Source organism: Salvelinus namaycush, chromosome 37, assembly GCF_016432855.1.
Source record: "Salvelinus namaycush isolate Seneca chromosome 37, SaNama_1.0, whole genome shotgun sequence".
NCBI classification, from domain to species: domain Eukaryota; kingdom Metazoa; phylum Chordata; class Actinopteri; order Salmoniformes; family Salmonidae; genus Salvelinus; species Salvelinus namaycush.
The window spans coordinates 25,446,601-25,518,689 of NC_052343.1; the positions used below are offsets into that span (position 1 = coordinate 25,446,601).

Consider the following 72,089-nt stretch of genomic DNA (forward strand, 5'->3'; position numbering starts at 1 on the left):
AAGCCTTAGCAGGGACCTGACGTCCGTCCTGACAGAGAGCTACATACTCTGCATTGAAGTGTTGAAAATTAAATGGGTTTTTATCTAAACTGCCCGTATTAGAGGCGTGATCAACCAGACCTATAACCACATATCTAGGTAAAGGGCCTAGAAATAGGTTTTCTTGACTGCAGATTCTACTGCCCACAGGTATGCTAAAGGTTTTCATGGTAATTCTTTGGAGAGGGTAAAGGGCATTTCCTTTCATCAAAGCATGGGAGTGACCCAGACGTACTGCCGGAGATACAGACACTTTTTTAATAAAAGGGTGGCCCCAACACTTTCAAACTAAAATCCCCGTCTTGGGGAGACATCAGGCAAAACTCATCCTTGGCCCGGTTAATTTTAATCTTAAATCAACGAATTTAAGAGTAACCGTTCTTGAAAGAAAATGTCAGAGTGTATAGGGCCTAGCAAATGAAACTCTCGAGATTCGGCGCAGTAGCGAGCGCGTGCCGCCAGTCCTTTGTTTGCCCCGGTGGAAGGGTCTGTCGATTCCATAGAGACTCTGCAGTATCCTTGCTAAACAGCCCGGCGCAAATTGTGTTTGAGAGTGTCTTCGGAGTAGTTTAGTAAACACTCCATGATGGCTATAAGGTATGTGGCGCTGTTTGACTGATTAGGCGTTCACCCAAAGTCACGTCCACTTGGAGAAGATGGTGGCCAAGGGGTAATTAAGAGACTCACTTTGGCATGCCTGCAATATTGTGCCATCTCTTTTGGTCACTTTTAGACGTAAATGCACCAAGGTGTTGTTGAGGTCCAGATAGTTGTCATCGTGGCCTGGTATGAAAAATTCGATAGGCCCGTTATCGGTAATAGCCGAGAGGGGGGCTATCTCCACATAACTGGACCTATCTATGAATGCTGCGTTAACGGGCCGTGAAAAGATCGAGTTCTGTCTTTATAGCTTCAGAGGACATACGGTGTAAAAGAGCCATGTCAATTATTCTTTTAGAAAATACTTCCTAGTATTCTTTTGTCGTTTTTGGTCCAGACCTCCTCCCTTTACCCCGTTTTGACTTACTGAGGTTCTTTTAACAGTTAACCTCCGCTTTTTAGGTGCAGGCTTGCGTCTTAAACCTGGGGGGTCTCTTTTTTGGCCTTCGAGACAATATCATAAGCCCCGAGCCTTCTTGATGCTCCACCTCTGGTGACGCCCTGCGGGTCATAGCATTTGCTACAACCTCACTTACTATATTTTAGCCCGTGATTTTAAATGTGGTTTGGCTATGCTGAAGCCTCTCTTCATAAAAGGTAAAACCATCCTGAAGAGGTTACGGAATATACCTCCTATCCCAGCACCGTACATTGTCGGTGCTCCATGATACCCTGGTAGTCCATTACCAACTTGATCCACATAGTATGAAACATAACGGTTAGGGTCGAGATGATGGTGCCATAACCCTTTATTTGTATTATGTTATAAATATAATACAAATATTATATATGTAGAGGTTTTGGTGGGTCTAAAGTGTAGTTTTACAATCGTTTTACCATAAGTAAATTCAATGTTTTCGTTCTGATCCGTTTTAAGCTCAACCAGAATGTTTTCAATATATTTCTTGCTTATAGGTACGTAGTGTGTCTTGTCGTAGGTAACAGTGACTATATCGCCATCCTTTCCGTCTATATGAACTGTTCTCAGGAGGGGCACACAACTGTCTCCGACCCTTTGATAGGTTATGATGTCGGTATACACAAATATGTTGTAAAATCCAGCATGGATATCCGCAGGAATGGGAATAATTTATCGTTCACATACGTCCATTTATGGGGCCATCCCAACATGTAGGCTAAATTACCGCTGGTCTTTATACCACCGTTAGCAGGCCCTGAGATTTGTATCCTTTTATGGATAGGGTTGTAGAATAGGAATATTTCCATCCTGTTCAGGGTTAGGTGTTCATCAACTTGAGACGATCCTGTCGACGGTTCTATAGAAACCTTTTTTAAGCTTAATAAGTTTCGCAGGTTCCGATAACTTTTTGCAATAAAAACACGGTCCTTATCTTTGATATTATACCAAATATGGGGGTATGTAATCTCGCTGAGACTACCTTCCAAGCCTCTGATAACTCTATAGGCTTTGGAAAATTGGTTGTATAATTCGAACTCTGATTATTACGAATATATGTGCAGACGCATTACTGGGGAGAGGCAGGTAGAAGCCGCTGTGTTCCATGATGCACTCCTGTGTACACGAGAATGATGAGCTAGTTATCATGCATTAGGGTTTAAGTTAACCCCAGCTGCCTCAACCATATCGTGCTCCAATACCCACTGTTGAACTTTTGGGGCCAGTTTTTCCAGTGGACCAGCAACCATTTTTGACCCTTTTTCTCTTCTGATCTAGAATCTCCTCCACGTTTGAAAGACTTTGTCTTTACCCAACTGGACCTTCTGTAATTCCTTCTCATAAAAAGATCCCTCTATAAGCTCCCCGTCATAATCTTTTAACTTGTAGACCGGGGGTATGCGTGGCAGACATTCTGTAACGGTAAACAACTCATCGCTGTAACCTTGCTCATATTTTTTGTCGAAAACACCCCTCAACTTAGATATACGCACCAAGTCACCCACGTTGAATTTAAAGTAAAAAAAATTCTTACGGCGAAGGGGGAACAAACCATACAGATTTTTAAAGACTTGAAAAGAGTTTTCAGAAGACACCTGCGAAGGCTTCATACGTATACTCTTATGGTAGCTGTTGTTGTAACCCTGTACTAAATCAGGAACTATATCGATATATCTATGTGTGTTGTGAGCTGTAAAATATCTCCACATCCGCTCCTTCAAAGTTCTGTTAAAGCGTTCCACAACTGAAGCTTTCAAATCCGAGCCTGTAGCAAAATGTATTATATTATGCTTCTTCATGAGCTTCTGAAATGTCTTATTAAAAAATTATTTTCCGCCATCAGTCTGCACTTTCTTGGGTGCGCCTCGGGCCTTCAAGATTGAGTCAAAGGCCCGGGTTACCTCGGCCCCGCTCTTATTTTTTAACACCCTTACAAAGGCTACTTTAGAGAAAATATCTATAACCGTTAGCATGTAGCGATTTCCATCATTTTTATCGGCAAGGGCCTGCATGTCACATAGATCCGCCTGAAATTGGGCCAAGGGATGCGTAGAAAAAACTCTATTTCTTGGAAATTGTTTTCTTACAGGTTTATGGAGAGTATAGGCATCCTGCTCTGATAACCACTCATTCACTTTAGCATCGCTTAACAGGCTACCTGTTTCTTCGGCTATAGCTCTCTGTAAACGCTCTTTACCCCCATAAGACCCGGGGTTAGCGGGATTATAATAAATGTTTTTCAACAGCTGTTCAGCCATCCTTCTTGCCTCTCTGAGGGCCAATAACGTTAATGAGCCACTTTCAAATAACGACAACATTTCAGTTTGAGAATTTTTATTTTTTAAGACCAAGTATTACGTATACAGCCAATTCAGGATTTGTTGCAAGATACACGTCCCAGTTTTCTCAACAATCACAGCATGCAACAACCTATATATTTGGTTTAGATTTACAGGTTTGTGTCGCTGAATTTTTAAAACACACACGTCGGATATATAAGTATATAAACAACAAATATGATACACGTTCACATTAAATGGTGGTTCAAACAAATAATGTAAAATCTTAGCCAAAGTTATTTCTAGTTCTTCAGAATCATCAACAATTCTTGATACCATTTGTGTCCATTGCATACTCTCCCCCGTATGTCGTACATGATTCATGATTTGTTCCATTTTCAGCAAACGCTCTACATTAGCCCAGGTATTGTGTGTCGTGTAGAACGATACATTGTTCACTTTATTTTCAATAATCTGATGCATAACATTTGTAAGGTCTCTCAAAAGAAAAAATTTATTTATTCGCTCCAACATCGTAGACACATAGTTACCCATAGCTTTACGTCTAAATAACAAAATGTCACTCGGTCTCTTGGGATTTATTGAGCCAGAAAAGCATCACATCAGCCACCACAGCTTCCCGGTATTTGTTGTCGTCCACCAGGGTGTGTCGGATTTCTTTGAGTTTCTCGTGGATGAAGATTGCCTCCTTCAGTTCATGTAGGAAGGCCTCGGTTACCCCGTAAACTCTAGGGATAGACGGCACAAGACCCATAGACTCCAGGGCGATGACCAGCGCTGGTATAAACCGGCAGGACCACAGTCTTTTCACCAGCTCCTCAAAATGGTTGAAAAAGTAGTATCTAGGAGGGTCGTATAGGCAAGGATGACGACGCTGGCTGGGGTGATTGATCTCACAGCCGATGCATTTTTCTCTTATATAGTCTCCAATCACCACGTCTAAAAGTGTAGCTACAGAGGCCTTGATTGTATCCACAAAAATAGTACTGGCAACCCCATCAAACACATCCTCAGGCTGGGTACATGTAGGGGGTGTCGAGGGTCTTGCCAGGGGGGAGTAGAGTGTAGGGCTGCGAGGCATAGAGTCCTTAGTGTCGGGCCCCCATGACGTAGCTGAGTCCTCGTAGAAGCTAGGGATATCCATGGTCTATGATGAAATGAAGAACAGGCTGCTTTTTTCCTTTTATTGTAAAACCACGCCTTTGGGTATCGGGGCGTGGTTAACCGAGGCCGCGTACTTAGTTTTCTTCTGAAGAGGTATCTTCTTGAGCCTCTTTTGAAACGTAATCTTCACGATTCGTATATATTATGCACTTCTTTAAATGAACAAGGCTCTGCCGCTGTAGGCTCTGTACAAAGAGAGCATCCAACACCTGCAACATGTTCAATTCCATTACATCCCAACTTTTAAAAGGAATAAGCATACGCAGCCTGGAATCCCCAGTCAGGCCCCCCTCCCTGAGGTTTTGGTTTCGGATTTCCTCGGTGCCGATATAGAACTCCACGCAGCCACAGGGACGTCCATTCTGTCTTTGTATTTTCACCCTGTGAAATATTCTTCCTGAGGAGTCAGGGGTACCTTCCCAACGGGTCTCGTAGCCAGTGAACACACTATACCCCTTGGTGATAAGGCCCAGTTCAGGACACACAACCTTGCGAAAAACCGACCAGTCTTCAACACCATAATCCACTCCTACAGTCTGGTCTGTATATTCTTCTCCTTCAGCGACAGTATAGAGGGTCACTCTACAGGCCAGGTAATCAAACCGATACCCCCACAGCTGTCCATTAGACATCAACACTTGATCTTTCACCGCATTTGCGGGAGGTATTTGGGTTCTATACACATTTAAAAAACGCTTTTTTGGCGCATCATATATTTCGGGTTGATACTTTGCCCTTGCTCTATGGACCAACCGAGGGCCCGCTTCAGTTGTTACAGTCATCACTGCTTTGTCACTGATCACAAAATCCATGGTTATTTTTAAGATCTTGTACAGTCTTAAACATGTATTGTTCTGGGGCTTTATAAGGTGGAGGCCGGACCAATGCTTTGACATTCGTGTTTCATAGACAACAACCCCATGAGGGCAATAAAATAGGGGGGGTGTGGGGTCATCCTCTTTGAAATGTTCATTAACCCCCCAAACCGTGAGAAACAGTAACAGGTTGACCTGACACCTGGTCACTTACTCACCCCACCCCGACCCCCCTAACCACCAGGATGTCCTGACCTGAAGCCCAAATATGGGCATGCACCCTTCTACAGGACATAGGGTCATAAATCATTACATAGGGTCATAAATCATGCTTTTGACGGTTGACCTGACACCTGGTCACTTACTCACCCCCCGCCCCCACCTAACCACCAGGATGTCCTGACCGGAAGCCCAAATATGGGCATGCATCCTTCAGCAGGACATAGGGTCATAAATCAAGATTTAGACGTGTGACATCTACTTTATTCTCTCTACAGTGTAATATCCTCAGGGGAGATCAACATCACATGCAGTATATATCTAGATTATTCACTGTCTATCATGGAAATTCTACTTCACCAACTGTTTTACAAATTTCATACTGCTATACAGTTTGATCCACAGTCTCCTTGTGTAATGTCACAAGGTAGAGCACTGTACAGTATGACAATATTGCTTATTCTTCCTGTGCCACTGTATTATTGGTTTTAAGTATGGCATGAAAGTTTGTTGTTTTGCACATTACTTGTGGAATAATCTCCAAAGCTCTTATTGGATGAATTGGTGCCTCTAGGGCAGTGGTTCCCAAACTTTTTATAGTCCCGTACCCCTTCAAACATTCAACCTCCAGCTGTGTACCCCCTCTAGCACCAGGGTCAGCGCACTCTCAAATGTTGTTTTTTGCCATCATCATAAGCCTGCCACACACACACACACTATATGATACATTTATTAAACATAAGAATGAGTGTGAGTTTTTGTTACAACCCGGCACATGGGAAGTGACAAAGAGCTCTTATAGGACCAGGGCACAAGTAATAATATAATGATAATCAACAATTTTGCTCTTTATTTAACCATCTTACATATAAAACCTTATTTGTTCATCGACAATTGTCGATAACTCACATAACTCACAACAGGTTAATGAGAAGGGTGTACTTGAAAGGATGCACATAACTCTGCAATGCTTGGTTGTATTGAAGAAAGTCTGTCTTAAATCATTTTCCACACAGTCTGTGCCTCTATTTAGTTTTCATGCTAGTGGTATGGCATGAAAGTTCGTTGTTTTGCACCTTACTTGTGGAATAATCTCCAAAGCTCTCATTGGATGAATTGGTGCCTCTAGGGCAGTGGTTCCCAGTTTGGGGATAGCTGCTCTAGGGCAATTCTAAATGCTGATTGAGGACCTTTTAACTGAAGAATGTGTTTTGTTTTCTAAGATTGTGTTATGCTTTTTATTATTCATGTGAATATTGATGTGTGTATACAGGTGTCACGCCCTGACCTTAGTTATCTTTGATTTCTTTATTATTTTGGTTAGGTCAGGGTGTGACATGGGGGATGTATGTTTTTTGTCTTGTCTAGGGGTTTTGTATGTTTATGGGGTGTTTACTAGTCTAGGTGTTTGTATGTCTATGGTTGCCTAGATTGGTTCTCAATTAGAGGCAGCTGTTTATTGTTGTCTCTGATTGGGAACCATATTTAGGCAGCCATATTCCGTTGGGTATTTCGTGGGTTATTGTCTATATGTAAGTTGCCTGTGTCTGCACTTGTTTAATATATAGCTTCACGTTCGTTTGTTGTTTTGCATAGTTTGTTTAAGTGTTCTTCGTTTCGTTAAATAAAGAGAAGAATGTATTCTTATCACGCTGCGCCTTGGTCCTCCTCTCTTCATCCAAACGACGAACGTGACAACAGGACACTTCTGAAAAATAAACATTGGCCTCAACTTGACTCCCTGTCAACGTGTAGGTTAAATACAAAATATACACTGAACAAAAAAATATAAACACAACAAAATGTTGGTCCCATGTTTCATGAGCTGAAATAAAAGATCCCAGAAATGTTCCACACCCACAAAACCCACATACCCACATCCCTGTTAGTGAGCATGTCTCCTTTGCCAAGATGATCCATCCACCTGTCAGGTGGGGCATATCAAGAAGCTGATTAAACAGCATGATGATTACACAGGTGCACCTTGTGTTTGGGACAATAAAAGGCCACTTTAAAATGTACAGTTTTGTCACACAACAGCAAAGACATTACACAAATTAACTTTTAACAAGGTTCACATGTTCATTGAAATGCATTCCAGGTGACTACCTCATGAAGCTGGTTGAGAGAATGCCAAGAGTGTGCAAAGCTGTCATCAAGAGAAAAGGTGGCTACTTTGATTTTTTTTTTTTTTTCAATATTTTTTAACACTTTTTTTTGCTTACTACATGATTCCACATGTTATTCTATAGTGTAGAAAATAGTAAAAATAAAGAAAAACCCTGGAATGAATAGGTGTCCAAACTTTTGACTGGTACTGTATATAAAAAAAGGATGGCTGCCTTCTTGTAACAGGTAAAATCCATTTTTTATCGCAATGGCATCAATTCTATAAATAAAGGAATGAACAGATAAAAAAATATTGATGTGAGATCCTGTTAAATTAAGAGTTAGATAAGGTTGATGCGACAGTTCAATGTTATATCAGTCCATGAATGGCTGGTGTGTTTTGCAGGCCCTAAATGAAAAGAGCGCTAAAACGTAACTATTTGCATAATTCAGTTTTTCCAATTGATTTATTGCTATGGTGACAACCTGTTTGAATCAACATATATATGGATAAAAATATACACTAACACATTAGCAGTTTGTCTCCCTTCCAAAATAGTTAATGGGCCGCTTTCCCTGACCGTCACAGGTCTGACCTTTGTGATGTACAGTATAACTGCATCTTTGTGCTTCAGAGACAGCTGTGTATTCACTTTATAAATGAATGAATGTAAAACATATCCAAACTCATGCGAGAGGGAAAGTAAGAGAAAGAGAGAGAAAGTGTGTGATCCTGTGTATATTCAACAAGAAAGTTCCAGAAACATTAAATTGCAAGTCCACCACTTTTCAACCTAATTTTCATTATCTCCAGCACAATACCAGTGTCTACATACAGTGGAGCAAAAAAGTATTTAGTCAGCCACCAATTGTGCAAGTTCTCCCACTTAAAAATATGAGAGAGGCCTGTAATTTTCATCATAGGTACACTTCAACTATGACAGACAAAATGGGAGAAAAAAAATCCAGAAAATCACATTGTAGGATTTTTAATGAATTTATTTGCAAATTATGGTGGAAAATAAGTATTTGGTCAATAACAAAAGTTTATCTCAATACTTTGTTATATACCCTTTGTTGGCAATGACAGAGGTCAAACGTTTTCTGTAAGTCTTCACAAGGTTTTCACACACTGTTGCTGGTATTTTGGCCCATTCCTCCATGCAGATCTCCTCTAGAGCAGTGATGTTTTGGGGCTGTTGCTGGGCAACACGGACTTTCAACTCCCTCCAAAGATTTTCTATGGGGTTGAGATCTGGAGACTGGCTAGGCCACTCCAGGACCTGGAAATGCTTCTTACGAAGCCACTCCTTCGTTGCCCGGGCGGTGTGTTTGGGATCATTGTCATGCTGAAAGACCCAGCCACGTTTCATCTTCAATGCCCTTGCTGATGGAAGGAGGTTTTCACTCAAAATCTCGCGATACATGGCCCCATTCATTCTTTCCTTTACACGGATCAGTCGTCCTGGTCCCTTTGCAGAAAAACAGCCCCAAAGCATGATGTTTCCACCCCCATGCTTCACAGTAGGTATGGTGTTCTTTGGATGCAACTCAGCATTCTTTGTCCTCCAAACACGACGAGTTGAGTTTTTAACCAAAAAGTTATATTTTGGTTTCATCTAACCATATGACATTCTCCCAATCTTCTTCTGGATCATCCAAATGCTCTCTAGCAAACTTCAGACGGGCCTGGACATGTACTGGCTTAAGCAGGGGGACACGTCTGGTACTGCAGGATTTGAGTCCCTGGCGGCGTAGTGTGTTACTGATGGTAGGCTTTGTTACTTTGGTCCCAGCTCTCTGCAGGTCATTCACTAGGTCCCCCCGTGTGGTTCTGGGATTTTTGCTCACCGTTCTTGTGATCATTTTCACCCCACGGGGTGAGATCTTGTGTGAAGCCCCAGATCGAGGGAGATTATCAGTGGTCTTGTATGTCTTCCATTTCCTAATAATTGCTCCCACAGTTGATTTCTTCAAGCCAAGCTGCTTACCTATTGCAGATTCAGTCTTCCCAGCCTGGTGCAGGGCTACAATTTTGTTTCTGGTGTCCTTTGACAGCTCTTTGGTCTTGGCCATAGTGGAGTTTGGAGTGTGACTGTTTGAGGTTGTAGACAGGTGTCTTTTATACTGATAACAAGTTCAAACAGGTGCCATTAATACAGGTAACGAGTGGAGGACAGAGGAGCCTCTTAAAGAAGAAGTTACAGGTCTGTGAGAGCCAGAAATCTTGCTTGTTTGTAGGTGACCAAATACTTATTTTCCACCATAATTTGCAAATAAATTCATTAAAAATCCTACAATGTGATTTTCTGGATTTTTTTTCTCATTTTGTCTGTCATAGTTGAAGTGTACCTATGATGAAAATTACAGGCCTCTCTCATCTTTTTAAGTGGGAGAACTTGCACAATTGGTGGCTGACTAAATACTTTTTTGCCCCACTGTATATTGACACTTCATTGCTTCAAAATAGTATTTTATTTGTAGCTCAGAAATTAAAGTACTGGAATAGGCCTACTGTACCTTGAAAATCAGACGGTGTCAATTTGGTGCTTGAAAAGTCCTTGCAATTATTCTATCCGAGTTCTCCTGCTCCTTTATAATTATCAGTGAGTTAATTTTATCAGTTTTTGTTTCGAATGTTGGCTTCGACTTGGCTTTCCATAGAAATCCTTCCATTAAAAAAGTAACCTGGTTTTTGGTCACTTTCTCATAAAAACAGCGATTGTGAAATTCAAAATGGTGAGATTAATACTATCTCTATTCATGGCTTTATTATGTGTGCCTGCGTCGGCCCAATAGGCTATAGAAAAAGTTGTTGAATTTGACTTTGACAATGTCAGTATAAACCCTGCTCAAAAGGATGTATAGTCCTAGGCCTATGTTGTTGTATAGGTGGAGTTATGGGTCAATTTGCATAAATTCACTTTTACTCCTCTAAGTACACATGTGGAACTGCATGCAAATCCATTTTATTTTTGTTTCAAACAATTTTGAAATTCTTATCCCAATGTCACACATTGGCCCCATTATTTATATAAAGACCCTTAAGTATAGTGAGCAAATTTTTGCGCAGATGGTGTTAAACTGTAGCATACGTGTGTTTTGTTTCTTGCCTAGTGGGGCATGCTGTTGAGTTTTGGCTGCATCCTAAAATCTTTTAAGAAATTAGGTGGTGTTTTTTGTCTTGCAGTAAAAAGTTACACTATGCTATTATATTCGGGTTCTGTTATGTAGAATAAGATCCGTATGTGTTCTTGCAGACATTGATTCAACTTTGATCTAACTTTATCAAACAAGCACCATTCTCCATTCATTACTGAAATGTGCCTGTTCTCTGGGCAGCTGAATGAGTAGAGCAGAGACTCTGTGTAAAGTAGAGAATCCCGCACATGCGCAGAAGCCAGAGACTTTCAGCTGTCAGAAGAGGTTTCCAGAGAATTTGGATCCACAGCCATGGCCTTTATTTACAAAACACTGCACTGTTGCACATATTTAGTTTAGGCATGCTAGCAAGACAGTGGTTAGGGTTAGAGTAGAGTTAGGTCAAAGTATTGTCAGGTTTAGGCATGGTAGTAATGACCCCAAACAGGTACCTGGCTCGCGCTTTGCTCTATTGACACTTTCCACTCTCCGCCACATGAGGCAGCAGCGTTCACATTGTTGGCACACTGCATACATTATGAGTAAATAAAAACACAATGAATCCAGGATGAGATGTCTCCTGTCTGTCAATGTCTTCCAGATTGGAGGATAAGATACTGTAGTGATCATCGCTAATAAGCCACATTACAATTCCTTCTGGGGACACCCTGTTGGCACTGTGTAGGGTGTTTTCCTATCACGCAAGTGACCTTGGTTCACGTCCCTGGCCTTCCTGACCAGTGGTGACAAGCCAGCTATCGAAAGATGTCCTCTAATTACACCTAACTATTGCAAAATAGTTTAAGTTTACCAGTTGATAGTAAATTGCAACAATTATTTTATGGTACTTTGGCCTGTCACATTCAATGTTTCATTGCTGGAAACGCCGGGACATTTGAAAGAGAATGAACTGCGATCCCCCCCAAAAAATGGGAAAAACTAGAACATACCATTTCCAAAGGCAAATTGTAAAATGATAGAACATTGTGTTCAGCCCATATTGCAACAATGCTCAAAACCATTTCAAAACGCCAGGTGTTGACCCTGAAATGGTGGTTGACCTAAAAGAGTCAGCGGTTGTTTATCTGCTGTCTCAACCTTAGCAACCTCACCCAGCCTTGCTTAGATCATCTTAACTAGTTTGACACTTGATAAAAGAAAACACTTACGTTGCAGTTACCCACGCATTGTGAAAATTGTTATCCCAATATGCCCTGCGTGAACATAACATTAGTGAATAACTTTATGTAAATAACTTACCCTGCAACATTTGGAACTCACCATAAACATTCAGTGACGTAGATCCCACCTGAATAACACCATTAATTCTTGTGCTCACTCTGTATTTTCCACTGTCAATCAGGGTCAGGTTCCTGAGCTTCAGAGCTCCAGTGCTATTGTCCAGACTGATCCTGCCAACATATCCCTCTCCGATCACAGGACCTTCAGAACTGAGAAAGTCAACAATGATGACAGGGGGATCACCAAAAGTCCAGACGATTGCACTAAGTGTGGTTGGATTGATGGTGGTTTTGAAAAACACATTTCCTCCCAATGTTCCATTCACAGGTCCAGGTGGAAGCACAATATCCAGAGGAAACAATAACAGGGCTTGATTATCAGGTCTCCTAAACAAACACAAAATACTGTTACCAAAGACATGTCAGATTTCAGAAGAGCAAATTTCAGCTGGTTCAAACATGAGTGTTCTCTGAATATGGGTACGCTCACTGTAAGAGGGACACCCAAGTTGTTGGAGTAGTGTTATGCAGCAACTCCTCACACTCACAACACCCCAAATGTATGGTTGTAGCTATGTGTGTTTACAATTGACAAACAATTGAGTAAAACAAGCTCATATATTTTGGGCTCTGATGGGGTTAGACAGTTGAACTAAACTCATGAGGCATTTTTAAGTTATTTTCTTCTAGAATCAATGGCTATACAGTATCTCAAATTTAAAAAGTACAAAAATGTACGTAGCAATCGCAGATTATGCTTCATGCTTGCTCATCATCATCACCACCATTAGCTACATCAAACGTTATAATTATTATAGGCCTTTTGAAAGAGCTAATTGGATTTGTTTAATGAAAAGCATCTCTATTGACATTATGGCGTCACCTTATCAAGCCCAACTAAGCCTACTTATGCTGTGTTCAAGTGCTACTGTATAGGAGTTATCGGAAGCTCCTTGTTCCAAGCGGGACATTTCACTTGAACGACCCTCCAAGTTGGGGGGGGGGGGGGGGGGGGGTCTATAAGTGGGGAAACTCTGAGGAAGTGTTGTAACCCAAGTTGTGATGTTTGACCTTTTACCTTTTCAACCAACAGATGACAAATCCATTTGACAACTGTAACCTTTCCAATATGGATAATGCAGCTACCTTGACCACATTGTCAAGGTTAAGCAAGCTAGCTAACTTTATTATTAGTAATGTTAGCTTGCCTATCAAGCTATCAAAAATCTTACTGGTTGAAGAATTGTTCCAACTTCAAAAGCACTGTCGGACTTCATTGTCTTAGGTCAAATAGCGCGATGGTTCCACCTGCACTGTTGGTTGAGGGACGAGCGTCGTGTAGGAGCGACGCCACATATCGGAAGACTTTCGACTTGTGAAGCCACCATTAACTCTGCTTCCTCTAATCAGAGCATTCCTCTAAATCAGAGCATGGGCGTAGATTGAGACATGACCGAAACTTGACCGGCCTAGCCGCGGTACTTCTTAAGACACTTCTCGCTTAACCCTGAAGTCAGCCGCACCAATGTGTCAGAGGAAGCATTGCTTGAATGACGACCGAAGTCAGGTTGCAGGCGCTCGGACCACCCCAAGGAGTTGCTAGAGGGCAATGAGCCAAGGAAAGCCCCCCCAGCCAAACCCTCCCATAACCAGGTTGGCACCTTCCTATGGGGCTTCCAGTCATGGCCGGCTGTGACACAGCTTGGGATCAAACCCCAGCCTTAGACCGCTGCGCCAATAGGGACCCCTTTAAATTATATTTTTATAATACTCTAGGGCAATTCCACAGTAACAGAATGATGCTGAGACTATGATTAATTCACTTTAAAAGTATGCCAAACAAAAACCATTGATTGTTAAATTAAACAAGCAATGCAACTCTAGGACTACTTTTAATAATTTCCACAGCAAATTTCACAAAAACACATTTACTCGAAGAACAGTGCAGATGTAAAGTTGGGTTGGTTAACAGAATGACGGTAAAATCTCCCTTAGCTTATGTGACCAAGTTTTCCCAAAGCGCTTTAAATATCTACTCCGAATTAAGATTCAAAGATAACTGCAGAAATAAATGGGGTGTCAGCTGTATGACGCCATGATAAAAATCTCTTCTAGTTATTGAACTACAGTAAGTGAAGTGGATTAACACCCGGTAAAAGAATGATGGTAACAGAATTACACCATGGGTACCTGATCTGTACAATACAGAAAAGCATGATTATGAATGTCATTCTCATGGTGATGTATACTGAATTTGTACACAAAGATTTAAAAAAATGTAATATCCCCTTTCCCTGTTCCGAGTATTATTCTACGCCAGGGGTAGGCAACCCTGTTCCTGGAGTGCCTGCAGGCACTTCATGTTTTGATTTAAAGACCAGGTGTGTTGAATTTAGGAAATCACTGAACTGATCAATTAGCTCAGTTGGTCAGGTGTGTTGCCTAGTTGGAACAAAATCTAGCAGTACCTGCGGCACTCAAGGAACAGGGTTGCCGACCCTTGTCCTGCACACTGGCTGTTATTCTAATGAGCTCCGCCCCCAAACAAGACCAAATCTGTGCCAATCATAGACGTCTATGTTTCACAAGTTTGGACATCACATACAGCACAGTAAAACACAGCACGGTAGAATATAGTAGAGTAGAGTTCAATACAGTACAACACAATACAGAGGAGTATAGTTCAGTACTATAAAAGAGTTCAGTACAATACAGTAAATTATACTGCACTCTACTATAGTGTACTGTACTAAACTCTACTGTACAGTGCAGTACTGTCCTATACTCTAATTTTCCTTGCTGTACTGTGCTGTCCGAAGTCGTGAAACAGACGTCTATGATTTGTTTGTTTTTGGATTTCAACAAATGTTCAATGTCCATGCACGTCCGGTGCTCAGTCGGTGAGGGTTACAATAAATGGAAAGAGAGGGGCCTCATGGGTAGGTGTCAGTAAGAACCGTGAGAGGTGATATTAACTGGAGATAGACAGGGAGGGGTTCTCCAGACTGTTTTCTCACTCTTTGCGTCAGAAAGAGAAAAAAACTGTTGTTAGCTGAACATAACTGTATGCCAGTGGAAGGGATGATAGTAGCAGGTGACCCAACTGTGGTTTGTGACTACTATGATTTCCCATTGTAGCCAATTCAGTTGTAGTCGTTGTGTTACTGATTCTTTTGGTCATTCTGTTACCGAAATGGTAACTGAATAAAGTGTTTTGCTCACTTAAAACCTCTACCGCTTCTCTCTCCCGGATCCGGGATCCTCCTCATCAAAAAAGCTGACTAGCATAGCCTAGCCTAACGCGACAGGGATATCATATAATATAATTTTCATGAAATCACAAGTCCAATACAGCAAATGAAAGATAAACATCTTGTGAATCCAGCCATCGTTTCCGATTTTTAAAATGTTTTACAGCGAAAACACAATATGTATTTCTATTAGCTAACCACAATAGCAAAAGACTCAACCGCATATTTTCACAATTTTTCTACCGCATAGGTAGCTATCACAAAACCGACCAAATAGAGATATAATTAGTCACTAACCAAGAAACAACTTCATCAGATGACAGTCTTATAACATGTTATACAATAAATTTATGTTTTGTTCGAAAATGTGCATATTTGAGGTATAAATCATAGTTTTACATTGCAGCTACCATCAAAAATATCACCAAAGCAGCCAGAATAATTACAGAGAGCAACGTGAAATACCTAAATACTCATCATAAAACATTTATGAAAAATACATGGTGTACAGCAAATGAAAGATAAACATCTTGTGAATCCAGCCAATATTTCCGATTTTTTAAGTGTTTTACAGCGAAAACACAATATAGCATTATATTAGCTTACCACAATAGCCAAACACACAACCGCATTTATTTACCGCATAGATAGCATCGCAAAAACCAGCAAAAGATATAAAATTAATCACTAACCTTGACCAACTTCATCAGATGACAGTCTTATAACATCAGGTTATACAATACACTTATGTTTTGTTCGAAAATGTGCATATTTAGAGCTGCAAACCGTGGTTATACATTGTGAATATGTAGCATCGATTCACCAAATAGTCCAGAGATATTTTGGACACTCACCTAATCTGACCAAAGAACTCATCATAAACTTTACTAAAAAATACATGTTGGACAGCAAATGAAAGATACACTAGTTCTTAATGCAACCACCGTGTTAGATTTTTAAAAATAACTTTACCATAACAAACAGCTTACGTTATAGCGAGACAGCGCCCGCAAAAAGGGCAAATAATAGGACTCAACATTTTCCACAGAAATACGAAATAACATCATAAATTGTTCTTACTTTTGCTGAGCTTCCATCAGAATCTTGTACAAGGAGTCCTATGTCCAGAATAAATCGTTGTTTGGTTTTAGAATGTCCTTCTCTCCTGTCGAATTCGCTCCACAAGGCTAGCCAATGTTGATGACGTTCCCAATTTCTCTCGACGCAGAGAACGGAAAACTCCAAAAGTCCCATTAAACGTTGAATAAACTGATGAAACTCGGTTGAAAAAACCTACTTTATGATGTTTTTCTAATATCTATCAAATAAAAACAGAGCCGGAGATATTAGCCGTGTATACCGAACGCTTATCATAAGACAACATGGAGGCACTTCCCGCGCCTAGGTAGAGAAAGGGAATTCTGGTCACGTCATTCCAAGAGCTCTTGTTCAACCTCAGATCAAGCTAGACACCCCATTCCACCTTCCACTGCCTGTTGACATCTAGTGGAAGGCGTATGCAGTGCATGCATATCCATAAATATTAGGCAATTGAATAGGCAGGCCCTGGAACAGAGCATCATTTTCAGATTTTTCACTTCCTGTCTGGAAGTTTGCTGCAAAATGAGTTCTGTTTTACTCACAGATATAATTCAAACAGTTTTAGAAACTTGAGAGTGTTTTCTATCCAATAGTAATAATAATATGCATATTGTACGATCTAGAATAGAGTACGAGGCCGTTTAAATTGGGCACGATTTTTTCCCAAAGTGAAAACAGTGCCCCCTATTCACAAGAAGTTAATAAATCATAAACCAAATGAGTAAAAAACTCTAATTGGTAAGTAAAACTTTACTTCCTACCTCTGAACTTTCATTATCCTCTTAAAGATTTGTGAGTTTTGGTAACAGAATGAGAAGACACTAGGCAATATTTCTTAAACTTACAGAAGGCAAATTATTTCTGCAAAACTAAAAAAGGTTGATATTCGTTGGCAGTGGTCTTTACTTCAACATTATTGTTGTTTTTTGGTCTAACACCTTAAGATTTTTTCTGCTAGATGTTCACGAAGACCCCCTTTTTCATCTGTTTGACCAGAAACCAAAGCCTTCACTTCTTCCAATTTTCTGGGATGGAAAAGGGTTGAAAGATGGATATATGCCTTATTTTCATTTTTTTTACAGTGCCTTCAGAAAGTATTCACTAGCCTTGACTTTTTCAAAATGTTGTTGTGTGTTAAAGCCTTAATTTAAAATGGATTAAATTGAGATTGTCACTGGCCTACACACAATCAACCATAATATCAAAGTGGCATTCTGTTTTTCAAAATAAAATAAAAAAGTTATTTAAAAACGAAAAGCTGAAATATCTTGAGTCATTAAGTATTCAACCCCTTTGTTATGGCAAGCCTAAATAAGTTCAGGACTAAACATTTGCTTAACAAGTCACATAATAAGTTGCATGGACTGTGTGCATCAACAGTGTTTAAAATTATTTTTTTATGAATAGCTAATTTCTGTAAGGTCCCTCTGTCGAGCAGTGATTTTCAAATAGATTCAACCACCAATACCTGGGAGGTTTTCCAATGCCTCGCAAAGATGGGTGATTTAAAAAAAAATACAGACATTGAATATCCCTCTGAGATTGGTGAAGTTATTATTTACACTTTGGATGGTCCGTGCATAGATACAGGCATCCTTCCTAACTCAGTTGCCAGAGAGGAACGAAACTGCTCAGGGATTTCAGCATGAGGTCAATGGTGACTTTAAAACAGTTACAGAATTTAATGGCTGTGATAGAAAACTGAGGACGGATCAACATTGTAGTTACTCAACAATACTAACCTAATTGACAGAGTGAAAGGAAGCCTGTGCAGAATAAAACAATATTCCAAAACCTGCATCCTGGCACTAAAGTAATACTGCAAAGAAAGTGTAAAAGCAATTAAATGTTTGTCCTGAATACAAAGTGTTATGTTTGGAGCAAATCCAATAAAACACATTAGCGAGTACCCCTCTCCATATTTTCAAGCATAGTGGTGGCTGCATCATGTTAAGGGTATGCTTGAAATCATTAAGGACTGGGGAGTTTCAGGGTAAATAAATACATGGAATGGAGCTAAGCACAGACAAAATCCTAGAGGAAAACCTGGTTCAGTCTGCTTTCCACCAGACACCGGGAGATGAATTCACCTTTCAGCAAGACAATAACGTAAATCACAAGGCCAAATCTACACTGGGGTTACCAAGAAGTGAATATTCCTGAGTGGCCGAGTTAGTTTTGACTTAAATTCACTTGAAAATGTATGGCAAGACCTGAAAATTGTAGTCTAGCAATGATCAACAACCAATTTGAAAGAACTTCAAGAATTTTTTGAATAAGAAATTGACAAATGTTGCACAATCCATGTGTGGAAAGCTCTTAGAGACTTACCTAGAAAAACTCACAGCTGTAATCGCTGCCAAAGGTGCTTTTACAAAGTGCTGTGTCAGTGGTGTCAATACATATGTAAAAATGAGATTTCTGTATTTCATTTTCAAAAACATGTTTTCACTTTGTCATTATGGGGTATTGTGTGCAAATGGGTGAGAAAATTATATATATTTGAATTCAGGCTGTAACAAAATGTGGAATAAGTCGAGTGGTATGAATACTTTCCAATTGACACCCAATTTTATGTGCTCCTATGAACTACACGTTAGTGCTGATGAATCGTTTTGCATAGAAATGCCCTCTACAGTCATCTCGATGCAAAGTTACGTCCTCGCAAGGGTTCTAGAAGACTTTCATGATGCTACCGTGATAGTGGAGCCCCAGCTAGCAAGAAAGGACCAACAGCGGGCAAAACTCAGTTTGACGTTGAAATTACCAATTTGTCCACTGGGAGGAAATAAAATACTATATCACATACTATTGAACAATTTTGATCAATATGCAGTGTCATTGTACACATTAAATTAATCCTCTGTCAGTTAATCTTAGAACAATTTTTCCAGGACTGTAAATATCCTTTCTATTCTATAGTGTAAATAATGTAAAATAATGTAAAATCATTTGGGAATAGTTGACAAGGTGCTATAGCCTCCATCCATCCTCCCCTCAATACGGTGCAGTCGTCCTGTCCCCTTTGCAGAAAAGCATCCCCAAAGAATGATGTTTCCACCTCCGTGCTTCACGGCACGGTTTAGACCAAAAAGCTCTATTTTTGTCTCATCAGGCCACATGACCTTCTCCCATTCTTCCTCTGGATCATCCAGATGGTCATTGGCAAACTTCAGACGGGCCTGGACATGCACTGGCTTGAGCAGGGGGACCTTGCGTGCGCTGCAGGATTTTAATCCATGACGGCGTAGTGTGTTACTAATGGTTTTCTTTGAGACTGTGGTCCCAGCTCTCTTCGGGTCATTGACCAGGTCCTGCCGTGTAGTTCTGGGCTGATCCCTCACCTTCCTCATGATCATTGATGCCCTACGAGGTGAGATCTTGCATGGAGCCCCAGACCGAGGGTGATTGACCGTCATCTTGAACTTCTTCCATTTTCGAATAATTGCGCCAACAGTTGTTGACTTCTCACCAAGCTGCTTGCCTATTGTCCTGTAGCCCATCCCAGCCTTGTGCAGGTCTACAATTTTATCCCTGATGTCCTTACACAGCTCTCTGGTCTTGGCCATTGTGGAGAGGTTGGAGTCTGTTTGATTGAGTGTGTGGACAGGTGTCTTTTATACAGGTAACGAGTTCAAACAGGTGCAGTTAATACAGGTAATGAGTGGAGAACAGGAGGGCTTCTTAAAGAAAAACTAACAGGTCTGTGAGAGCCGGAATTCTTACTGGTTGGTAGGTCATCAAATACTTATGTCATGCAATAAAATGCAAATTAATTACTTAAAAATCATACAATGTGATTTTCTGGATTTTTGTTTTAGATTCCGTCTCTCACAGTTGAAGTGTGCCTATGATAAAAATTACAGACCTCTACATGCTTTGTAAGTAGGAAAACCTGCAAAATCGGCAGTGTTTCAAATACTTGTTCACCCCACTGTACATTCGCTCAGAGGTGGTTTAAACTCCATTCTAATGTCAACTTTTCTTCTGTAAACCGTATCAAGCATGCTCAGTTCTTGGGGGTGCTGGAGTGGAAATTTGAAATGTTAGCTATAGAACTCCCTTGTGTGCTTCTGTCACAGAACAATGAGCCAGATATTTAACCGGATTTATAAAATGTGAAGCATCCGGTTGGTGTTTCCACTCACTACCAAACAATTTACCGAGAAAATATGCATGTGTTTATTGAGTCCGCCAGGCCAGAGACAGTAGGGAGGACTACTGTACATGTTGTCCTGAGTGCGTGAATTTGACAATTTTTCTGTCCTGTTAAGCATTCAAAATGTAACTTTTGGTTGTCAGGGAAAATGTATGGAGTAAAAAGTACAATATATTTAGGAATGTAGTGGAGTAAAAGTTGTCAAAAATATGAATAGTAAAGTAAAGTACAGATACCCCCCAAAACTTTTTAAGTAGTACTTTAAAGTATTTTTACTTAGGTACTTTACACCACTGGTTATTGTACTGCTGAAAGACAGTAGCAGCGCATGTGTAAAATCTCTTGGGAAGCCAAGCACCACCCCCAAAAAAACATATTACAACCTGTGTTGTGATAATTGCATTGTTTGGTCTTTAACCTGTTCATTCATATGCCTTGAGAACGTGATATATAGGCCTAAATTCAACCACACGCTTGCCTTATCAGAAAACCAGATTGCAACCTCTGTCGAGTGAAGTCCACAAAGCATATTGCATGTACAGTAACAGACAGTTACATGACCTACAGCATGGTCAAGCAAGTTAATGTAGTTCCAATAGCTATTTTGACTGATGTTAGCTAATATGGTGATAACGATGTAGGCTGTGTGTAGCAGTTAGCGGTTATGGAATGAAGTTTTTTTTGCCTGGTTACAATCAGCTGTTATGTTGTGCAAAGTCCACAAGCAAAGGGAAAAGTTGAGAAGAGTGGAGCGCTCAGATTCAAGAAGGAATTATACAATAAGCAAAGTGATAATGCTGTTTGTATGTGGCTGCTATGAAAGTTATATGTGTTTGCAGCTGGGTGATCATTCATTCCGCCAATTCTGTTGAAAAACATTTCTTAAAATGGAAGTAAACTGAACAAAACTGGGATTAACATACCTGAATTTGTCTAATGGTAACTCTCGTTTTCAACTGTTTGGAACAGTAGAGTGTATTGACGGATGCCAACGGAAGCCAGGCTTCCCCCCAAAATTGGCCAATATTTTTTTTTGTTTAAACATTAAATAATGCACCTTTCTTATCTCTGCGTTTCATAATTTTCCTTCAATTCACAAAAGACTTAATGTGCTAAACAGCGCCCCTCTGTCTCTGTATGTGTAGGCCATCTATATGATGCTGTCTGGTCCAAAAGAGTATGTAATTTTGTTGCCGCACGTAGCACCGAATGCAAGGGATGCCCGCGAGCATAATAGCCAATCAGCGTTGAGCTAAACTGAGTGAGCTCAAATGTGAATGGTCCTGGCCCGCCAAGTGTCAAGGGAAGCAGGTTTGGATTTGGCTTCTCTCCAATAACGTCGCATCAAGAGCATACGTCATTGACAGAAACAACTTGAATTGTTGTGTGTCTCGTTGTCCTTCGGTGGCTAGCTAGCTAGCTAAAATTGGTCCTTACCTAAATTAGCCATGGATGGAGAGGGGGATTTGGACTTAATTCTTAATTCTCCGTACTGGTCAATGATTATAACGGCGATTCTGATCCAACCATTAATTCATTCATCCTGAGAGGATGGAAGTTCAGTATGCAGCTAGATGTAGAAGACTAATGTTAACTTTGCTAACATTGCCCATGAAAGGAAGTTAAGCTAGCGAGCAAGCATTTTAGCCAGGTAGCATAGGACAACAAAAAAGCGTGTACTGTACTACAGAGTGATAGACCGTTTTGTCAACATGAAAGGAGAATGGCATTTGCGTTTCTCTACAAGTCGGGTGAGTAAACATGTATTTTCTACATGCACGAATGCACACATAAATTAGAACCATGAACAGCCACATCATATTTAGCTTGCTTTGGACTAAATTGTTTTTATCTTTTAGTTGTCACTGTATTAGACTAAGCAAAGGTGATTTGATGATGTTGAAATGGTGCTGGAATAGTGGAGGCAGCTTCTGTTTTCTTTGCGACTTGTGGTGCCTCTCAGTGGTTCTAAATCAATAGTTGTTTAGTGGTCCGACAATGTTGGAAACATTAATTTGCATATATATATATATATCACAGTCGCAAGGCATATGAACTAAGGTTATAAAGCAAACAACGCAATTATCACAACACATAGGTTGTAATATGACTTTTTTTTCCTGGCTTGGCTTCCCCAGTGATTTTATCCACACACAACTACTGGTTTGGACTAATAATTACACCCTAGATCAGCTAGATGAAGGCAAGAGTCCGTTAGGCGGTAATGAATGTGTCACTGTCACCTTGAATACTCACATTTTTCTTGGACTTTGCACCTACGTTGTAAACTTTCATTCGTAGACTACGTTGTAGCAATCTCATGATAGGTATAGGGAAAATTTGACTATCATGTAGTAGCCTAAACCTATCGATGTTACATTGAGCCGGGTGAATGGAATATGAATGACAGTCATCCAATATACTGTAATAGAAATAAGGCCATGCTAATAAAACATGTAATCGTCCTCCCTCATCTTAAAATGGCACCAACCACCACTCCCATACGTATAATGATGCAGCCACCACCATGCTTCAACATATGGATGGTGGTACTCAGTAATGTTTGGAGAAAATGCAATACAACACATAACACTTTGCATTCTGGACAAAAGCGTATTGCTTTGCCACATTTTTTGCAGTATTAGTATTGTGGAGTAACTACAATGTTGTTGATCCATCCTCAGTTTTCCTATCACAGCCATTAAACTGTAACTGTTTTAAATTTACCATTGGCCTCATGTTGAAATCCCTGAATGGTTTCCTTCCTCTCTGGCAACTGAGTTAGGAAGGATGCCTGTATCTTTGTAGGTACTGGCTGTGTGATAAACCATCCAAAGTATAATTAATAAATATTCTGCTATATTTTTTTACCCATCTACCAATAGGTGCCCTTCTTTGCGAGGCATTGGAAAAACTCCCTGGTTAAAATCACATTTTATTGGTCACATACACATGGTTAGCAGATGTTAACGCGAGTGTAGCGAAATGCTTGTGCTTCTAGTTCCGACCATACAGTAATATCTAACAAGTAATCTAACAATTTCACAACTACCTTATACACAAGTGTAAAGGAATGAATAAGAATATGTACATATAAATATATGGATGAGCGATGGCCGTGCGGCATAGGCAAGATGCAGTAAATGGTATAGAATACAGTATATACATATGAGGTGAGTAATGTAAACATTATGAAGTTGCATTGTTTAAATTGACTAGTGAAACATTTATTACATCAAATTTTTTATTATTAAAGTGGCTAGAGATTTTAGTCAGTATGTTGGCAGCAGCCACTCAATGTTAGTGATGGCTGTTTAACAATCTGATGGCCTTGAGATAGCTGTTTTTCAGTCTCTCGGTCCCAGCTTTGATGCACCTGTACTGACCTCGCCTTCTGGATGATAGCGGTGTGGACAGACAGTGGCTCGAGTGGTTGTTGTCCTTGATTATCTTTTTGGCCTTCCTGTGACATCGGGTGGTGTAGGTGTTCTGGAGGGCAGGTAGTTTGCCCCCGGTGATGCGTTGTGCAGACCTCACTACTCTCTGGAGAGCCTTACGGTTGTGGGCGGAGCAGTTGCTGAACCAGGCGGTGATACAGCCCGACAGGATGCTCTCGATTGTGCATCTGTAAAAGTTTGAGTGTTTTCGGTGACAATCCAAATTTCTTCAGCCTCCTGAGGTTGAAGAGGCGCTGTGTGGGTGGACCATTTCAGTTTGTCCGAGATGTGTACGCAGAGGAACTGTGGTTGAATCAGTGTTTGAAATTCACTGCTCAAATTAGGGACCTTACAGATAATTGTATCTGTAGGGTACAGAGATGAGGTATTCATAAAAAAAAGAATGTTAAAACACAATTGATTCACACATTGCATGCAACTTATTATTTGAGTTGTTAAGCACATTTTTACTTCTGAATTTATTTAGGCTTGCCATAACAAAGGGTTGAACACTTACTGACTCAAAAATGGTCAGCTTTTCATTTTGAAATAACTTCCACTTTGATATTATGGGGGATTGTGTGTAGGCCAGTGACACAAAATCTCAATTTAATTCATTTTAAATTCAGGCTGTAACACAAAATGTGTAAAAAATCAAAGGGTGTGAACACTTTCTGAAGGCACTATATGAGTACATCGATTTTTGAAAATCTTTTTTTTTTTTTTTTTTTTTTACAAATAGGCATGACAATAGTTTATTTACATTCATCCTAGCTTTATCGTCACTATCTGGTTACTGGCTAGTTTCGATGTAAGGAGAAAAATTATATATAAAAAAAACGCAGCATGTAAAGTGTTGGTCCCATGATAAAAGGAGGAGCATTAAAGTCTACAATAAAGCCCTTTTGTGGGGAAAACCTCATTCTGATTGGCTGTGTCCTCCATTCATGTGAAATCAATAAATTAGGACCTAATGAATGTATTTATTTTGAATGATTTCCTTCTATAAACTGTCACTCAGTAAAATCTTTGGAATTGTTGCATGTTGAGTTTGTATATTTGCTAGTTAACCATCTGATAGATAAAGTTGATAGCTATAAATGCCATTAGCCAGTTAGCTAAATTGAAACTGGTGGGGGAAAGCTAGCTAGCTAACTTCCCGATCAGCACTGTAGCCAATGTTACCTAGCTAGGTTTGTAGAAAATAAATTAAATATTTGCTAGCTAAATTTGAAAGACTTGTTACCGATTTCTGAACACTTTGTCAAACTACTTCATTCCACTTCCTATTTATTTATTAATTGATGAGTGCAAAAGTTGGCAAGAAAAAAGCCTCTCCTGATTTTACAGCACATACAACTAGCTAAGTAACTAGGCAATTGTGAAGAAAAAATTAAGTATCAAATCATACATGAAATGTAAATGGGTGAAAACTTGATCAAGCTTATATGTAAAACTGTTTACAAAATGATGGCATATTAAAAAAGGTAGGTGTGTTTCTCAGCAACCAGCACTGAAATTTAGGCAGTGAGGGGAATTTCTTCCCCTTTACATCTCTGCTGTTTTGTTCTCCTCAGATTGACGCACATCCCTAACACCCAAACAAATGTTATAAGGGCACAGGGCGAGACCCAAATGCAGACACAAGAGGCAGATGGTTGAGCTCCGATATTTATTATAGCAAAAGGGGTAGGCAAAAGGCAGGTCGGGTACAGGCGAGAGTTCATAAACCAGGTCAGAGTCCAAACGGTACAAGACGATAGGCAGGCTCGAGGTCAGGGGCAGGCAGAGTGGTCAGGCAGGCGGGCTCAGAGTCAGGACAGGCAAGAGTCCAGGAGGGCGAGAAAAGAGAGACTGGAAAAAGCAGGAGCTGAGACACAGAAACGCTGGTCGACTTGACAAACAAGACGAACATTGGTCTGCCATGTAGCATGCTTCTGTCTATAACGTGAGCTGCTCAGTATGTGTAGATAATCCTTGCTAGAGTGGCATTTTTGAAAGATATAACGTTAGCCATGGAGAACTGTAAAAGTGTTGCTACTGCTCTCAACATTGCTGCCTGAATTTAGCAGACGCCAAAGACAAAGATCAGTGGGGAAAAGTTGTGATGGACTACTACGGTCAGTGTGAACCAGAGTGACTTGACACAACGCAGGCCAAACAAGCTGTAACTACAAACAAAAGGGTTAAGTTAAAGGGGTAGCAGTCTGCCATGAAGCGTTCATCCATGTACACGGGTAAGAGTCAAGCTAAATGTTCAGATATTATACGTTTCTTATTTTGTCAGAAAGACATTTTCATTGCAAGTTAAAGCGTACTGTTAGGTAACTAGCGAACGTTACGTTTATGATCTGTGTAGTAATATTATTCGTATCTCAGAAATCCATTTTCATTGCTAGTTATAGCCTAATGTTAGCTAGCTAGCTAACATTGAACCTAGTTGGCTTTAGCTACCTGCAGATTCATGCATGGTGGCTAGCTATGACAATCAGTTTGAATTACTAGTATGGGTTGGAAATTATGGTTAACTGCTGTCGTGGTCATTTCCTGTATTACTAAATGATGAGAGTTTACAAACCACACACAAGTCAGAATTATATTTTAAATTCCATCTTTAATTATATGAGCTTCACCATAGCCCTTTGACTCTCAGATCAATTCAGTGTCTATAAATGAATTCTCTGAGAGTGCTTACAAAATAATTCTTAGTATCTTTTATAGCCAAGATACACCCCTCTCAACTGACATGACGAACCACAGATCTAAGAAACTTCACAAATGGCCTTTTACTTGAAAGAGGAGTATCCCATAGCCAGATAGCATTAGCTATAAATTATCGTTCAGTTTGTTCTCTTAGACGAGGTTCTACTTCTCGTTCTTGGTACTTCCTATTACCAAAACATTACCTCATCCAATGGCATATATCAATTGTCAATTCTAGATACTCCCATCTCAAATACACCCTCTCTTCTCCCCACTCCTGGAGAAGCTCACTAAGGGGAGTAAACCTCTAGGTCATATACTATGAAAGATAAGTTCAACATCAGAGGGGTGGTATAATGGTTCCAGACACTGCCATACTCCTCCCCCCAATGGGAAAAGGAGGGTATGACTGGCATACAGACATAGTGGAGCCCTTCACATGGTTTCACAGATATAGTCATTATGAAGACAATGTTCAAACCTGACTTCTCCCTTTCTGATATTCTGCCTATTACCAGACATGTAAAAGACAAGCCTGACCTCTCCCCTCTCTGGGCCCCAAGTGACTTTTCCCTAGAGAAGAAAGGAAAATGCAACTGCCAACAGTATAGTCCAAAAGAAGACATTCTAATGACAAGTATAAAATAAATAAAATATATTATTTATCTATGTTACCTAACTAATTCTGATTCTGCTACGACACTGCTTAGCTAGCTAGCTAGCGACATGTCTAAACAGATTCCACTTTGCCAGATGATTACAGTGCATTTGGAAAGTATTGAGAGTCCTTGACTTTTTCCACATTTGTTACGTTACAGCCTTATTCTGAAACAGATTTTAAAAAATGTTTTCCTCAATCTACACACAATACCCCATAATGACAAAGCGAAAACAGATTTTTAGAAATATATTCAGACCCTTTGACATGAGACTAGAAATTGAGCTCAGGTGCATCCTGTTTCCACTGATCATCCTTGAGATGTTTCTACAACTTGATTGAAGTCCACCTGAGGTGAATTCAATTGATTGAACATGATTTGGAAAGGCACACACCTGTCTATATAAAGATCCCAAAGTTGACAGTGCATGTCAGAGCAAAATCCAAGCCATGAGGTCGAAGGAATTGTCTGTAGAGCTCTGAGACAGGATTGTGTTGAGGTACAGATTTGGGGAAGGGTACCAAAACATATCTGCAGCATTGAAGGTCCCCAAGAACACAGTGGCCTCCATCGTTCTTAAATGGAAGAAGTTTGGAACCACCAACACTCTTCCTAGAGCTGGCTGCCCAGCCAAACTGAGCAATCGGGGGAGAAGGGCCTTGGTCAGGGAGGTGACCAAGAACCCAATGGTCACTCTGACATAGCTCCAGAGTTCCTCTGTGGAGATGGGACAACCTTCCAGATGGACAACCATCTCTGCAGTACCAATCAGGCCTTAATGGTAGAGTGGCCAGATGGAAGCCACTCCTCAGTAAAAAGGCACATGACAGCCCGCTTGGAGCTTGACAAAAGGCACCTAAAGGACTCTCAGACCATGAGAAACAAGATTCGCTGGTCTGATGAAACCAAGATTTAACTCTTTGGCCTGAATGCCAAGTCTCATGTCTGGAGGAAACCTGTCACCATCCCTACGGTGAAGCATGGTGGTGGCAGCATTGTGCTGTGGGGATGTTTTTCAGAGGCAGGGACTGGGAAAATAGTCAGGATTGAGGGAAAGATGAACGGAGCACAGTACAGAGAGATCCTTAATGAAAACCTGCTCCAGAGCGCCCAGGACCTCAAACTGGGGTGAAAGTTCACCTTCCAACAGGACAACGATCCTAAGCACACAGCAAAGACAATGCAGGAGTGGCTTCGGGACAAGTCTCCGAGTGTCCTTGAGTGGTCCAGCCAAAGCACGGATTTGAACCCCGAGAGACCTGAAAATAAATGTGCAGTGACGCTCCCCATCCAACCTGACGGAGCTTGAGAGGATCTGAAGAGAAATACAGGTGTGCCACACTTGTAGCGTCATACCCAGTAAGACTTGAAGCTGTAATAGCTGCCAAAGGTGCTTCAACAAAGTACTGAGTAAAGGGTAGGAATTATTATGTGAATGTAATATTTAAGTTTTTTTATTTCTACATTTGCTGTTTTTGCATTGTCATTATGGGGTATTGTGTGTAGATTGATGAAGGAAAAAACTATTTAATCAATTTCGGAATAAGGCTGTAACGTAACAAAATGTGGAAAAAGTATTTGGTTGTTTACTACACTACCTTACTCACGCTGTTTAGCACATGGCCTCACGTGAATCCTTAAAGAAATGGGTGGGGCTTAGAAGAGGGTGTGAATGATGCTGAATAGAGGGCTTGCAGTTGATGTACGACGCCTCCTGGCGGCCATGTTGGAAGACCACCACATTAATTCTTCTGACAACAATAGCTGAGTGGCTACCCCAGACTGCAGGATAACAGTGCGAAAACAAGTTGATTCATCACCACATTCATTTTCTGTGGAGTATTTGGCTTCTGTAACAAGACAGGAAAGACAACGGCAAAAAAATAGATTTACAAAATACATTTACAGATTCCCCGCAATCATGAAACACCATTGGTGATACCAATGAGATAAGACTCAAGAACTGTCAGAAAAGCAAAGAAACCTTTTTGCCTGGCAAGACCTGAACCCAGAAAGCTGTCAGTACAGGGTCTGTTATGATCATTTCATGACTGGTAAGTCAAGTCTGATCGATTTCGAGTTTAGTGTAGCTGTTATGCTAACCAGGTGTCAACACCAACAGTAAATTAGCCAAAATTTGCTAGATAGATATGCTAATAGCAAAACTACAAGCTGTGTCGTGTGAGTTAAGTTTGGGGAAGCACCTTTATAATATAGCACCTTTATATCAGGATTTCATGCCTATCCCATTTATCTGATGGTATAGGTGACCTGAATAAGTGATATTCTAACATCAAGTGTGTTTTCATTTGTTTATGTACTGCTGTAGGTTCACCATCTGACCTCTATCAAGACACCGATGTCGACTGAATTTCCACTGTGAAGATGAGCAATGCTGCATCAGTTTCTACTTCTACTTCGTCCTTTTCCAGATATGATAGCAGACATATGAGATTGTTGTCATTTTGCTTTGGACTATCTGAATGAATGATTCTGCTGTTTGAGTAGAGCGCACCTTCACCTTGTCGTCATGACAAAAGATGCACCCTTAAACCATATGAATATATAAAATCTAATTTGGAATGTGTAAAATAATATTGTAAACATACTGTACTTTAATAGTAGGCTACATTGTTATGGGTGAAATAAAGTATACTGAACATAAATATAAAACGCAACAATTTTAAATATTTTACTGAGTTACAGTTCATATAAGGAAATCAGTGAACTGAAATAAATAAATTAGGCCCTTATCTATGGATTTCACATGACTGAGCAGGGATGCAGCCATGGGTGGCCCTGGGAGGGCATAGGCCCACCCACTTGGCAGCCAGGCCCACCCACTGGGGAGCCAGGTCCAGCCAATCAGAATTAGTTTTTCCCCCAAGAAAAGGGCTTTACAACAGAAAGAAATACTCCTTAGCACCGTCCTCCCCCTCAGACAATCCTGCAGGTGAAGAAGCCGGATGTGGAGGTCCTGGGCTTGCGTGGTTACATGTGGTTTGCAGTTGGACATACTGCAATATTCTCTAAAACAACATTGGAGGCAGCTTATGGTAGAGAAATAAATATTCAATTATCTGGCAACAGCTCTGGTCGACATTCCTGTAGTCAGCATGGCAATGGCACGCTCCCTCAAAAGTTGAGACATCTGTGGCATTGTGTTTTGCGACAAAACTGCACATTTTAAAGTGGCCTTTTATTATCCCCAGCACAAGGTACACCTGTGTAATGATCATTCTGTTTAATCAGCTTCTTGATATGCCACACCTGTCAGGTGGATGGATTATCTTGGCAAAGGAGAAATGCTCACTAACAGGGATGTAAACAAATTTGTGCACAAAATGAGACAAATAAGCTTTTTGTGCATATGGAACATTTCCTGGATTTTACATGTTTATACTTTTGTTCAGTGTATTTTGTCATCTCTGCTTTGCCTAGCCCCATTGAATAAAGTATTTCTTAGCCCAATTTTCTTTATTTTACAATGTAAACACATTTAGCATAGTGTTGGATTCGGGGTAAACTTTGAACATTGAGATATTAAAGACACGATAGATCAGACGCATAGTATATAAAGGAGTGAGACCTGTAGAAAGACAAAGTGGCTGTGGAATTTGCTGGGTGGACGGGAGAGAGTCACGGGAGTGTGATAGGTGATACGAGAGGACATCTGTGGATTAGGCGAAGGAGGGGTTGAGGTCAGGAGGTCAGGTCGGATCCCCTGAAGGGAGGAATAATGGTTTATTATCCTGTTACCCTCTTCCTGTCGATCCATAAGATGCAAGGATTGGAGAGAAGGAGAGGTGTCTAAAGTGGAGTATATATATATATACACACACATACTTGTGATGATGGGAACATGTCTTTGTCTGAATTACAGCTGTAACGACCCTTTGGGAAGAATTAAACTTGGTTAAGCTTCTCTAATGTCCGTGAGTTATGTACTCTGAAAAATTAGAACCTAACAATAGACAATGTAATTGTTGTGGTAGTCTTAGGCAAACCATCTTCATTATTACAGTAGCACCTCCAAGTGCAACTCAGACCTTCTGGGAGAAAATTATCTGACATTGAAGCTAGCTAACTCATTTGTAAAAGGTTAAGTGATTTTGGAATGAGATGTTCGACGAGTGTCCACATACTTTTGGTCATGTAGTGTATTGTCAGCAGACCTCCACCTGTTGCTTCTACATTGGATGGTTAACTGCATTAAAAGGCGGCATTTCGAAACAGAGGCATACAACTCCAGGGAGGAGAAACATGACCGCTGCGCCGAGCCCAGCAGGAGAGATGAGAGGCTACAGGATACAAAGCTCTTCAGCTCTGCTGTTGAGACATGGTCATTTCCGAACCTACCTACTAATACAGAGCAAGTTATTTAGGCTATGTCATCCTGTTGACTTTTATACCCAACTTTTGCTGTCCCATCAGACTCTGCATTGCCTGCTAGCCAACTGTAGAGGATGTCAACCTACGAACGCACAAACAGGCTGTCTCTCCCAACACCCTGACCTTCACCTCAAATCTCAGAATGCCACTATCTGATGCGACAGATGTTCTCAGTGCTCTGAGACTTAGCCTATATTTTTGTTGTGCATTGACCCTGCCAAATAAACTTAATAAAATAAATGTCTCAGTTTATTTTTGGCCCACAAATACACTACATGACCAAAAGTATGTGGACAGCTCCTCGTCGAACATCTCATTCCAAAATCATGGGCATTAATATGGAGTTGGTCTCCTCTTTGCTGCTATAACAGGCTCCACTCTTCTGGAAAGGCTTTCCACGAGATGTTGGAACATTGCTGCAGAGACTTGCTTCCATTCAGCCACAAGAGCATTAGTGAGGCTAGGCACGGATGTTAGTCGATTAGGCCTAGCTCGCAGTTGGCATTCCAAGGTGAGGTCAGGGCTCTGTGCAGGCCAGTCAAGTTCTTCCACACCAATCGACAAACCATTTCTGTATGAACCTCGCTTTGTGAATGGGGGAATTATCATGCTGAAACAGGAAAAGGCCTTCCCCAAATTGTTGCCACAAAGTTGGAAGCACAGAATTGTCTAGAATGGCATGGTATGCTGTAAGGTTAAAATTTCCCTACACTGGAACTAAAGGGGCCTAGCCCGAACCATGAAAAACAGCCCCAGACCATTCCTCCTCCACCAAACTTTACAGTTGTCACTATGCATTTGGGCAGGTAGCGTTCTCCTGGCGTGAGCCAAACCCAAATTAGTCCATCGGACTGCCAGATGGTGAGGCATTATTCATCACTCCAACGAACCGGTTTCCACTGCTCCAGAGTCCAGTGGTGGCGAGCTTTCCGCCACTGCAGCCAACACTTGGCATTGTGCATGTTGATCTTAGGCTTGTGTGCAGCTGCTTGGCCATGGAAACCCATTTCATGAAGCTCCCGACGAACAGTTCTTCAATCAAATGTATTTATAAAGCCCTTCTTACATCAACTGATGTCACAAAGTGCTGTCCAGAAACCCAGCCTAAAACCCCAAACAGCAAGCAATGCAGGTGTAGAAGCACAGTGGCTAGGAAAAACTCCCTAGAAAGGCCAGAACCTAGGAAGAAACCTAGAGAGGAACCAGGCTATGAGGGGTGACCAATCCTCTTCTGGCTGTGCCGGTTGGAGATTATAACAGAACATGGCCAAGATGTTCAAATGTTCATAGTTGACCAGCAGGGTCAAATAATAATAATCACCGTGGTTGTCGGGGGTGCAACAGGTCAGCACCTCAGGAGTGAATGTCAGTTGGCTTTTTATAGCCGATCATTCAGAGTATCTCTACCGCTCCTGCTGTCTTTAGAGAGTTGAAAACAGCAGGTCTGAGACAGGTAGCACGTCCGGTGAACAGGTCAGGGTTCCATAGCCGCAGACAGAACAGTTGAAACTGGAGCAGCAGCACGGCCAGGTGGACTGGGGACAGCAAGGAGTCATAAGACAGGAGAAATACTCTAGATATAACAGACTGACCCTAGCCCCCCAACACATACACTACTGCAGCATAAATACTGGAGGCTAAGACAGGAGGGGTCGGGAGACACTGTGGCCCCGTCCGACGATTTCCCCCGGACAGGGCCAAACAGGCAAGATATAACCCCACCCACTTTGCCAAAGCATAGACCCCACACCACTCGAGGGATATCTTCAACCACCAACTTACCATCCTGGGACAAGGCCGAGTTTAGCCCACGAAGATCTCCGCCACGGCACAACCCAAGGGGGGGCGCCAACCCGGACAGGAAGATCACGTTAGTGACTCAACCCACTCAAGTGACGCACCAGTAAGCCAGTGACTCAGCCCCTGTGATAGGGTTAGAGGCAGAGAATCCCAGTGGAGAGAGGGGAACCGGCCAGGCAGAGACAGAAAGGGCGGTTCGTTGCTCCGGTGCCTTTCCGTTCACCTTCACACTCCTGGCCAGACTACACTCAATCATAGGACCTACTGAAGTCACCATTGACCTCATGGTGAAGTCCCTGAGCACTTTCCTTCCTCTCCGGCAACTGAGTTAGTAAGGACAGCTGTGTCTTTGTAGTGATTGGGTGTATTGATACACCATCCAAAGTGTAATTAATGGGATATTCAATGTCTGCTTTTTAATTTTTACCCATCTATCAGTAGGTGCCCTTCCTTGAAATGCACTGCTCACCTGAGGGACCTTACAGATAATTGTATGTGTGGAGTACAGAAAGGAAGTACTCATGTCCATGCAATTTATTGTGTGTCTTGTTAAGCACATTTTTATTCCTGAACTTATCTAGGCTTACCATAGCAAAGGGGTTGAATACTTATTGCCACAAGACATTTCAGCTTTTCATTTTTTATTAATTTGTAAACAGTTTAAAAAACATAATTCTACTTTGACATTATGGGGCATCGTGTGTAGGCCAGTGACACAAAATAAATGTTTTATCCATTTTAAATGAAGGCTGTAACATATCATAATGTAGAAAAATTCAAGGGGTGTGAATATTTTCTGAATGCACTGCATATTGTATGCTAAAAAAATAGGGAAATGATATACTGAAAAAATATATAAATGCAACATGCAACCATTTCAAAGATTTGAAGATTTGAAGATTTGGGAGCCAAGCCCAGCCAATCAGAATGAGTTTTTCCCCACAAAAGGGCTTTATTACCGAAATTAATACTTCTCAGCATCCCCCCTCCCCCTCCTCAAACAATCCCACAGGTGAAGAAGCCAGATGTAGAGGTCCTGGGCTGGCGCGGGTTACATGTTGTCTGCGGTTGTGTGGCCGGTTAGATGTACTGTCCAAATTCTCTAAAACAACCTTCAATTCTCTAGAAACAGCTCTGGTGGATATTCCTACAGTCAGCATGCCAATTGCACGCTCCCTCAAAACTTCAGACATCTGTGGCATTGTGTTGTGTGACAAATCTGCACATTTTAGAGTTTCCTTTAATTGTCCCCAGCTCAAGGTGCACCTATGTGAACAACACTGTATATGTTGCGTTTATATTTTTGTTCAGTATATATTATGTTATAGTAAAAGTACTGCTCAGAGATAGAGATTTTGTTTAACAAGAAATTTTAAAAAATCTCAAAATGGTAGGGATCAAAATTAATGACACCCCTAAAGATTCTTATGAATAAAGTAGTCAAAAGTGCAGTATTTGGGCCGTCTAACTTTCTCACTCATCATTATTCACGATTAATGCAGGATTATCCGTAATCATGGTAGCATCCACATAAATGTAGAATTGTTTCGAAACATACTCTATTTTTATTTACAATATAAGTGAATCCAAAATGACACAATACATTATTTACCATTCATTCCTATTGGGTACAACATAACTCGAAACACAACCAAAACAAACTGCAAATGCATCCAACACATTTTTAGAGTCACAGGCTTAATGTTGTTTAGGAATATGGGACTAAATACTAAACTATTGACTACTTTAATGATAAGAATCTTTAGGGGTGTCAATCATTTTGACCCTACCTTTGAGGATTTTTCTTTGTACTTGTTAAAAAACAAAATCTCATCTCTGAGCAATTGTATTAGTATAAAATTATATAATTTCCCAATTTCTTTAGCATACCCAATACAGCTCAGTATTAGATTTTTGTATATCATTATTACTCATCTTTATCAAGGGTGTCGGACCTCACTATAAGCAAGGCTGAATGAGAGTGTAAAATTCAATTCAATCTTCAATGATAGTGATACCATCAAACTGGCATACTATTTCTATGTAGCATACATGTTGTTGCATTCAAAACGTTTTTGCTTACCCTAACCTAATCATTTTCTCCTCAGGGTTTTGTTATGGATCAGGTCTGTTGCCAGATTCACTAATTGGAGCATTACTGTAGGTGTTTGTAGTGTTTGCAAAAACGCATCATTGGTCTTAAGGGGTTGCAAAACAGAGATATAGGGCCACATTCATATATTGATAGACAAGTTAGAGAGATTGTTTAACTTCCAAATACTTCAGGACTAACTTTGATGTTGCCTCTAGACATCCTTAATAACAACAACAACAAATATTTTAAAGAAATGTGTGGTTTATGGGGTCAGATTACTAGAATTGATGACCATACATTTTATGGTATAGAAGTCAGATAGGAGGTCATCTCTCCAAGTTAAACCAGAAAGTAGAACTAAATATTACTAAAAGTAAGTTTAGATGTTCTCCATATATTAACACACAAAATGGTTGATCCTTTCAAAAGTATATGTTTTTGATAGCAAAACACACTTCCAGTCAGATGCACATTTACTTGAATTATATCTCGGTCAGAATTTTAATTTGGTCAGTCGACCTTCATCAGAGCATATCTCCACAAATAATAGTGGGACAGATAAGGCCAGAAGTAAATGTAGACGCCTGTTGTAATCTAAAGTACCCAAAAGGGCCACTAGATGTCATAATATCAGATAGAAATACAGGATAGAACATGTTATAGATATACACTACCGGTCAGAAGTTTTAAAACACCTACTCATTCAAGGGTTTTTCTTTATTTGTACTATTTTCGACATAGAATAATAGTGACGACATCAAAACTATGAAATAACACATATGGAATCATGTAGTAACCAAAAAAGTGTTAAACAAATCAAAACATATTTAATATTTCAGATTATTCAAATAGCCACCCTTTGCATTGATGACAGCTTTGCACACTCTTGGAATTCTCTCAATCAGCTTCATAGGTAGTCACCTGGAATGAATTTCAATTAACAGGTGTGCCTTGTTAAAAGTTCATTTGTGGAATTTCTTTCATTCTTAATGCGTTCGAGCCAATCAGTTGTGTTGTGACAAGGTAGGGGTGGTATACGGGAGATAGCCCTATTTGGTAAAATACCAAGTCCATATTATGGTAAGAACAGCTCGAATAAGGAAAGAGAAACGACAGTCCATCATTACTTTAAGACATGAAGTTCAGTCAATACGGAACATTTAAAAAACTTTCTTCAAGTGCAGTCGGAAAAGCCATCAAGCGCTATGATGAAACTGGCTCTCATGAGGGCCGCCACAGGAATCAGATGACCTGGCCTCCACAATCCCCCGAAATTGAGATGGTTTGGGACGAGTCGGATTGCAGAGTAAAAAAAAAGCAGCCAACAAGTGCTCAACATATGTGGGAACTCCTTCAAGACTGTTGGAAAAGTATTCCAGTTGAAGCTGGTTGAGAGATTGCCAAGAGTGTACAAAACTGTCATTAAGGTGGCTATTTGAAGAATCTCAAATATTAAATATTGTCAAGACTTCCAGGAGTAGTGGGTTTGGAGTCAGGCGCAGAGAGCAGAGGGTTAGGACAATCGTATTTATTCCGGTACAAAATGGTCACGCCAAAAACACTAGGCGCATAAAACTGACCGGCCCAAAAACAGGACCCAAACAGTCCGGAGAAAATAAAATACAAATGCACATCCACAAACTAACAGAGGAACAAGCCCGCTCAAAAGCAGGCGGGCATAACCGGCTTAAATAGCCCTTACCAAAACCCAAACAAGAAACAGGTGTAACCAATAAGACAAAACTAACAGAAAAGTTAAAAGGGATCGGTGGCAGCTAGTAAACCGGTGACGACGACCGCCGAGCGCCACCCGAACAGGAAGAGGAGCCACCTTCGGTGGGAGTCGTGACAAATATATTTTGATTTGTTTAACACTTTTTGGATTACAACATGATTACATATGTGTTATTTCATAGTCTTCATAGAAGAGGACATGACAAAACCTGTTCCCCCTCAGGAGACTAAAAAGATTTGACATGGGTCCTCAGATCTTCAAAAGGTTCTACAGCTGCACCATCGAGGGTATCCTGACTGGTTGCATCACTGCCTGGTATGGCAATTGCTCGGGCTCCGACCGCAAGGCACTACAGAGCGTCGTGCGAACGGCCCAGTACATCACTGGGGCCAAGCTTCCTGCCACCCAGGACCTCTATACAAGGCGGTGTCAGAGGAAGGCCCTAAAAATTGTCAAAGATTCCAGGCACCCCAGTCATAGACTGTTCTCTCTGCTACCGCACGGCAAGCAGTAGCGGAGCACCAACTCTAGGTCCAGAGGCTTCTAAATAGCTTCTACCCCCAAGCCATACGACCCCTGAACACCTAATCAAATGGCTACCCAGACTAGTTGCATTGCCCCCCCCCCCCCACTCCCCCTCTTTTACACCACTGCTACTCTCTGTTGTTATCATCTATGCATAGTCACTTTAATAACTCTACCTAGATGTACATATTACCTCAACTAACATCCCTACAAAGCTGGGTGTTGGTTCTAAGTGATCCTACAGTGATGTCAGTGTTTGAGAAGGAGTATAAAGCACTAACTTTTATTATATATAATATATAATCTATTAACAGAAAATACCTAAAGACCAAAGTCTACTATCTTTAGTCAAAGCCTGCAAAACAATAGAGGGCAATAGGCTCAATGAATGTAAAACCCCACAAAACTTCCTTATTAGTCTTAGTGGAGGTGGATTGTAGTATTCTGAAAGTGGAGTTTGGTCATTTGTTCCTTCATGCAGCGATATAACTCATCAAAACCTTTTATCTCAATATTCCTTCCTCATATCAGGTTTTGATGTTACTGTAGACCACTTTTATTGAAGCCCTGTCTCTTATGCAATACTTATTTCTAGGTACAGAAGTAGTCTGAATCACAGACATTTGTTACATCAGAAGAGATGGTGGCATCTGTAGTCATCTTTCTTACCATGGCAAAACTCTCAGGTGAGACCTTATCTGCTGCACTCAATAAAATACAGCCACACATAGGTTAACCCTAAAAGCACCGACAAGGGACAATTTTAAACCCAAGGGGTGAAACATGTCATAATTTCTAAACCCTTTTTTGATCCTTCTGAAAATGTAGGACCATGATTTCTGTGTTAATGTATTCTCTGCTCCCATGACAGTAGGAATGGTTCTTCAATCAATAGCAGGTTCTTTGTCAATATTCAGATGTAGTTTCAATGATGTTCATGTCCATCTCTAAGGCCATACACATTTAATTAAATGTTTAACGGATTGGTGTCAGATCTTGTCCATAGATGGCTTACATGGTAAAGATATCAATATGTAATTTTGTAATTTGGGTGAACTATCCCTTTCAGGTGGTGACAAATGCTGCTTAATATTTGCTTGCACAAAATATAGTCATTCTACTAGGCACAATGGCTTCCACAGTGGCTTCCAAAATTGTCTTGATAAAATAATTATGTTATAATTGAATAGAATAGATCATTGGGAGGAAATGTGTTTTTCAAAACCACCATCAATCCAACCACACTTAGTGCAATCGTCTGGACTTTTGGTGATCCCCCTGTCATCATTGTTGACTTTCTCAGTTCTGAAGGTCCTGTGATCGGAGAGGGATATGTTGGCAGGATCAGTCTGGACAATAGCACTGGATCTCTGGAGCTCTTGAAACTGACCATTGCTGACAATGGAGAATACAGAGTGATCCTAAGAGAGTCTGATTTGATGTATTTGTCAAATACTTCACTGAATGTCTATGGTGAGTACACCCTGAGTTCCAAAAGATGTCACTTAATTTTAAAGTTGAGTTGTCAACTAATGTGAATTGAATGTACTTCCATACATAAAAACAATACAAAACTAAAAACAGAATGTGCTTGTTGAAATGCAGTTACTCTAGTCTTTTGATGGTGCAGTTACAATTTATTTGATGGATATCTCTTGACACTCTACTACATACATGATCCATGGTCAGAAGCAGAGCTAGTGTGAGGGCCATGGGTGCGACCAGCGTGGGTTTCAATTCCAATTAAATTCCAGTCAATTCAAAAAGTTAACCAAACTCCAATTCAAATAAAAAAAATTACTAATTGAAAACCATAGAAGATAATTTGAATTGGAAATTAACTTGTTTGGGATAGGGGGCAGTATTTTGACGTCCGGATGAAAAGCGTGCACAAAGTAAACTGCATGTTACTCAGGCCCAGAAGCTAGGATATGCATAAATTGATAGATTTGGATGGAAAACACTCTAAAGTTTCTAAAACTGTTACAATTATGTCTGTGAGTATAACAGAACTGATATGGCAGGCGAAACCCCGAGGACAAACCATCCCCAAAAAAAGAATTTCAGCTTACCATTATTTTCAATGGCTATCACTTTTATTATAAGGCGAAGTTCTCCCTGTTTGCAGTTCCTAGGGCTTCCATTAGATGTCAACAGTCTTTAGAAAGAGTTTAAGGCTGGTTTTTGGAAAAATGAGCCAGAAATTGTAGTTTTTCTAGGTGGCTCCCATTTTGGCTGTAGTGTTTCCAAGTGTGTGAATGAGAGAGCGTTCTTTGGTATTTTTCTCCGGTAAAGACAATAACGATTCTCCGTCTTAAATTTGATCATTTATTTACGTATTAGGTACCTAAGGTTTGATTATAAACGTTGTTTGACTTGTTTGGAAAAGTTTATTAGTAACGTTTGGGATTTATTTTGTATGCATTTTGATGGAGTGAAACTGGGTGGATTATTGACTGAAGCGCGGCAGCTAAACTGATTTTTTGGGATATAAACATTATCGAACAAAAGGACCATTTGTGATGTAACTGGGAACTTTTGGAGTGCCAACAGAAGAAGATCATCAAAGGTAAGGCATTTATTATATCGCTATTTTTGACTTTCATGTCGCACCTGCCTGGTTGAAATATGTTTTTCATGGTTTTGTATGCGGAGCTCTGTCATCAGATAATCGCATGGTGTGCTTTCGCCGTAAAGCCTTTTTGAAATCTGATACAGCGGCTGGATTAACAAGAAGTTAAGCTTTATTTTGTTGTATTACAATTGTGACTTTATGAAAGTTAAATATTTATAATAGTGTAGTTTGAATTTCGCGCTCTGCAATTTCACTGGATGTTGTCGAGGTGTCCCGCTAGCGGCACGCCTTTCCCAAAGAGTACTTCCTGAATTTACTGGAATTGAAATTGAATTTACCCCAACCCTGGTGATCACCCCAGGGACCACACACAAAATAAATAAATAACAAAAAAACCTTTTCAACAATGATGTACCAAAAACCAAAGAAAATACTTTTTGGACACTGTAAAACATGGCAATATATACAGTTGAAGTCGGAAGTTTGCATACACTTAGGTTGGAGTAATTAAAACTCGTTTTTCAACCACTCCACAAATGTCTTGTTAATTAACAAACTACAGTTTTGGCAAGTCGGTTAGGACATCTACTTTGTGCAAGACACAAGTCATTTTTCCAACAATTGTTTACAGACAGATTATTTCACTTATAATTCACTGTAACACAATTCCAGTGGGTCAGAGGTTTACATACACTAAGTTGACTGTGCCTTTAAATAGCTTGGAAAATTCCAGAAAATTATGACATGGCTTTAGAAGCTTCTGATAGGCGAACTGGCATAATTTGAGTCAATTGGAGGTGTACCTGTGGGTGTATTTCAAGGCCTACCTTCAAACTGAGTGCCTCTTTGCTTGGCATCATGAGAAAATCAAAAGAAATCAGCCAAGACCTCAGAAAAAAAATTGTAGGCCTCCACAAGTCTGGTTCATCCTTGGGAGCAATTTCCAAACGCCTGAAGGTACCACGTTCATCTGTACAAACAATAGTACGCAAGTATAAACAACAAAGGATGACACAGCCATCATACCGCTCAGGAAGGAGACGCGTTCTGTCTTCTAGAGATGACCGTACTTTGGTGCAAAACGTGCAAATCAATCCCAGAACAAACAGCAAAGGACATTGTGAAGATGCTAGAGGAAACAGGTACAAAGTATCTATATCAATAGTAAGACGAGTCCTATATCAACATAACCTGAAAGGCCACTCAGCAAGGAAGAAGCCACTGCTCCAAAACCACCATAAAAAAGATAGACTACGGTTTGCAACTGCACATGGAGCCTTAGATCGTACTTTTTGGAGAAATATCCTCTGGTCTGATGAAACACAATTAGAACTGTTTGGCCATAATGACCATCGTTATGTTTGGAGGAAAAAGGGGGAGGCTTGCAAGCCACAGAACCCCACCCCAACCGTGAAGCACGGGGGTGGCAGCATCATGTTGTGGGGGTGCTTTGCTGCAGGGGGGACTGGTGCACTTCACAAAATAAATGGCGTCATAAGGAAGGAAAATTATGTGGATATATTGAAGGAACATCTCAAGACATCAGTCAGGATGTTGAAGCTTGGTCGCAAATGGGTCTTCCAAATGGACAATGACCCCAAGCATACTTCTTAAGTTGTGGTAAAATTGCTTAAGGACAACAAAGTCAAGGTATTGGAGTGGCCATCACAAAGCCCTGACCTCAATCCTATAGAAAATTTGTGGGCAGAACTGAAAAAGTGTGTGCGAGCAAGGAGGCCTACAAACCTGACTCAGTTACCACAGCTCTGTCAGGAGAAATGGGCCAAAACTCACCCAACTTATCGTGGGAAGCTTGTGGAAGGCTACCCGAAACGTTTGATCCAAGTTAAACAATTTAAAGGCAATGCTACAAAATACTAATTGAGTGTATGTAAACTCCTGACCCACTGGGAATGTGATGAAAGAAATAAAAGCTGAAATAAATAATTCTCTCTACTATTATTCTGACATTTCACATTCTTAAAATAAAGTGCTGATCCTAACTGACCTAAAAGAGGGAATTTTTACTAGGATTAAATGTCAGGAATTGTGAAAAACTGAGTTTAAATGTATCTGTCTAAGGTGTATGTAAACTTCCAACTTCAACTGTAAAACTATTTAGATCCTGGAATTGGTCTGAGCTGGTGTTGCTTATGTTATAAAGCAGTGTACAGCTGACTGTCACTGTACCCCCTTGAGGGCCCCCTGGCCTGGGACTGGCAACTGCCAGGGCTGCTGGTTGCTGCTGGGAGGGACCAGGGTCTTCAAAATTATTATTCATTTATTTAGTACGTTTGTTAGTTTAAAACTACTAATAACGATTGAAAAAAATAAATATGAACATTCGAAAGGCTTGGCTCAACAATCTGTTTTCATTTAATATCATTGTCTAATTATTTTTTAGAAAAAAAAAATCATGTTGTTGTCTCGCCCTGACCTTAGAGATATTTTGGTTGGTCAGGGCGTGAGTTGGGGTGGGCATTCTATGTTTTGTTCTGTGTGTTGTATTTCTATGTAATTGGCCTGGTATGGTTCCCAATCAGAGGCAGCTGTCAATCGTTGTCTCTGATTGAGAACCATACTTAGGTAGCCTGTTCCCACCTGTGTTTGTGGGTATTTGTTTCCTGTTTCGTGTTGTGTCACCTGATAGGACTGTTTCGGTTTTTCACCTTTGTTATTTTGTATTTCAGTGTTCAGTTTAATAAATTTAACATGGACACGTACCACGCTGCATTTTGGTCCGATCTTTCATATTCCTCATCAGACGAGGACGAGATTCGTTACAGAACTACCCACCACCAAAGGACCAACCAGCGTGTAATGGACTCCTGGACATGGGAGGAAATATTGGACGGCAAGGGACCCTGGGCACAGCCGGGAGAGTATCGCCGTCCGAAAGAGGAGCTGGAGGCAGCTAGAGCGGAGCAGCGACACTATGAGGAATTGGCTCGAGGTAACGTGCACGAGAGGCAGCCCCAGAACATTTTTTTTGGGGGGGGGCACACGGGGAGATTGGTGGAGTCAGGTAGGAGACCTGAGCCAACTCCCCGTGCTTACCGTGGCGAGAGAGTGACCGGGCAGGCACCGTGTTATGCGGTGAAGCGCACAGTGTCCCCAGTGCGCACGCCTATATAAAAAAGCTCTCTACGGTCAGGGCGTGACAGTACCCCCCCCAAAAGGTGCGGACTCCGGCCGCAAAACCTGAACCTATAGGGGAGGGTCTGGGTGGGCATTTCTCCGCGGTGGCGGCTCTGGTGCGGGACGTAGACCCCGCTCCACCTCTGGCTTGGCCCACTTGGGTGGCGCCTCTAGAGTGGGGACCCTGGCCGCCAATCCTGGACTGGGGACCCTCGTAGCGGGCCCCGGACTGGGGGCCCTCGTTGTGGGCCCCGGACTGGGCACCCTTGTAGCGGGCCCCGGACTGGGGACCCTTGTTGGGAGCTCCGGACTGGAGGGCGCCGCTGGAGGCTCCGGACTGGAGGGCGTCGCTGGAGGCTCCGGACTGGAGGGCGTCGCTGGAGGCTCCGGACTGGAGGGCGACTCTGGAGGCTCCGGACTGGAGAGCGTCGCTGGAAGCTCCGGACTGAAGGGCGCCTCTGGAGGCTCCAGACTGGAGGGCGACACTGGAGGCTCCTGAATGGAGGGCGTCGCTGGAGGGTCCGGACTGGAGGGCGACTCTGGAGGGAGGAGACGCAGAGACAGCCTGGTGCGCGGGGCTGCCACAGGGCCCACCAGGCTGGGGAGACCTACAGGAGGCCTGGTGCGTAGAGGAGGCATCGGATGAACCGGGCTGTGGGGGAGCACTGGAGCCCTGGTGCGCAGCCTTGGCACCACTCCTCCAGGCTGAATGCCCACTTTAGAACCCTCTGTGGAAAGGTTTCTACATGGAACCCAAAAGGGTTCTAACTGGAACCAAAAATGGTTCTTCAAAGGGTTCTCCTTTGGGGACAGCCGAAGAACCCTATTAGGTTTTTAGATAGCCACTTTTTTAAATAATTCTAGTCATATTAGTAACCCATTCTAGTTGTTGCATCTTTAGATGCGAGAAGAAAAAAAATCCTAATAGAGGACTACTGAAATGATATTATTTCAGTGTAGATAAAGGAAGGGCAGGTTAAAATAAAAACATGACAGCCAGACAAGCCAGTGTAAGAATCAAATGGATTTGCATATGAATGGAGTGGAAATTAGCTGACTTTGTGATCTGTAAGGTAAGTAACTTTAATGTGTCAAGCAGATTACACGTTTTCTTTGCCATTTCTGAAACGTAAAAATGTTTAAGACATGGATTTCATGTTGTAATGTTAACAAGGTACCCAAAAGTAGTTTGAATTAATTGTTTCATTTTATTAGCCAAACAAAACTTGATTAAACAGCGAAATTGTTGCGAAAATCAGCCTTGTTTGCATAGCGATGATGAAAAGAACGTCATTTAGAATGTAATGATCTCAAAAATTCTAATCATTAGTTCATCCCACTGTTGATATAACAACGGACGATAATAGTTTAATTGAATTCCATTGTGACATAGAGGGGGACATTATTTGGCATGACAGACCCTTCGAGAGCGCACTGCCCCGTCTGTGCTGATGAGCTCTGCGCCTGTCCATGGTAATATAGCACCAGTGGTGTAGATTTTTTAAGTACAAATACTTTAAAGTACTACTTAGCCAGTTTTTGGGGGGTATCTGTACTTTACTTTACTATTTACATTTTTGAGAACTTTAAATTTTACTCCACTACATTCCTAAAGAAAATAATGTACATTTTATTCCCTACATTTTCCCTGACACCCAAAAGTAGGCTTTACATTTCCAATGCTTAGCAGCACTTATCAAGAGAACATCCCTAGTCATCCCTACTGCCTCTGATCTGGCAGACTCACTAAACACAAATGCTTTGTTTGTAAATATGTTTGAGTATTGGAGTGTGTCCCTGGCTATCAGTAAATTAAAATGACAACAAAATCGTGCCGTCTGGTTTGCTTAAGTATATTTCAGCAATTACATCTACTTTTGATACTTAAGTATATTTAAAACCAAATACTTTTATACTTTTACTAAAGTAGTATTTTACTTTCACTTTTATTTGAGTAATTTTCTATTAAGGTATTTTTTACTTTTTCTCAAGTTTGACAGTTGGGTACATTTTCCACCACTGTGTAACATGAACATAAAACTAACTTGTTTCTCCTTTTCTTTTTTAACAAACCACAATAATTATTATTATCTCATCTTGTATTAATTTCACAGAAACAGTATCTGGTGCTACTACCACAATTACCCCAAACCCACCAATGATCGAGGGGGGTTCTGTCACTTTAACCTGTGATGCAGCTGGCTTCAACATCACCAGAGAGTGGATGAAGGATGGTCATCCTGTGTCTTCTGGTGACAATATCATATTATCTGAGGATAAGAGAGTGCTGTCCATAAAGAAGAGAACAGACAGTGGAGAATACCTGTGTAGAGTCAGCAACCCTGTCAGCTCTGAAAATGCCAGTGACACTGTGAATGTAATCTGTAAGTACTTCCCTATAAGCCTGCGGATAAATCAAATCAAATCCAATTTTATTGGTCGCATACACATGCTAACTATGTGTATCCGACCAATAAAATTCGATTTGATTTGATTAATGTACCAGATAAATGTACCAACTATACCATCAATAGATGTACGTGAAAATAATATAACAATGACTGAACACACACTTTACACCAACCATTATGACTCCACCGTCACACTGATTACAAACTAATGAACTTGTAGCTCTGACTAACTAGTGATCTCTGTGTTACAGATGGACCTGATGGTATGGAAATCAAGGGTCCAACTAAGATAGAAGTAGGACAGAAGTTTACATTGACCTGCTCTACTGACTCCAACCCCCCTGCTAGTTACACCTGGGTGCTTAACGGGACAAAGATACCTGGACATTCCCCTGAGTTCACTAAACAGAAGAGTGAATACTCTGACAGTGGGGATTACACCTGTACAGCAACAAATGATGTCACCGGAAACAAAATATCTGTGGTCCTTAAACTGTCAGTAAAAGGTAAAGTTAGTAGAAGTTTTAAAGACAATATAAACATAGTAAGTAGATAACAGTTACATCTGGTCATTTAGCAGACCCTCTTATCCAGAGATACTTACAGTTAGTGCATTAAGTTAGCTATGTGGGACAACCAAATATCTCAGTCATAGTAAGTACAATTTTCCTCAAAGTAATTATCAGAAAAGTCAGTGCTAGTAAAAGAAAAGTTATACGTATGAAGTTTTGCATTCCAAACGTGTTTTAAAATAGTGCCTTTTAGTTGTGTTTGTTGTGTTGTAATTGTCACCTAGATGCACTGTAATGTGCAGTACTGCTTGTTCACTGGGTGTACCCTTTCTCTCATCTCTGTATGGTTCTGTCTCTGGTCTCTGCAGCGGTGGGCTCTCTAACTCCAGACGGACTGTCTGTTGTTGTCATCACTGGGATTGTGATTATAGTGTTGCTGGTTGTGGAAGTGGCAGTTAGTGTTGCAGTCTATTTCATCAAGACAAATATGTGAGATAAGAAACGTTTCATTCAAACAAGTGTATTTTCTATCACTGCCGGCAATAGACATTATAGGCTCTGTTTTCATATTGATCTAAACTGATCAGAAAAAGGGACTGAGTATATTTCAAAAGCACCATAAACTTTTAAAAACATTGTAATATTATGTTCTAATCTTATAACTTCACTGTAAACTGTTAAAAGCACTGTAATATCATGTTCTTATACCTTTAAATGTTTATTTATTGTTGCATATAGAAGCTATGTAGAGCCAATGGATCAAGGAGGTAAGCATATGCTTTATCTCCAATCTTATAATGAATCATGTTTTCAAACATTTGTTTTATCCATTTACATTAAAATTGTCATTTAGCAGTCACTCTCATCCAGAGTGATTTACAGTTTCCATGGAAGAATTAAATGGATTCAGACATATTACATGATATAGTACAACACCACTACTACTGTAATAATGTAACAATGCTTATGCAGACAAATGCAGACAAGATAACAGCAACTATACAACCCCTCTATTTGTGTATCTCTTAAAGGCTCTCAACAACCTGTATATGAGAACCCATCACCTGTGTATGAGAACCCATCACCTGTGTATGAGAACCCATCACCTGTGTATGAGAACCCATCACCTGTGTATGAGAACCCATCACCTGTGTATGAGAACCCATCACCTGTGTATGAGAACCCATCACCTGTGCGTGACAATTCACTACAAAATCAATCTCCACCTCTACCCCTGACAGTAAGTAAAACATGGTCACCCCTGGGATGTGTCTGTGCACATCTGTATTCTACTACAGTCTTACTGTAATAAACAAGATTAATTTGCTTAACAGGATGTACAGTGTTGAAAATACTGTATGCAGAGACTGTTTGCCTATTATATAAGTTTAGTTTTGACTTAATGACAACTATTCAGTCTCTGGCGTTTTCATGTTATTCACTAACACATGATCGCTGTAAAAGTTTGTTTAGGACTTTGAGGTTATGTATTTTGTCATGGCAACTGTTGGTATGGCTGTTGCCTTCTATGTTCTGCAGTTGTTTACTTCTGCTTTTATCCCAAATTATGAAATGCAGGACTTCAAGAGTACCTATGATACTAGGATAATGGTAAGTTTGTTCTAGACCACATGGCACCATGTGACTGTAATACTGTAAAAACAACCGATTTATGTGTTATATGTTAAATGGTATTCATGATGTATTATAGCTGATAAATGGAAGTTAATGTTCCTTTCTTTTCTCCCTTACTTTCCTACTAGCAGTAAGAGGTCAGGAAGAGATCTCCATTCAACCACCATTATCCAGTTCCACAATCAACACAAAGAAAACCTGCATGATAACACCCAGTGTGGATCTGAAATGTAACGTACATAATAGATTTATGCTATGTTTGTCTGCTTTATTGTGTAATTTCTTAACATTGAAAAGAAAACCTTGTTAATGAAAGTAGATAGCGCATTACTGTACTGTAATTTTATAAATTAGAGCATAATAAATGCCAGTTAAATAAATAACAAATTATTTAAATGATGTAAAAACAGAATGACTAATAAATAATGCCTGCTATTTTCCTACTACTCTGTTGTTCTTTGTGTCAGACCAGTGATTACCAGTTTATAAAATATATACTGAACAAAAATATAAAAGCAACATGTAAAGTGATGGTACAATGTTTCATAAGCTTAAATAAAAGATCCCAGAAATTGTCCGTACACACAAAAAAAATATTTATCTCAAATTTTGTGCACAAATATGTTTACTTTAGTGAGCATTTCTCTTTGTTAAGATAACCAATCCACCGGACAGGTGTGGCATATCAAGAAGCTGATTAAACAGCATGATAATTACACAGGTGCACCTTGTGCTGGGGACAATAAAAGGCCACTCTAAAATGTGCAGCTTTATCACACAACACATTGCCACAGATGTCTCAAGTTTTGAGGGAGCGTGCAATTGGCATGCTGACTGCATGAATGTCCATCAGAACTACTGCCAGAGAATTGAATGTTAATTTCTCTACCATTTCAGCAGACTACGCATAACCATGCCAGCCCACGACCTCCACATCTGTCTTCTTCCCCTGTGGGATCATCTGATACCAGCCACTCAGACAGCTGATGAAACTGTGGGTTTGCACAACAGAAGAATTTCAGCACAAACTGTCAGAAACTGTCTCAGGGAAGCTCATCAGTGTGCTAGTCATCTTCACCAGGGACTTGACCTGACTGCAGTTAGGTGTTGTAACTGACTTCAGTGTGCAAATGCTCACCTTCGATGGCCACTGTCACGCTGGAGAAGTGCTCTTCACGGATGAATCCCGGTTGTATGACATTGTGTGGGCGAGCGGTTTGCTGATGTCAACGTTGTGAACAGAGTGCCCCATAGTGGCGGTGGGGTTATGGTATGGCCTGGCATAAGCTACGGACAATGAACACAATTACATTTTATCGATGGCAATTTGAATGCATGACGAGATCCTGGAGGCCCGTCGTCGTGCCATTCACACACCATCATCACCTCATGTTTCAGCATGATAATGCACGGCCCCATGTCGCAAGGATCTGTACACAATTCCTGGAAGCTGAAAATGTCCTAGTTCTTCCATGGCCTGCATACTCACCAGACATGTCACCCATTGAGCATGTTTGGGATTCTCTGGATCGATGTGTACGACAGCGTGTTCCAGTTCCAGCCAATATCCAGAAACTTTCCCTAGCCATTGAGTGGGACAACATTCCACAGGCCACAATCAACAGCCTGATCAACTCTATGTGAAGGAAATGTGTCGCGCTGCATGAGGCAAATGGTGATCACACCAGATACTGGCGTTTTTTTTTTATCCAAGCACCTACCTTTGTTTTTAGCGTATCCGTGACCAACAGATGAATATCTGTATTCCCAGTCATGTGAAATACATAGATTAGTACCTAATGAATTTATTTTAATTGACTGATTACTTTATATGAACTGTAACTTGCATTTTGTATATTTTGTTCAGTGTACTTTAGTTATACGATTCCATATTACCATGAATATGAATATATTCTCAACACTTTATAGTCATGAATACCTACAATTCTGACAATGTATGCGGCTCCTGAACTATTCATGTTTTTGGTTTCTGATATCCAGCTTCTTCTGATATGGCTAATCCTGTTATTCTGGATCTGCGGTATTACCTACTGACCTTCAGTATTATATGTTCCTACAAAGCTGGGTGTTGGTTCTGAGTGATCATAGAGTGATTATAGCAATGGTTATGGTCATCAAATAACCCAACTCTATAAGAGTCCCTGTACTGAACGATACTCCAAGACACAGGACATTTGGCCCCGCCACAGTAAACTATGGGCAGATTCACTCTTTTTTTCAGACACTTGACACATGAGATGGCATGAAAGTAGCTGCAATATTTATTTTCACCATGGCAGTACTCTCAGGTGAGTTTTTACCTGGTGTTCTCAGCAAATTACAGAGACAAGGAAGTCAAAGAGGGACATTAATTTGTCTTCATAAGGAGGGCAGTCATCTAAGTCTTCTAGGAATTCCCTGTTTCAACTATTGATAAGCGTGATCTTACAATTTGCTTCTGAGTAATGTCATGTTTTAATTGACTTACTTTATGGACTGCTGTTTGAGTCAAATTGTAAAAAGGACACTCAATAAGCTATTGATATAATGATTAACATTCATAATTGCCATCATTCATGGCCAGCAGGTCAACATGTGTTTCCTTCTGAACCTGTACACTGAGCTGTAGGAAAGAATGTAAACCACATACAGTATCTCATCCAATTACATCAGTAGCCTTGAAAGTTAATGGTACCAATGTAATAACCTCTCCTCTGACACAAATGAACTGGGATACAATGACAGGATCACTCCTGTCATGTGCATGTAACATACATTATGAAGAGATACCCAAATCGGTTCTGCTTTTGTCTCTCCAGGGTCTTGTTATGGATTAGGTGTGTTACCAGATGGCCCCCTAGTTGCGGCAGTTGGAAATGTGACATTCACCACAGCGGTTGATCCAGCGGTCAACATGTCCACAATATTCTGGAGTGCGAATGGCCTCCATATAATCAACGCTACCATCACTCATGACAGCATCCGGCCTGGATATGAAGACAGGGTCACTCTGGACAGAACCACTGGTTCCCTGGAGCTCAGGGACCTGGCCCCGTGGGACGGTGCAAAATACAAAGTATCCCTTTTTCTTAAAGAAGGATCACCGCTGGGTGGGGAAACAAGGCTGGAGGTGTATGGTGAGTACTGTTGTTGGAGCACTTCTGATCCAGATCTAGTAAATGGTTTTACCATCAAGTTAACTTTTCCCTCTGAGGTGAAATCAAAAACATCTGTAGAGTAGATTACATATTTTCAAATCAAATAAATGTTTATTTGTCACATGCTCCTAATACAACATGTGTAGACGTTACCGTCAAATGCTTACTCACGAGCCCTTTCCCTACAATGCAGTTAAAAAGTAAGACAATTATCAAATAAAAATATATAGCTGTTTCACAATTGCAGTCAGTTGTCTGGGCACAGTGCCATTTCTCCACCTGATTTCTTTCTAATGATCTCTTGTATTTTTGTTAGTAGTGTATGATGAAACAAGGTGTTCAGCAGTGGTACATTTTTCAGAAATTGTCATCTAAGCAAAATAAAAAGTAGTTATTCTGTTTTTAACCCACAGAGTCAGTATCCAACGTGGTGATAACTCCCAACAACACAGACTTAGTGGAATTCAACAGCTCTGTCAGTCTGTCCTGGTCCTCCTCTGGCTCCTACCCCTTCTCTTACCTCTGAATGGCAGCTCTGAAGTCATAGCCAGTGATGGAGTTCAGTTTGGTGACGGGAACAGCACTCTCACCATAGTCAATGTGACGCAATACAACGATGGGCCGTTTAGCTGTAATGTGTTCAACCACGTCAGTAATGGAACCAGCCAGCCTCTAAACCTCACCATCAGTCCATTTTCATAAAAGAAACTGTATGCCTCTGTATTTTAATCCAATGACTTGTTATTTTTGACTTTGCAGATAATCCTCAAGTATATTCTACTGGCTCTATGACCTCCCCTTGTTGACCACTCTAGCTGGTTGATTTTTGCCTCTTGGTCTTGACCATGATATTGATTGGACACTGTTTTACTGGGCTTACAATGGTTTTCAAATATGTTGCAGATGGTCCAGAAAACACAACAATGAAGGTGACCCCTCTAGATGTACTGTATGGATCAGGGTCAGACCTCACTCTGTCCTGCTCAGTTGAGTCCAGTCCTCCTGCCCAGTTTCAGTGGGATCTGAATGGAACACTGCTGTCCAATAAAGGACCAGAACTCAGGCTGGAGAACATCCAGGCCAGTCAGAGTGGTAGCTACAGCTGCTGGGCCCATAACACCAGAACCCTGAGGTACCAGACATCTGAACCTTCTGACATCACCGTGCTGGGTAAGTGGTAGAGAGGAGAAGGAGACAGACATGGGAGGAAAGAAAGAGGCTGGCTCTTTAGGTTTCACAGATCTTAAGGGGTCACATCTGATCTGGGATGTTGGGTCTCTGGTCCGTGTACAGTAAGCTTTCTTTGAACTCCTTTCACAGAATCAATATCTGGTGCTACCTTCATTACTTCCCCAAACCTTCGAATCATCCAGGGGAGTTCTGTAACCTTAACCTGTGACGCTTCTGGCTTCAACATCACCAGAGACTGGATGAAGGATGGTCAGCATCTGTCTGCTGGTGTCAATATAACCATCTCTGAGGATAAGACAGCATCTATCAATCCTGTGAATAAAGGTGATGCTGGAAAATACCTGTGCAAACTCACCAACTCAGTCAGCTCTGCTGAGGTTGAATACAGTCTGACTGTACACCGTAAGTAGTCTTCTATACGCATGTTATGATGTCCATACAATGTTTTCACTCCTTTGGTATTCAAATCAAACAAGCACAAAATAAATGGGATGAGTGATTTATGAATGAACAATCTGGCAACACTTCAACATTTCCTGGTTAGTATGTGTATTCTTTCTGTCATCTCTGGTTCTCTACATGGTATCTGCAGCGGAGGGGTATGTACCACCAGGTGAACTGTCTGCTGGTGCCATTGCCGGGATTGTGATTAGAGGGTTGGTGGTTGGGGGAGGGGCAATTGGTGTGTCACGAACGTCGTCAGGGAAATGACTGGACCAAGGTGCAGCGTGGTGAGCGTACATATTTCTTTATTAAGAATGTCGCCAACAAAACAAGAAACACCAAAAACGAATGTGAAGCTCACTAGGGCTACACAGGCCACTAACAAAGACAACTACCCACAACTAAGGTGGCAAAAAAGGCTGCCTAAGTATGATTACCAATCAGAGACAACGATTGACAGCTGCCTCTGATTGGCCGAGTGTGGTTCCCAAACACAAAGAAATACAACACATAGAATGCCCACTCCACATCACACCCTGACCTAACCAAATAGAGAAATAAAACGGCTCTCTCAGGTCAGGGCATGACATGGTGGGGCAGTCTTCATCATCAAGAAAAAATGGTGAGTAATATGATGGAACCTAGAACTTTTCATATGTCAATATTTTCATCTTTTAAAATAATACTGTATAAAATCAAGTTTCCATCCTGAACCTTCTTTCAGCTGTATGGGCTCTGCAGTAGACCTGTATGAGAACAATCTCCACATTTACCCGACAGGGAGTTAGATGAAAGTCATGACCGTTCATCTATGTCCATCTATCTTTATCTTATCTATATGTCAAATACTTCATATAAATGTACTGTAGGTGTATATATGTTTTGTATGTATTTAATACACAAAGGTTTATCTTTGTTGTTATATTTTGTTTTTACAACTGTTGTAGCTGCTGCCTTATAAATATGGTCTTTATGCTGTATCATTGCTCAAGTATTAAAGTCAAGATTATTTTATTTTATACCTCCACTTTGCCTTACATTTTTTGATCAACTGTGTATTTTGTATCAGACCAGCAATAAATAATAATACATCATTTGGTGGGTGCTTGTATTTGTCCTATTTCAAGTGTGTATTGATAGGCATAATGTGAATAGAAATTTTTATTTTTGCACTCCCTTTATCAATAGAAGATTGAAGTATGACCAGAATGTCATACAAACTTTAGTTGTCAGACCCATATACAGCTCAAAGTGTTTGGCCTTTCCCCAGACACCCCTTTCTCAACAGTAATGTAGGTGTTATGGCCTCCTAACAGTCTAGTATTTCACACGTCACTGATCTGCACTTGGAGACAGATAGAGAACCTTTGGTCCCTCCATGATGGACTAGGAGCAGATCACCCTCTAGTGGCTTCATATCTCCTCTGCACTCAGGACTTAGTCTGGGGCTCTGTTCGTAGTCGCTAACTGGGTTCACAGTTTAAGAAGAGAAATAAACATTAACATTTTACATTCAGGCATACTTCAAAACTATTTAAAGGGTTTATAAGTAATTTATAAGCCATGTGTACCGACCTCATATCCCAACCAGCTACTCTCCCTGGGGTCCTTCCAAAACACAACACAAAACAGTCCTACACAGACAGAAGCAACAGCATAGATATGCTAACATTATGACATATTGACCCTCATTAACCAGATAAACTTGTCCTGTAGATTATTAACTTCAAATCAGGCAGCAGACAATGCCTCCTCCACTGGCCAGGAGGGAGTAAGACAGGAGTCAGAGAAGGGTCAAATAAACATTTTGAGGTGGAACTGCCCTGGTGGAACGTACCAAGATGTGTAGTAAATCTTGTATTGATGTTTCAAGCTTTATATCTTATTCAGTTCCATTATCTACACTGTTATCAAATGAATGAGGTTGAAAAACAGCCACATATTAAATTCAAACCTCATAATGATGAGAATGAATAGACTGTAAATGGAACATGGCTCCACAAGCTTGGCCAGATACAGTTAATTTTTAATTTAAGTCATTTAGCAGACACTCTTAACCAGAGTGACTTACAGGAGCAATTAGGGTTAAGTGCCTTGCTCAAGGGCACATTGACATACTTTTCACCTCGTCTGCTTGGGGATTCAAACCAGCAACCTTTCAGTTACTGGCCCCATGCTCTTAACTGCTAGGTAGGGTGTGTGTGTGTGTGTGTGTGTGTGTGTGTGTGTGTGTGTGTGTGTGTGTGTGTGTGTGTGTGTGTGTGTGTGTGTGTGTGTGTGTGTGTGTGTGTGTGTGTGTGTGTTTAAGCTATGGGTACTTAAAGAAAGGTTTTGTTGGCCAGTCCCATTAGACATAGAGTTCTCTGGCCCTATACCTCCTGTCTATAAAGCCATGTGTGTTGACTTAGTGTGGCCAGTTTCAGTAGATACTCTGAGGTGTGTATGTCTAGCGACATCAGGGTGGCGCCAAGCTCCCACATAAACCCATGTCAGGAATTAGAGAACCAGCTAACACGGGTTACCTGGACAATTTAGACAATGTGGAATTGTGCATTTCTAGTGTATACAATCACATGTTTTGTACCTACTTTGTATTCGGAAAGTATTCAGACCCCTTCCTTGACTTTTTCCACATCTTGTTACATTACAGCCTTTTTCTAAAATGGATTAAATAAAAAAAATGTCCTCCTCAATCTACACACAATACCCCATAATGACAAAGTGGAAACAGTTTTTTCGAAATTTTGGCAAATGTAGTAAAGATAAAAAAAAACATTTACATAAGCATTCAGACCCTTTGCTATGAAACTCGAAATTGAGCTCAGGTGCATCTTGTTTCCATTGATCATCCAGTGGTAAATTAAATTGATTGGACATGATTTGGAAAGGAACATACCTGTCTATATAAGGTCCCAGAGTTGACAGTGCATGTCAGAGCAAAAACCAAGCAATGATGTCGAAGGAATTGTCTGTAGAACTCCAAGACAGGATTGTGTCGAGGCACAGATCTGAACCCTAATCCTAACCAAAAAATGTCTGCATTATTGAAGGTCCCCAAGAAGATAGTGGCCTCAATCATTCTTAAATGGAAGAAGTTTGGAACCAACAAGACTCTTCCTAGAGCTGGCCGCCTGGCCAAACTGAGCAATCAGGGGAGAAGGGCCTTCGTCAGGGAGGTGACCAAGAACCCGATCTCCAGAGTTCCTCTGTGGAGATGGGAGAACCTTCCAGAAGGACAACCATCTATGCAGCACTCCACCAATCAGGCCTTTATGGTAGAGTGGCCGGACGGAAATCCCTCCTCAGTAAAAGGCACATGACAGCCCGCTTGGAGTTTTCCAAAAGGCACCTAAAGGACTCTCAGAACATGAGAAACAAGATTATCTGGTCTGATGAAACCAAGATTGAACACTTTGGCCTGAATGCCAAGCGTCACGTCTGGAGGAAACCTGGCACCATCCCTACGGTGAAGCATGGTGGTGGCAGCAACATGCTGTGGAGATGTTTGTCAGCGTCAGGGATTGGGAGACTAGTCAGGATCAAGGGAAACATGAACGGAGCAAAGTACAGAGAGATGCTTGATGAAAACCTGCTCCAGAGCGCTCACGACCTCAGACTGGGGCGAATGTTCACCTTCCAACAGGACAACCACACTAAGCACACAGCCAAAACAACGCGGGAGTGGCTTCGGGACAAGATTCTGAATGTCCTTGAGTGGCTTAGCCTGTTTTTTAAAATGTTTAATCCATTTACAAAAAATTCTAAAAACCTGTTTTTGCTTTGTCGTTATGGGGTATTGTGTGTAGATTGATGAGGGAAAAATAACATAACAAAATGTGGAAAAAGTCAAGGGGTCTGAACAGTTTCTGAATGCAATGTATATACAATCACACGTGTTGTAAAGGATACCTACAGTATGTACAATCGTGCATGTTTTGAATGACCACAAGACAGGAGTTAAGCATTTAAGGTTAACTTTGTCATACAGTATCTACACTTTGTTTATTGTGTAAACAATTCTAAATCAGTTTCAGTACTCAAGGGAACCAACCATCAACATTGTTTCCTGGTTTTCAGACATACTGACAAATTTTGCCCAAACCTGGCCTGTTTTCATGGTTGTCCAATAGAGAGAGAAAAGTATCTCCTAAATAAATCAGTGGAGTTTTTCTTGGTTGTTTGATGAAGGCTTTCATGCGTTCCGTATTGTGTCACCTGACCTCTGACCCCATGCATTACCACTAGTCTAGTGTCTTTGATCCTCCTTGAGTTGGATTGCATCACCTGACTGACCCTGCTCAAACACAACTCCCAAACAAAACCTTGTAAACCTGATAAACTGACCCCTTCTGTTGTATGAATCACTGATGTAGGTAAATCTTGACTGAAATGTGTTTAAAGGCCCAGGGCAAAAATGTGATGTTTCTGTGTTTTACATACACAAAGTGTTCAAAACATGACATTACTGACCAGTTGAATCCAGGTGAAAGCTATGACACCTTAGTGATGTCACTTGCTAAATCCACTTCAATCAGGGTAGATGAAGGGGGGGAGTTTTAAGCCTTGAGACAATTGAGACATGGATTGTGTATGTGTGCCATTCAAAGGGTGATTGGGCAAGACAAAATACTTAAGTGCCTTTGAACTGGGTATGGTAGTAGGTGCCAGACTCACCAGTCTGAGTATGTTAAGAACTGCAATGCTTCTGGGTTTTTCATGCTCAACAGTTTTCTGTGTGTTTCAAGAACGGTCCACCACCCAAAGGACATTCAGTCAACTTGACACACCTGTGGGAAGCATGGAAGTCAACATGGGCCTGCATACCTGTGGAACGCTTTCGATAACTTGTAGAGTCCATGCCCCAACGAATTGAGGCTGTTCTGTGGGCAAAAGGGGGTGCAACTCATTATTACGAAGGTGTATATTACCACACTATGAGGTTGGAATAATACTGTGCAGAGGTGGGACCAAGTCATTGTTTTACAAGTCACAAGTAAATCTCAAGTCTTAGCACTCAAGTCCCAAGTCAAGTCTCAAGTCAAGACCATCAAGTATCAAGTCAAGTCTCAAGTCCTAAACTTTGAGTTTCAAGTCCTAAACAAGTCATAATGTGCTCTTCACCAAATGTAATACCATTTCATATTTTTAACAAGAGTAATAGTATATTACATTTACGCAAATCATGAATGCTTTTAAAAATATCTATATATTTATTACTTTCCAAATAAACGTTATATTTCCATGGAAATATATGGGTAGCCATGAGAAAGACACCCCCCCCCCCAATAGTGATCGACTATCGAGGATCACTATGGGGCGCAATCGGGCGATGTAGGCTTGTACACAATCGCCCAACCTTAACACACATACACTCTCTCTCTGTGTGGTTACAGTAGGCTAACGTATGTCAATGTTTTTTATGAACAGCAGTAACATGAGGCAGGATTTAAGCTACCAACTGCCTTGCCAGTTGTAGCTCAATCTTGGGTGCAATGATCACGTTCCCGTACTGACTGACTGTGTGGAGGCTCATTGATTTAACGTTATGTTAGCCTACATGATACACCAGTAAAGTAATAAAATATATAGCTGTCGGCTATATTAGCCACAACTTAACGTTCTTTGCGCAGCTTCAAATGTGGAAACAAAGTTGGAAATTGTTGCGCCTCCGTCTGTAATTTTCTTCCCGCATGTTTTGCAAGTTGCAATAGGTTTTTTGTTGATACAGTGTTGTCTTTATATCCGAAAATAATCATTTGGGGTATCATCTTTCCAAGGGCTCCATCTGGATTCACCCGCCGACGTTCCTCTGCACTGCCATGCACAACTTCTTCTCAGCTGGCACAATTTGATTGGCTGCTGTCCGATTCAAACTGTAATCCGTTAAATGAATGCGCTGCACACTTTTTTAAATAGCATAATTTTTTATATTTGGGCTTGGGGAGGGTATCAAGTCAGTTTGAGTCATAAGGCTCAAGTCCAAGTCAAGAGTCATTGGTGTTAAAGTCAAAGTCGCGTTGCAAGTCATCATATTTGTGACTCGAGTCCACACCTCTGATACTGTGAAATTGTGAAAATAATGATAATGCCCTTATAGTGTCAAACCTGTTTGAAAAGATCGCCTGAAATTTCAGCCTGTTTTGGTGGGATCGAGTTTTGGCCTGCCTGGTGACATCACAAGGCGGTAAATAAGTTAATAGACCAATTCGAAAGAGAGTTCCAAATATCTTTGCCAATAAGAGCAAGTGTTCAGTTCACCTCCCCACTAAGACCACTCCCAGACAGTCCTGACAAAATTCTTGCTTGAGACAGTACTCTTTGCTAAGAAGCAATTTTTTTCTTCCTATTTTTCGACCATTTTAATTGAAACCATTAGAGTAAGGTCCCTAATTGTTAGCCAGAAATGATTTGATATTGAGATAAAAATTACTGCATTGGACCTTTAACCTGTATCTAAATAATGTATACTATCTCCATTATGTACCAAATATCGCATTTTAGGATTCTGTTAAGTATCTTCTTGATATTCAACACCTCTACTCTTTGATCATTGTATAAATTGTTAGTAGGCAGTACACTGGATTAAGAAACAGAAGGGTTAATTTCATCTAGTTCCGTTTTAGGCTTTATTGAGTTAATTTAATTGTTAAAGCCTCCATTGATCACTCTGATAGACCATAGCCAATAGGAAGCCGAATGAATCATCAATGGGATAGGCTATTGTCTGAATGGTAGATGGTACAGATAAAGACCTAAAGAGGAAATCTCTACAAAGCTATTGGTTGTTATTTTCCACTCACCAACGTGACCTCCAATAACCTCTTAGAGTGGAAATGCCCTGAGGGCATTGTAATGTGTGTACACAGCTATATCATAAAGCTAGTTTCTGTTCTGTATCACTGAGTGGGGGGCCGGGCCTTGTCTTCAGAGTGGACAATCAGAGGGGTATAGGAATATAAAAGGAGTAGGGACATGGTCTGGCCAACACTACAGGTACTTCCATTAGACAGAGCCATCCTTCGCCATGGACTATACACTTTTCACAGCAGCCATTGTGTTTCTAACATCAGGTATGCCTATTGCTACAATTAACAAGCAGAACATAATGGGTTTTGAAGGGTGTTATTCAAATAGGTATAGCTATAGATGTATTTCACAAGCAAGGTTTTTACATAAGCCCATACTTTAAAAAAGTAATAAATAAATGAATATTTTAACTCTATTGCTACATCTTACGTGTACATTAATACATTTCCTTCCTCCTCCCTCTGTCCCGTCCAGGTCTGTGTGTAGGTCAGAATGTGTTACCACCAGGACCATTGACTGGAGCCATAGGAAGGAGAGTGACGTTCACCACAACCCTCAGTCCACCAGCCAAACCTTTTGTCTCAGTGAGCTGGACCTTCAACAGGGTCAACATCATCACCTCCACTACGGTCAACATAACTAATGCTGACTACAAAGACCGGATCAGTCTGGACAGAACCACTGGCTCTCTGGAGCTGTGGAACCTGGGCCTGAGGGACCAAGGAGAGTACAGAGTCAGCATCATACCAGATGGGGCTCTGGAGCTACAAGGAGCTACCACTCTGGATGTCTATGGTGGGCCACAGTTCTATTCTTGGCAGTCACATCACCATATCTTAGACTCACCAAGGCATTTTTTTCAGCAATGAATATGAAAGTTGTATACATTAAGACAGATTATTCAAATGTACTGTACCTCTTACTCTCCCCATACTGTTAACCTCTTTACAGTGTTGCTATCTGCTGCCACCCTCACCAGTCCCCCAGCCACCCTGATAGCTGGCATAAGCTCCACCAACCTGACTTGTGAGGCTGCTGGCAACATCAGCTCCATACAGTGGATCAAAGATGGCCTCCCTCTGTCTCCCAGCAACAATATCACCTTCTCTGCAGACAACAGGACAGTCTATCTCAGTCCTGTTCAGGACATTGACAATGGAGAATATGATTGTTTAGTCAGCAACCCTGTCAGCAACCGGACAGCATCCCACAACCTGACCGTCAACTGTGAGTACTGCTTACTAGATCCTAATTCCAGGAGTGATTGTGTTTGGCAACCTTGTGTCAATTACCAAGTCACTGGATGTTGCCGTTGAAAAAAACGAAACAAAGTCTTGCCTTTGCTTTTCAATAGTGTATAGACCCACGGAATAAGTATTTTGTGGATTTAGCATTGATCATTATTTTATTTGACCATGTTGCAGTTGGACCCCAGAACATTTCAATAGATGGACCATTAGCAGCATCAACAGGATACAGGGTAACTCTGAGCTGTTCGGCTGACTCTATCCCTCCTGCTACATTCACCTGGATGTTCAACAGGACAGAGACGGGTGTTAACAACACCCTGTACGTCATAGAGAGGATGGAGGCGCTACACATTGGGAACTACACCTGCACTGCCACCAATAACATCACCGGACTGAAAGACTCCGTGGTCCACAAGCTGAGAGGTTAGTTACAGCTCGATGTTGCAGTTAGGATTCATGAAAAAATTAAGTGTATCCAAGATTAAGATCATAAGACATAAATTAACAAAATACATTTATTGTGTAAAGTAACACAGCTAGAACTTTGTGACTTGGCATTGTACCTTTACTTTGTATCCATATTCTGAGCCTGGATAATAAGTTACAAACCTTATATTTCAGTCACTCTAATTTGTGTAAATACAAAGGGTTTATTCGTTCCTTACACTCCTCTGGAATTTCATTGGAATTGCTGGATAAGGTTTATCCCTGAGATCACTGCACTGATCTGACGTAGCTTCATACCAGAGCAGGTGATATGACTTGTTCCCCTCTACAGGCTCCTCTGCTGCCCCCATTGGGTCGTTTGCTTTGATGGTGACCAGTGTCCTGGCGGTGGGACTGCTGCAACTGTAGATGTCTGAAAGGAGAGAGAGGGACAAGAAGGGGCTGGTGAAGGGTGAGGATGAATGTGATGTATGCTGTCATAAATATGATGAGTATGTTTAAAGGTTTTAATGTTTCAATATGTATTTGTTTATTATGATAAGTCTTACATTTATGCAATTGAATACAGAATTGTATGATATTATTATGTAAAATTATTTAATGAAAAACAATTCTATAATAATAGCATATTTGTTGTTGTTGATATAATAATGGCCATGATTTTGTGTTGGTTACTCTGTGTAAAACATGTTTCGTTGTAAATATTTCTGTAGATTTGTCAACCCCAGAGCCTCTTTGCTGATGAAGGACAATCTTGATATGGAATCTTCTGGGCAAGAGGATATTGTATAGAATCAAACCTGTATGTAGTTTTAATATGTAGAGATGTACTTTAGCCTGTCAAACTGCAATATTACCTGGGCTTTATTCAAATATTATGTTTTATATATATATATATATATATATATATATATATATATATATATATATATATACAAAGTGGGCTCCAAAATTACTGGCTCCCCTGACTGGCAATGCACAAACAATACTTTAAAAAATATAAACAATATAATTATAGAGATAAACTCAAAATACCAACATGTGAAAAATACTGTACTTTATTAATGTTTCAATGGAACCCAACAAAATAATTTATTGATTTAATTAAAAATCAATGTCTTCCAAATCATGGTTTCAAAATTAATGGCACCCTTAAATATTATTGTAAATAAAATCTACCAAAATTTAAACCAGGAATTAAATTCTACTTATTTAAGTGTATCTAAGTGTTAAGGAACTATATTGAGGCATTACATCACTTCCTTTTTCGCTATGGCATAAAAATTAGGTAACGCATGCAATATCCCTTTGTCATCCAACAGCATGAAGAAATTAAAAGAACTGGCAGTTCAGAAGGGACAGATGGTCATAGACCTTCATAAATCTGGTAATGGCTACAAGAAGATCCACAAACGATTGAATATACCACTGAGCACTGTCAGGGCAATTATAAAAAAATTCAAAAGATATGGAACAGTTGAAAACCTCACGGGTAGAAGACGCAAATGCATTTTGCCCCCCAGGATAGGGAGGAGGATGGTGAGAGAAGCAACAAAATCCCCAAGAATCACTGTGAAAGAATTGCAGGGGGTCACCAGGTTTAAAAAAGCACCATCAGACGCCACCTCCACAACCACAGGCTCTTTGGAAGGGTTCCAGAAGAAAGCCCTTAATGACCCCAAGACACAGACGCAAGCGCTTGGAGTTTGCCAAACGTCATTTAAATTATGATTGGAAAAAGGTGCTCTGGTCAGATGAGACCAAAATTGAACGTTTTGGTCAGATACAGCATCGGCATGTTTGCCGTCAAAACTGAGATGCATACAAGGAGGGGCACCTCATACTCGCGGTGAAATATGGTGGTGGGTCAGTGATGTTTTGGGGCTGTTTTATTTCCAGAGGTCCAGGTGCGCTGGTTAAGACTGATGGCATAATGAATTTCACCAAGTACCAGGCAATTTTGGCTGACAATCTGGTTGCCTCTGCCAGAAGGCTTTCCAACAAGACAATGACCCAAAACATACCTCAAGATCCACACAGAAATGGTTCTGTGACAACAAAATCAATGTTCTGCCATGACCATCTCAGTCGCCGGACCTCAATCCAATCGAAAACCTGTGGGCTGAGTTGAAGAGGGCAGTTGATAAGCGCAAACCCAAGAATGTGAAGAATCTTGAAAGGATCTGCATAGAGGAATGGTCCAAAATCCCTCCAAATGTGTTCCTTAACCTTGTCAAACATTACAGGAAAAGACCATGCTGTTATCCTTGCCAGAGGTGGTGGCACTAAGTACTAAATGAGGAGTGCCAATAATTATGAAACCTTGATTTGGTGAAATGTATTTTGTATTAAATAATTGTATGATTTTGGTGGGTTCCATTGAAACATTAAAAAAGTACAGTATTTCTCACATGTTGGTATTTTGAGTTTTTCTCCATAATTAAATTGTTTATATTTTTTTAAGTATTGTTTGTGCATTGCCAGTCAGGGGTGCCAGTAATTTTGGAGCCCACTGTATATTTTTATATATACAGTATATATAAATTAATCAAAGTAATCTATGGTACATGTCATGAAAGATTCATGTACACTGAGCAAAAATATAAATGCAACATGTAACATGTTGGTCTCATGTTACATGAGCTGAAATAAAACATCCCAGGAATTTTCCATATGCACGAAAAGCTTATTTCTCCCCAAAAAGTTGCACATTTGTTTACATCCCTGTTAGTGAGCATTTCTCGGTTGCCAAGATAATCCATCCGCCTGGCAGCTGTGGCATATCAAGAAGCTGACTTTTACAGTTACACCCCCCCCCCCCCCCCCCCCCCTTCTTTCAATTTCCGCCTGAAGACATACCCAAATCTAACTGCCTCTAGCTCAGGCCCAGAAACAAGGATATGCATATTCTTGGTACCATTTGAAAGAAAACACTCTGAAGTTTGTGTAAATGTGAATTGAATGTAGGAGAATATAACACAATAGATCTGGTTTAGATAATACAATGAAAAAACCATACATTTTTTCTTTTTAATTGTTGTATCATCATCTTTAATATGAACAAGATAAAACAAACATTCAGATATGAATATGGGGACAATTTCAGTGAAAAACATAAGAGGGAAACAGTACTTGTGCAAAGTTTCAGAATGATAACTTCCAAAATGAGTGTGCTACATGACATTTATCATGAAGTCACCCAGGTGTCCCACACAAGTAGCCCAAATGTACCCAAGTGGCCAAATTGGTGAAGGTATACATTTTGAAACAAATAACTATATACAAAATACCAAAATGGTATTCTAACACACCCCCCCAAAAAATGGAGAAAAAAAAATGAAACAAAAAAAAGATTATTTTTTTTTGGTGAAAAACAAATATGAAGAAAAAAAATATATACATTTACAAAATAACATGGGTAACTATTTACACACTTTCAATATTTGGAAGACCCTCAGTCCTCTATCAAATCAAATATATTTATATAGCCCTTCGTACATCAGCTAATATCTCAAAATGCTCTACAGAAACCCAGCCTAAAACCCCAAACAGCAAGCAATGCAGGTGTAGAAGCACGGTGGCTAGGAAAAACTCCCTAGAAAGGCCAAAACCTAGGAAGAAACCTAGAGAGGAACCAGGCTATGAGGGGTGGCCAGTCCTCTTCTGGCTGTGCCGGGTGGAGATTATAACAGAACAGATTTTCAAACATTCATAGATGACCAGCAGGGTCAGACACTAATAATCACAGTGGTTGTAGAGGGTGCAACAGGACAGCACCTCAAGAGTAAATATGAACAGTTTACCTCTAGATGGCCCGGGAGGTGTGGAGCCAGAGACAGCAGGGGTCCAGCTGGATGAACCAGCTTCAGAGGGGGATGGACACGTTGGCACTGGGGGCTCCCATTCGGAGTCAGTGTCAGTGTGAAAGAAAATGTTCAGTTAGAATAGTTTGACATATGAGCCCTGTATCAACAGGTATAATAAACAGATATATAGAGTACAGGGAACATAAAGTGCTGTTCCATTTCACGTTGGCCATTGTTGTGGGCCTGCCTCAAATAGGCTATTTCATGTGGGGGTGGGGTGGAGCGGCAGACACACGCATCTCGACCATGCTCCCTCTAATCCATAATATGTAGACTGAGTGGAGGAAGCATGCCGCTGGAGGAAGTATAGCCAATGTGTACTTTACACATTTCATTACATTTTTATATATTGCAAATAAAATGTAAAAACAATCACAAATAATATTTTATATTATTAATTTCAAACAACGGCATTAGCATGAGAAGAACTTACCAGTCCAAAACAATGTCCTCTCCGTTCAAAAAATATGCTTCCATTTGAGTCATGGTCGCTAACTGAGTCGTCTTCCAAAAGCATATGTTTCACTTTCACGATCAATTTCCTCTATAATTTTGTCTACATTCGTATATCTAGTCTTAGATTTAGCTTTCCCTGACTTATTTGCCATGATGTTCGATATATAAACAGCTGAAGATGCTCGTTACCGAAATAGTGCTGTGCGTAACAAGCTTGGCTCCTTCCAGTATGAATCTTCAATGGCGATAGACCGTCTTTACGCCGGAGTTTACTACATGGGTTGGTCTTCCAACACAGACCCATTACATATTGCCGTTTACCTCTGCTCATTGGCTATCTACCCAGCTAGATTTCAAGACGATCAGTGGTCATTGGGTTAAAATACAGTCAATCAACGAAACAGCGGTCATATAATTGGTGCACAATGAGGTCATTACTTGTTGTCTTCCAATCGGTTTCTTTGGGTCAATACGTCCCGCGAAATGACCCATCTTTTTGGTTGTGTTACAAACATTGCAATGAAACCAAACATGACTGGATAAAGTCACGTTTAGTCTGTGAATTTACGTCGAATGTTTCGTCGAAAATTGAATGACACGAAATTCAACGAGATAAGCGTTCACAAAATGTTTCGTGTTAGGCTATAAAAATGGATTTAACCAAACAAAAGACCATTCATAGTGTGACAATGAGCCTTGGGATTGCAAACAGAGCAAGATCTTCAAAGGTAAACGATTTATTTATTGCAATCTGTGATTTTGTTACGCCTGTGCTGGTTGACATAGTATTTTGGTATGGGGCTCTGTGCTCAGATAATCACATCGTATTCTTTCGCAGTAAATCCTTTTTTAAATCTGACAACGCAGTTGGATTAGCAAGATTCTAGGCTTTTGAACCATGTGAGACACTTGTATTTTCAGGAATGTTTAATATGACTATTTATGTGGCGATCACCGTATGTTGTCGAATTTAAACTCGCTACCGGGATCCGTAGCTGAGAGAAGTTAAACAGCATGATTATTACAAATCAAATCAAACTTTATTTGTCACATGCGCCAAATACAACATGTACAACAGGTACAAATACAACCTTATCTTGAAATGATTACTTACAAGCCCTTAACCAACAATGCAGTTCAAGAAAGAGTTAGGAAAATATTTACCAAATAAACTAAAGATAAAAATAATAAAAGGTAATAGAATAAAATAACAATAAAGAGGCTCTATTGATAAGATAATTTTTTGTTCTCAAGGTACATAACCCAATTTAATTATATTCCTCAGTCTGCAAACCAGAATTTGTAAGATCCTGGTCGAATGAAACAGACGGAGGCCCAGCTAAAATAGTCAAAAAGGTTTATTCACGGGAACGTTCTCCAGTCAAGAATACAAAACAATTCATTTTATACTGACTTCTCACGCCCACACATTTACACAACCATACGCACAAACATACACACAACCATACGCACACACATGTCCTGCTACCCAGCCGACAGAGATTAGTGACCTTGTCCTTGAGACGTACTCCCCGTTCTCTCCCAAATCTCTAGTCAGGTCGGCACCAAGCTCTGTGTTTAAAATACCATAAAGACATATTGTCTTTACCCTAATTCTGACTAGGACTACACATTTATTGATTATGATTTTATACATTCTAATCAATTCCATACAATTATATGTTTCAGGGCGGAATATTCTAATCATTCAATGAACAGATAATTCTCACCTATCATCTATACAGGGGGTACCGGTACCGAGTCAATGTGCAGGGATACAGGTTAGTCGAGGTAATTTGTACATGTAGGTAGGGGTAAAGTGACTATGCATAGACAATAAACAGCAAGTAGTGTAGGTAAAAATGAATGACCATGATTGATTTTCCAGTATCTAGACTGTTCTCCCAGAAGTTTTGAGACAGAAAACATAGGGTTAATTAATAGACATGTGTAAGCAGAATAAAGGCTGAGCTCAGGTGAATGTACAGACTGGGTCAACATGGAGTTAATCACTAGACATGCAAAAAGAAAACGTAAGCAGAAAATGTATGCCTGTGCTGTTATAGGTCTGAGGGAAGTCATCACCTGGTCCTGTGACTAGCATTGAGACATGCAATTGCATTATGTATGTATGCCTGTGTGGTTGTAGGCCTGAGGGAAGTCATCACCTGGTCCTGTAACTAACACTGAGACATGCAATTGCATTATGTATGTATGCCTGTGCTGTTGTAGGCCTGAGGGAAGTCTTTGCCTGGTCCTGTGACTAGCTTTAAGGCATGTGATTGTATTGTATATGTATGTCTGTGCCATTACAGGCTTGGGGAGCGCCATTGTGTAGTCCTATGAGTATCAGACACCTCCTATGGACAGACACCTGCATTTATGTATGATAAGATATGATAAGATAATGGTGGCAAGAGGCCAAGGGGTGTTAATCATCTACATAGAAGGGAGTGACCATGCATGTTATCTGAAAGTGGAAACCTATAAAGCCTGAGGTCTGTGGCAAGAGAATTTAGTTCTTCCATGGAATTGCTCGGCTTTCTTACTTTTGTAATAAAGTCAAATTGAATTTACAAGGTCCGGTATCTGTGAAATATTTGATTCAATATTTCCACCACAGTAGCAGCAGTGTAAAAACAAATGGGGAGGTCAATGTAAATAGTCCGGGTGGCCATTTAATTAATTGTTCAGCAGTCTTATGGCTTGGGGGTAGAAGCTGTTAAGGAGCCTTTTGGTCCTAGACTTGGCGCTCCAGGTGCACGGGTGCAGCTTGTGCAGGGGACAATAAAAGGCCACTATAATGTGCAGTTTTTTCACACAACACAATGCCATTTGTAGTTGTAATTGTATTTATTATGGATCCCCATTAGCTGCTGTGAAGGCAGCAGCTACTTTTACTGGGGTTTGACAAAATTAAGGCAGTTATCTTCTCTAGGATAGGGGTGACATTTTCACTTTTGGATGAATTGGTGCCCAAATTGAACGGCCTCGTACTCTGTCCTAGATCATATGATATGCATATTATTATTACTATTGGATAGAAAACACTCTGCAGTTTCTAAAACTGTTTGAATTATATCTGTGAGTAAAACAGAACTCATATGGCAGGCAAACTTCCAAACAGGAAGTGAAAAATCTGAAATGGGTCGATCTGAAAGTCATCGCCTATTCAAATCTCCTATATTTATGGATCTGTATGCACTTCATACGCCTTCCACTAGATGTCAACAGGCAGTAGAACGTGGAATGAAGCGTCTAGCATGATGTGGGGCCGGCTGAGAGCTATTGGAGTGGGTGGTCAGGCAGATTGCCAGTTCTTGGCCACGCACTCTGGGCATGGGATGTTCTTGTTTGCAATGAGTCATATAGACATGAAGAAATGCTCCGTTTGGGACGTTATTGGATATATATGAGAAAAACATCCTGAAGATTGATTCTCAACTGAGTTTGACCAGTTTATTCGATTTGTAATATCACTTTTTGAAGTTTTCGTTCATTAGCGTAAATTTGTATGGACACATGTACTACACATGCTAGCCAAAGTTGCTAATTCGACAGAAGTAATGGACATTATAAAACAAAACAACGATTTATTGTGGAACTAGGATTCCTGGCACTGCATTCTGATGAAAGATCATCAAAGGGAATATTTATGATGTAATTTCGTATTTCTGTTGACTCCAACATGGCGGAGAATGGCTGAGCGCCGTCTCAGATTATTTCATGGGATGCTTTTTACTAAAGTTATTTTTTAAATCTAACACAGCGGTTGCAAACCTGTTTAGGATGGGTGTTCCGCTAGCGGAACTCCTCCCACATTCCACTGAAAAGGCAGAGCGGGAAATTCAAATTTTTTTTTTTTTGAAATATTTAACTTTCACACATTAACAAGTCCAATACAGCATTTGAAAGATAAACATCTTGTGAATCCAGCCAACATGTCCGATTTTTTAAATGTATTACAGCAAAAACACCACGTATATTTATGTTAGCTCACCACCAAATACAAAAGAGGACAGACATTTTTCACAGCACCGGTAGCATGCAGGTAGCATGCACAAAGCCAACCTAACTAACCTAGAACCAACCTAACTAACCTAGAAACAACTCCCTCAGATGACAGTCCTATAACATGTTACACAATAAATCTATGTTTTGTTCAAAAAATGTGCATATTTGAGCTATAAATCAGTTTTACATTACTGCTACCATCATAGCTACAGTCAGAAATAGCACGGGAGTAGCCAGAGTAAATACAGACACCAACGTCAACTACCTAATTACACATCATAAAACATTTCAGAAAAATATATGGTGGATAGCAAATGAAAGACAAAGATCTTGTGAATATAGCCAATATTTCCGATTTTTAAAATGTTTTACAGCGAAAACACCACGTATATTTATGTTAGCTCACCACCAAATACAAAAGACAGACAGACATTTTTCACAGCACCGGTAGCATGCAGGTAGCATGCACAAAGCCAACCTAACTAACCTAGAACCAACCTAACTAACCTAGAAACAACTCCCTCAGATGACAGTCCTATAACATGTTACACAATAAATCTATGTTTTGTTCAAAAAATTTGCATATTTGAGCTATAAATCAGTTTTACATTACTGCTACCATCATAGCTACCATCATAGCTACAGTCAGAAATAGCACGGGAGCAGCCAGAGTAAATAGACACCAACGTCAACTACCTAATTACACATCATAAAACATTTCAGAAAAATATATGGTGGATAGCAAATGAAAGACAAAGATCTTGTGAATATAGCTAATATTTCCGATTTTCTAAGTGTTTTACAGCGAAAACACAATATATCGTTATATTAGCTTACTACATTAGCTAGCACACAGCAGCATTGATTCTAGTCGAACGGTAGCATAGCACAGTTTGACAGATATATGAAAAAGCATCCCAAATTGGGTCCTTATCTTTGTTGATCTTCCATCAGAATGTTCTCCAAGGGGTCCTTTGTTCAGAAACGTCTTTATTTCGATCCAGAACGAACAATTTCCCTCTTGAATTAGCAAGCACACTGGCAGTGCGACGCTAACCTCTCCATCTTGACAAAATTCTTGCGTCGCATCATGTCTAAAGTCCAGAATAAATTTCAATAATATAATTAAACTATATTGAAAAAACATACTTTAGGATGATATTGTGACATGTATCGAATAAAATCGAAGCCGGAGATCATATTCATCAATAACGACGGGTTTCCAGGAGGCTATACCAGGTCCAAATTCGCGCCTCCCAACAAAAAATAAATGGCGGTCCTCTCAATCAAAGAGGTTGTATTCAACCCCTGAACGAGATAATCACCTCATTTCTTCTCTCACTTCCGCATGACACCCAGGGGAAGGCGTATGGCGTGTTTCTACAGTCATAAGTGACATGCCCTTTTATAGACAAGCTCTTGAAGAGAGACCTCGATTTTGGAAATCTCACTTCCGGATAGGAAATGGGCTGTAAAAATAGTTCTGTTTCACTTAGAGAAATAATTAGAACTGTTTTAGAAACTAGAGAGTGTTTTATATAATAATATGCATATTGTACGAGCAAGAATTGAGTAGGAGGCCGTTTTAAATTTTGAACGATTTTCCCCAAAAGTGTAAACTCCACCCCTAATCCTAAAGAGGTTAACCTCTCTGAACCACCCATCCCGGATCCGGGATCATTGTCATCAGAAACGCTGACTAGCATAGCCTAGCATAGCGCCACAGGTAAATAATATAATATAATATCATGAAGTCACAAGTCCAATACAGCAAATGAAAGATAAACATCTTGTGAATCCAGCCAACATGTCTGATTTTTTAAATGTTTTACAGCGAAAACACAACATATATTTATGTTAGCTCACCACCATATCCAAAAAAACACAGCCATTTTTTCACAGCAAATATAGCTTTCACAAAACCCACAAATAGAGATAAGATTAATCACTAACCTTTGAACATCTTCATCAGATGACACTCATATGACATCATGTTATACAATACATTTATGTTTTGTTCGATAATGTGCATATTTATAGCCACAAATCGTGGTTTTACATTGGCGCCATGTTCAGAAATGGCTCCAAAATAGCCAGAATAATTACAGAGAGCAACGTGAAATACAGAAATACTCATCATAAAACTTTAATGAAAGATACATGTTTTACATATAATTAAAGATACACTGGTTCTTATATACCATTTCAAATATTACATGACA

The 72,089-nt window shown here is 40.5% G+C and overlaps 3 protein-coding genes and 1 long non-coding RNA gene across 4 annotated transcripts in view; 3 read left to right on the forward strand and 1 right to left on the reverse strand.

The window, feature by feature from the left end:
• Positions 1 to 4,561, reverse strand: part of LOC120030927 (cell adhesion molecule 4-like) — a 36,473-nt gene extending 31,912 nt beyond the window's left edge. The window contains exon 1 of the mRNA XM_038976432.1: positions 4,441 to 4,561. Within this exon, the coding sequence (XP_038832360.1) occupies positions 4,441 to 4,561 (121 nt within the window). The remainder of the gene's footprint in view (positions 1 to 4,440) is intronic.
• Positions 4,562 to 38,633: 34,072 nt separating this feature from the next.
• On the forward strand, positions 38,634 to 46,894 carry LOC120030928 (carcinoembryonic antigen-related cell adhesion molecule 5-like). The gene is made up of 4 exons (XM_038976433.1): positions 38,634 to 38,649; positions 39,275 to 39,436; positions 46,339 to 46,593; positions 46,884 to 46,894. The coding sequence occupies exons 1-4, from the start codon at positions 38,634 to 38,636 to the stop codon at positions 46,892 to 46,894; spliced, it is 444 nt and encodes a 147-aa protein (XP_038832361.1).
• A 679-nt stretch (positions 46,895 to 47,573) lies between these two features.
• Positions 47,574 to 48,450, forward strand: LOC120031189. The gene is made up of 3 exons (XR_005473713.1): positions 47,574 to 47,839; positions 48,178 to 48,210; positions 48,363 to 48,450. It is a non-coding gene; the product is annotated as an uncharacterized LOC120031189 (long non-coding RNA).
• An 11,601-nt stretch (positions 48,451 to 60,051) lies between these two features.
• Positions 60,052 to 61,549, forward strand: LOC120030929 (carcinoembryonic antigen-related cell adhesion molecule 1-like). Its single transcript, XM_038976434.1, has 4 exons — positions 60,052 to 60,097; positions 60,309 to 60,629; positions 60,786 to 61,061; positions 61,259 to 61,549. Exons 1-4 carry the CDS (start codon positions 60,052 to 60,054, stop codon positions 61,510 to 61,512), a joined length of 897 nt encoding a protein of 298 aa, XP_038832362.1. The 3' UTR covers positions 61,513 to 61,549.
• The last annotated feature ends 10,540 nt before the right edge of the window (positions 61,550 to 72,089 follow it).

Excerpts from the sequence above, each read along its gene's own strand:
- LOC120030928 (XM_038976433.1), top strand. Across the intron at positions 39,437-46,338 it reads TACTTCACTGAATGTCTATG|ATGGACCTGATGGTATGGAA; the intron begins GTGAGTACACCC and ends TCTGTGTTACAG.
- LOC120030929 (XM_038976434.1), top strand. The coding sequence starts at position 60,052 with ATGGACTATACACTTTTCACAGCAGCCATTGTGTTTCTAACATCAG. Across the intron at positions 60,630-60,785 it reads TACCACTCTGGATGTCTATG|TGTTGCTATCTGCTGCCACC; the intron begins GTGGGCCACAGT and ends ACCTCTTTACAG. Across the intron at positions 61,062-61,258 it reads CCACAACCTGACCGTCAACT|TTGGACCCCAGAACATTTCA; the intron begins GTGAGTACTGCT and ends ACCATGTTGCAG.